Consider the following 67,246-nt stretch of genomic DNA (forward strand, 5'->3'; position numbering starts at 1 on the left):
TGTTTGGGTCTGGGTTATGGTCCATGTTCGGGTCTGGTTTCTGGTCCATGTTTGGGTCTGGGTTCTGGTCCATGTTTGGGTCTGGGTTGTGGTCCATGTTTGGGTCTGGGTTCTGGTCCATGTTCAGGTCTGGGTTCTGGTCCATGTTTGGGTCTGGGTTCTGGTCCATGTTCAGGTGTGGGTTGTGGTTTAGGTTCGGGTTTGGGTTCTGGTCCATGTTCAGGTCTGGGTTCTGGTCCATGTTTGGGTCTGGGTTCTGGTCCATGTTCAGGTTTGTGTTCTGGTCCATGTTCAGGTCTGGGTTGTGGTTTAGGTTCTGGTCCATGTTCGGGTCTGGGTTCTGGTCCATGTTCAGGTCTGGGTTCTGGTCAATGTTCGGGTCTGGGTTCTGGTCCATGTTTGGGTCTGGGTTCTGGTCCATGTTTGGGTCTGGGTTCTGGTCCATGTTTGGGTCTGGGTTCTGGTCCATGTTTGGGTCTGGGTTCAGGTCCATGTTCAGGTCTGGGTTGTTGTTTAGCTTCGGGTCCATGTTCAGGTCTGGGTTCTGGTCCATGTTCGGGTCTAGGTTCTGGTCCATGTTCAGGTCTGGGTTCTGGTCCATGTTCAGGTCTGGGTTCTGGTCCATGTTCGGGTTTGGGTTCTGGTCCATGTTCAGGTCTGGGTTCTGGTCCATGTTCGGGTTTGGGTTCTGGTCCATGTTCAGGTCTGGGTTCTGGTCCATGTTCAGGTCTGGGTTCTGGTCCATGTTTGGGTCTGGGTTATGGTCCATGTTCGGGTCTGGGTTCTGGTCCATGTTTGGGTCTGGGTTCTGGTCCATGTTTGGGTCTGGGTTCTGGTCCATGTTCAGGTCTGGGTTCTGGTCCATGTTTGGGTCTGGGTTCTGGTCCATGGTCAGGTGTGGGTTGTGGTTTAGGTTCGGGTTTGGGTTCTGGTCCATGTTCAGGTCTGGGTTCTGGTCCATGCTTGGGTCTGGGTTCTGGTCCATGTTCAGGTTTGTGTTCTGGTCCATGTTCAGGTCTGGGTTGTGGTTTAGGTTCTGGTCCATGTTCGGGTCTGGGTTCTGGTCCATGTTCAGGTCTAGGTTCTGGTCAATGTTCGGGTCTGGGTTCTGGTCCATGTTTGGGTCTGGGTTCTGGTCCATGTTTGGGTCTGGGTTCTGGTCCATGTTTGGGTCTGGGTTCAGGTCCATGTTCAGGTCTGGGTTGTTGTTTAGCTTCGGGTCCATGTTCAGGTCTGGGTTCTGGTCCACGTTCGGGTCTGGGTTCTGGTCCATATTCAGGTCTGGGTTCTGGTCCATGTTCAGGTCTGGGTTTTGGTTTAGGTTCGGGTCTGGGTTCTGGTCCATGTTCAGGTCTAGGTTCTGGTCAATGTTCGGGTCTGGGTTCTGGTCCATGTTTGGGTCTGGGTTCTGGTCCATGTTTGGGTCTGGGTTCTGGTCCATGTTTGGGTCTGGGTTCAGGTCCATGTTCAGGTCTGGGTTGTTGTTTAGCTTCGGGTCCATGTTCAGGTCTGGGTTCTGGTCCACGTTCGGGTCTGGGTTCTGGTCCATATTCAGGTCTGGGTTCTGGTCCATGTTCAGGTCTGGGTTTTGGTTTAGGTTCGGGTCTGGGTTCTGGTCCATGTTCGGGTCTGGGTTCTGGTCCATGTTCAGGTCTGGGTTCTGGTCCATGTTCAGGTCTGGGTTCTGGTCCATGTTCAGGTCTGGGTTCTGGTCCATGTTCGGGTCTGGGTTCTGGTCCATGTTCGGGTCTGGGTTCTGGTCCATGTTTAGGTCTGGGTTCTGGTCCATGTTTAGGTCTGGTTTCTGGTCCATGTTTGGGTCTGGGTTTTGGTCCATGTTCAGGTCTGGGATCTGGTCCAGGTTCAGGTCTGGGTTCTGGTCCATGTTCAGGTCTAGGTTCTGGTCCATGTTCAGGTCTGGGTTCTGGTCCATGTTCAGGTCTGGGTTGTGGTTTGGGTTCTGGTCCATGTTCGGGTTTGGGTTCTGGTCCATGTTCAGGTCTGGGTTCTGGTCCATGTTCAGTTCTGGGTTCTGGTCCATATTCAGGTCTAGGTTCTGGTCCATGTTGAGGTCTGGGTTCTGGTGCATGTTCAAGTCTGGGTTGTTGTTTAGCTTCGGGTCCATGTTCAGGTCTGGGTTCTGGTCCACGTTCGGGTCTGGGTTCTGGTCCACGTTCAGGTCTGGGTTCTGGTCCATGTTCAGGTCTGGGTTCAGGTCCATGATCGGGTCTGGCTTCTGGTCCAAGTTCAGGTCTAGGTTCTGGTCCATGTTGAGGTCTGGGTTCTGGTCCATGTTCAGGTCTGGGTTGTGGTTTAGCTTCGGGTCCATGTTCAGGTCTGGGTTCTGGTCCATGTTCAGGTCTGGGTTCTGGTCCATGTTCAGGTCTGGGTTCTGGTCCATGTTCGGGTCTGGGTTCTGGTCCATGTTTGGGTCTGGGTTCTGGTCCATATTCGTGTCTGAGTTCTGGTCCATGTTATGGTCTGGGTTCTGGTCCATGTTCAGGTCTGGGTTCTGGTCCATGTTCAGGTCTGGGTTCTGGTCCATGTTCGGGTCTGGGTTCTGGTCCATGTTCAGGTCTGGGTTGTGTTTTAGGTTCGGGTCCATGTTCAGGTTTGGGTTCTGGTCCATGTTTGGGTCTGGGTTATGGTCCATGTTCGGGTCTGGGTTCTGGTCCATGTTTGGGTCTGGGTTCTGGTCCATGTTTGGGTCTGGGTTGTGGTCCATGTTTGGGTCTGGGTTATGGTCCATGTTCAGGTCTGGGTTCTGGTCCATGTTTGGGTCTGGGTTCTGGTCCATGTTCAGGTGTGGGTTGTGGTTAAGTTCGGGTTTGGGTTCTGGTCCATGTTCAGGTCTGGGTTCTGGTCCATGTTTGGGTCTGGGTTCTGGTCCATGTTCAGGTTTGTGTTCTGGTCCATGTTCAGGTCTGGGTTGTGGTTTAGGTTCGGGTCTGGGTTCTGGTCCATGTTCGGGTCTGGGTTCTGGTCCATGTTTGGGTCTGGGTTCTGGTCCATGTTCAGGTCTGGGTTCTGTTCCATGTTCAGGTGTAGGTTCTGGTCCATGTTCGGGTCTGGGTTCTGGTCCATGTTCAGGTTTGTGTTCTGGTCCATGTTCAGGTCTGGGTTGTGGTTTAGGTTCTGGTCCATGTTCGGGTCTGGGTTCTGGTCCATGTTCAGGTCTAGGTTCTGGTCAATGTTCGGGTCTGGGTTCTGGTCCATGTTTGGGTCTGGGTTCTGGTCCATGTTTGGGTCTGGGTTCTGGTCCACGTTCGGGTCTGGGTTCTGGTCCACGTTCAGGTCTGGGTTCTGGTCCATGTTCAGGTCTGGGTTCAGGTCCATGATCGGGTCTGGCTTCTGGTCCAAGTTCAGGTCTAGGTTCTGGTCCATGTTGAGGTCTGGGTTCTGGTCCATGTTCAGGTCTGGGTTGTGGTTTAGCTTCGGGTCCATGTTCAGGTCTGGGTTCTGGTCCATGTTCAGGTCTGGGTTCTGGTCCATGTTCAGGTCTGGGTTCTGGTCCATGTTCGGGTCTGGGTTCTGGTCCATGTTTGGGTCTGGGTTCTGGTCCATATTCGTGTCTGAGTTCTGGTCCATGTTATGGTCTGGGTTCTGGTCCATGTTCAGGTCTGGGTTCTGGTCCATGTTCAGGTCTGGGTTCTGGTCCATGTTCGGGTCTGGGTTCTGGTCCATGTTCAGGTCTGGGTTGTGTTTTAGGTTCGGGTCCATGTTCAGGTTTGGGTTCTGGTCCATGTTTGGGTCTGGGTTATGGTCCATGTTCGGGTCTGGGTTCTGGTCCATGTTTGGGTCTGGGTTCTGGTCCATGTTTGGGTCTGGGTTGTGGTCCATGTTTGGGTCTGGGTTATGGTCCATGTTCAGGTCTGGGTTCTGGTCCATGTTTGGGTCTGGGTTCTGGTCCATGTTCAGGTGTGGGTTGTGGTTAAGTTCGGGTTTGGGTTCTGGTCCATGTTCAGGTCTGGGTTCTGGTCCATGTTTGGGTCTGGGTTCTGGTCCATGTTCAGGTTTGTGTTCTGGTCCATGTTCAGGTCTGGGTTGTGGTTTAGGTTCGGGTCTGGGTTCTGGTCCATGTTCGGGTCTGGGTTCTGGTCCATGTTTGGGTCTGGGTTCTGGTCCATGTTCAGGTCTGGGTTCTGGTCCATGTTCGGGTCTGGGTTCTGGTCCATGTTCGGGTCTGGGTTCTGGTCCATGTTTAGGTCTGGGTTCTGGTCCATGTTTAGGTCTGGTTTCTGGTCCAAGTTTGGGTCTGGGTTTTGGTCCATGTTCAGGTCTGGGATCTGGTCCAGGTTCAGGTCTGGGTTCTGGTCCATGTTCAGGTCTGGGTTCTGGTCCATGTTCAGGTCTGGGTTCTGGTCCATGTTCAGGTCTGGGTTGTGGTTTGGGTTCTGGTCCATGTTTGGGTTTGGGTTCTGGTCCATGTTCAGGTCTGGGTTCTGGTCCATGTTCAGTTCTGGGTTCTGGTCCATGTTCAGGTCTAGGTTCTGGTCCATGTTGAGGTCTGGGTTCTGGTGCATGTTCAAGTCTGGGTTGTTGTTTAGCTTCGGGTCCATGTTCAGGTCTGGGTTCTGGTCCACGTTCGGGTCTGGGTTCTGGTCCACGTTCAGGTCTGGGTTCTGGTCCATGTTCAGGTCTGGGTTCTGGTCCATGATCGGGTCTGGCTTCTGGTCCAAGTTCAGGTCTAGGTTCTGGTCCATGTTGAGGTCTGGGTTCTGGTCCATGTTCAGGTCTGGGTTGTGGTTTAGCTTCGGGTCCATGTTGAGGTCTGGGTTCTGGTCCATGTTCAGGTCTGGGTTCTGGTCCATGTTCGGGTCTGGGTTCTGGTCCATGTTTGGGTCTGGGTTCTGGTCCATATTCGTGTCTGAGTTCTGGTCCATGTTATGGTCTGGGTTCTGGTCCATGTTCAGGTCTGGGTTCTGGTCCATGTTCAGGTCTGGGTTCTGGTCCATGTTCGGGTCTGGGTTCTGGTCCATGTTCAGGTCTGGGTTGTGTTTTAGGTTCGGGTCCATGTTCAGGTTTGGGTTCTGGTCCATGTTTGGGTCTGGGTTATGGTCCATGTTCGGGTCTGGGTTCTGGTCCATGTTTGGGTCTGGGTTCTGGTCCATGTTTGGGTCTGGGTTGTGGTCCATGTTTGGGTCTGGGTTATGGTCCATGTTCAGGTCTGGGTTCTGGTCCATGTTTGGGTCTGGGTTCTGGTCTGGGTTCAGGTGTGGGTTGTGGTTTAGGTTCGGGTTTGGGTTCTGGTCCATGTTCAGGTCTGGGTTCTGGTCCATGTTTGGGTCTGGGTTCTGGTCCATGTTCGGGTTTGTGTTCTGGTCCATGTTCAGGTCTGGGTTGTGGTTTAGGTTCGGGTCTGGGTTCTGGTCCATGTTCGGGTCTGGGTTCTGGTCCATGTTTGGGTCTGGGTTCTGGTCCATGTTCAGGTCTGGGTTCTGTTCGATGTTCAGGTGTAGGTTCTGGTCCACGTTCGGGTCTGGGTTCTGGTCCATGTTCGGGTCTGGGTTCTGGTCCATGTTCGGGTCTGGGTTCTGGTCCATGTTCGGGTCTGGGTTCTGGTCCATGTTCGGGTCTGGTTTCTGGTCCATGTTCAGGTCTGGGTTCTGGTCCATGTTCGGGTCTGGGTTCTGGTCCCTTTTTGGGTCTGGGTTCTGGTCCATGTTTGGGTCTGGGTTGTGGTCTAGGTTCTGGTCCATGTTCAGGTCTGGGTTCTGGTCCATGCTTGGGTCTGGGTTCTGGTCCATGTTCGGGTCTGGTTTCTGGTCCATGTTCGGGTCTGCGTTCTGGTCCATGTTCAGGTCTGGGTTCTAGTCCATGTTTAGGTCTGGGTTCTGGTCCATGTTCAGGTCTAGGTTCTGGTCCATGTTGAGGTCTGGGTTCTGGTCCATGTTCAGGTCTGGGTTGTTGTTTAGCTTCGGGTCCATGTTCAGGTCTGGGTTCTGGTCCACGTTCTGGTCCATATTCAGGTCTGGGTTCTGGTCCATGTTCAGGTCTGGGTTCTGGTCCATGTTCAGGTCTGGGTTCTGGTCCATGTTCGGGTCTGGCTTCTGGTCCAAGTTCAGGTCTGGGTTCTGGTCCATGTTGAGGTCTGGGTTCTGGTCCATGTTCAGGTCTGGGTTGTGGTTTAGCTTCGGGTCCATGTTCAGGTCTGGGTTCTGGTCCACGTTCGGGTCTGGGTTCTGGTCCATGTTCGGGTCTGGGTTCTGGTCCATGTTCAGGTCTGGGTTCTGGTCCATGTTCAGGTCTGGGTTCTGGTCCATGTTTGTGTCTGGGTTCTGGTCCATGTTCAGATCTGGGTTCTGGTCCATGTTCAGGTCTGGGTTCTGGTCCATGTTCAGGTCTGGGTTGTGGTTTAGCTTCGGGTCCATGTTCAGGTCTGGGTTCTGGTCCACGTTCGGGTCTGGGTTCTGGTCCATGTTCGGGTCTGGGTTCTGGTCCATGTTCAGGTCTGGGTTCTGGTCCATGTTCGGGTCTGGGTTCTGGTCCATGTTTGGGTCTGGGTTCTGGTCCATATTCGTGTCTGGGTTCTGGTCCATGTTATGGTCTGGGTTCTTTTCCATGTTCAGGTCTGGGTTCTGGTCCATGTTCGGGTCTGCGTTCTGGTCCATGTTCGGGTCTGCGTTCTGGTCCATGTTCGGGTCTGCGTTCTGGTCCATGTTCAGGTCTGGGTTCTGGTCCATGTTATGGTCTGGGTTCTTGTCCATGTTCAGGTCTGGGTTCTGGTCCATGTTCAGGTCTAGTTTCTGGTCCATGTTTGTGTCTGGGTTCTGGTCCATGTTCAGATCTGGGTTCTGGTACATGTTCAGGTCTGGGTTCTGGTCCATGTTCAGGTCTGGGTTCTGGTCCATGTTCAGGTCTGGGTTCTGGTCCATGTTCAGGTCTAGGTTCTGGTCCATATTCGGGTCTGGGTTCTGGTCCATATTCGGGTCTGGGTTCTGGTCCATGTTCAGATCTGGGTTGTGGTTTAGGTTCGGGTCCATGTTCAGGTCTGGGTTCTGGTCCATGTTCAGGTCTGGGTTCTGGTCCATGTTCAGGTCTGGGTTGTGGTTTAGCTTCGGGTACATGTTCGGGTCTGGGTTCTGGTCCATGTTCAGGTCTGGGTTCTGGTCCATGTTCGGGTCTGGGTTCTGGTCCATGTTTGGGTCTGGGTTCTGGTCCATGTTTGGGTCTGGGTTCTGGTCCATGTTTGGGTCTGGGTTCAGGTCCATGTTCAGGTCTGGGTTGTTGTTTAGCTTCGGGTCCATGTTCAGGTCTGGGTTCTGGTCCACGTTCGGGTCTGGGTTCTGGTCCATATTCAGGTCTGGGTTCTGGTCCATGTTCAGGTCTGGGTTCTGGTCCATGTTCGGGTCTGGGTTCTGGTCCATGTTCAGGTCTGGGTTCTGGTCCATGTTCAGGTCTGGGTTCTGGTCCATGTTCAGGTCTGGGTTCTGGTCCATGTTCGGGTTTGGGTTCTGGTCCATGTTCAGGTCTGGGTTCTGGTCCATGTTCGGGTTTAGGTTCTGGTCCATGTTCAGGTCTGGGTTCTGGTCCATGTTTGGGTCTGGGTTATGGTCCATGTTCGGGTCTGGTTTCTGGTCCATGTTTGGGTCTGGGTTCTGGTCCATGTTTGGGTCTGGGTTGTGGTCCATGTTTGGGTCTGGGTTCTGGTCCATGTTCAGGTCTGGGTTCTGGTCCATGTTTGGGTCTGGGTTCTGGTCCATGTTCAGGTGTGGGTTGTGGTTTAGGTTCGGGTTTGGGTTCTGGTCCATGTTCAGGTCTGGGTTCTGGTCCATGTTTGGGTCTGGGTTCTGGTCCATGTTCAGGTTTGTGTTCTGGTCCATGTTCAGGTCTGGGTTGTGGTTTAGGTTCGGGTCTGGGTTCTGGTCCATGTTTGGGTCTGGGTTCTGGTCCATGTTCAGGTCTGGGTTCTGTTCCATGTTCAGGTGTAGGTTCTGGTCCATGTTCGGGTCTGGGTTCTGGTCCATGTTCAGGTTTGTGTTCTGGTCCATGTTCAGGTCTGGGTTGTGGTTTAGGTTCTGTTCCATGTTCGGGTCTGGGTTCTGGTCCATGTTCAGGTCTAGGTTCTGGTCAATGTTCGGGTCTGGGTTCTGGTCCATGTTTGGGTCTGGGTTCTGGTCCATGTTTGGGTCTGGGTTCTGGTCCATGTTTGGGTCTGGGTTCAGGTCCATGTTCAGGTCTGGGTTGTTGTTTAGCTTCGGGTCCATGTTCAGGTCTGGGTTCTGGTCCACGTTCGGGTCTGGGTTCTGGTCCATATTCAGGTCTGGGTTCTGGTCCATGTTCAGGTCTGGGTTTTGGTTTAGGTTCGGGTCTGGGTTCTGGTCCATGTTCAGGTCTGGGTTCTGGTCCATGTTCAGGTCTGGGTTCTGGTCCATGTTCGGGTCTGGGTTCTGGTCCATGTTCGGGTCTGGGTTCTGGTCCATGTTTAGGTCTGGGTTCTGGTCCATGTTCGGGTCTGGGTTCTGGTCCATGTTCGGGTCTGGGTTCTGGTCCATGTTCGGGTCTGGGTTCTGGTCCATGTTCAGGTCTGGGTTCTGGTCCATGTTCAGGTCTGGGTTCTGGTCCATGTTCGGGTCTGGGTTCTGGTCCATGTTCGGGTCTGGGTTCTGGTCCATGTTTAGGTCTGGGTTCTGGTCCATGTTTAGGTCTGGGTTCTGGTCCATGTTCGGGTCTGGGTTCTGGTCCATGTTCAGGTCTGGGTTCTGGTCCATGTTCAGGTCTGGGTTGTGGTTTGGGTTCTGGTCCATGTTCGGGTCTGGGTTCTGGTCCATGTTCAGGTCTGGGTTCTGGTCCATGTTCAGGTCTGGGTTCTGGTCCATGTTCGGGTCTGGGTTCTGGTCCATGTTCGGGTCTGGGTTCTGGTCCATGTTCAGGTCTGGGTTCTGGTCCATGTTCGGGTTTGGGTTATGGTCCATGTTCAGGTCTGGGTTCTGGTCCATGTTCGGGTTTGGGTTCTGGTCCATGTTCAGGTCTGGGTTCTGGTCCATGTTCGGGTCTGGGTTCTGGTCCATGTTCGGGTTTGGGTTCTGGTCCATGTTCAGGTCTGGGTTCTGGTCCATGTTCGGGTTTGGGTTCTGGTCCATGTTCAGGTCTGGGTTCTGGTCCATGTTCAGGTCTGGGTTCTGGTCCATGTTCGGGTTTGGGTTCTGGTCCATGTTCAGGTCTGGGTTCTGGTCCATGTTCAGGTCTGGGTTCTGGTCCATGTTTGGGTCTGGGTTCTGGTCCATGTTCAGGTCTGGGTTCTGGTCCATGTTCAGGTCTGGGTTCTGGTCCACGTTCGGGTCTGGGTTCTGGTCCACGTTCAGGTCTGGGTTCTGGTCCATGTTCTGGTCTGGGTTCTGGTCCATGATCGGGTCTGGCTTCTGGTCCAAGTTCAGGTCTAGGTTCTGGTCCATGTTGAGGTCTGGGTTCTGGTCCATGTTCAGGTCTGGGTTGTGGTTTAGCTTCGGGTCCATGTTGAGGTCTGGGTTCTGGTCCATGTTCAGGTCTGGGTTCTGGTCCATGTTCGGGTCTGGGTTCTGGTCCATGTTTGGGTCTGGGTTCTGGTCCATATTCGTGTCTGAGTTCTGGTCCATGTTATGGTCTGGGTTCTGGTCCATGTTCAGGTCTGGGTTCTGGTCCATGTTCAGGTCTGGGTTCTGGTCCATGTTCGGGTCTGGGTTCTGGTCCATGTTCAGATCTGGGTTGTGTTTTAGGTTCGGGTCCATGTTCAGGTTTGGGTTCTGGTCCATGTTTGGGTCTGGGTTATGGTCCATGTTCGGGTCTGGGTTCTGGTCCATGTTTGGGTCTGGGTTCTGGTCCATGTTCGGGTCTGGGTTCTGGTCCATGTTCGGGTCTGGGTTCTGGTCCATGTTCGGGTCTGGGTTCTGGTCCATGTTTAGGTCTGGGTTCTGGTCCATGTTTAGGTCTGGTTTCTGGTCCATGTTTGGGTCTGGGTTTTGGTCCATGTTCAGGTCTGGGATCTGGTCCAGGTTCAGGTCTGGGTTCTGGTCCATGTTCAGGTCTGGGTTCTGGTCCATGTTCAGGTCTGGGTTCTGGTCCATGTTCAGGTCTGGGTTGTGGTTTGGGTTCTGGTCCATGTTCGGGTTTGGGTTCTGGTCCATGTTCAGGTCTGGGTTCTGGTCCATGTTGAGGTCTGGGTTCTGGTGCATGTTCAAGTCTGGGTTGTTGTTTAGCTTCGGGTCCATGTTCAGGTCTGGGTTCTGGTCCACGTTCGGGTCTGGGTTCTGGTCCACGTTCAGGTCTGGGTTCTGGTCCATGTTCAGGTCTGGGTTCTGGTCCATGATCGGGTCTGGCTTCTGGTCCAAGTTCAGGTCTAGGTTCTGGTCCATGTTGAGGTCTGGGTTCTGGTCCATGTTCAGGTCTGGGTTGTGGTTTAGCTTCGGGTCCATGTTGAGGTCTGGCTTCTGGTCCAAGTTCAGGTCTAGGTTCTGGTCCATGTTGAGGTCTGGGTTCTGGTCCATGTTCAGGTCTGGGTTGTGGTTTAGCTTCGGGTCCATGTTGAGGTCTGGGTTCTGGTCCATGTTCAGGTCTGGGTTCTGGTCCATGTTCGGGTCTGGGTTCTGGTCCATGTTTGGGTCTGGGTTCTGGTCCATATTCGTGTCTGAGTTCTGGTCCATGTTATGGTCTGGGTTCTGGTCCATGTTCAGGTCTGGGTTCTGGTCCATGTTCAGGTCTGGGTTCTGGTCCATGTTCGGGTCTGGGTTCTGGTCCATGTTCAGATCTGGGTTGCGTTTTAGGTTCGGGTCCATGTTCAGGTTTGGGTTCTGGTCCATGTTTGGGTCTGGGTTATGGTCCATGTTCGGGTCTGGGTTCTGGTCCATGTTTGGGTCTGGGTTCTGGTCCATGTTCGGGTCTGGGTTCTGGTCCATGTTTAGGTCTGGGTTCTGGTCCATGTTTAGGTCTGGTTTCTGGTCCATGTTTGGGTCTGGGTTTTGGTCCATGTTCAGGTCTGGGATCTGGTCCAGGTTCAGGTCTGGGTTCTGGTCCATGTTCAGGTCTGGGTTCTGGTCCATGTTCAGTTCTGGGTTGTGGTTTGGGTTCTGGTCCATGTTCGGGTTTGGGTTCTGGTCCATGTTCGGGTCTGGGTTCTGGTCCATGTTCGGGTCTGGGTTCTGGTCCATGTTCGGGTCTGGTTTCTGGTCCATGTTCAGGTCTGGGTTCTGGTCCATGTTCAGGTCTGGGTTCTGGTCCCTTTTTGGGTCTGGGTTCTGGTCCATGTTTGGGTCTGGGTTGTGGTCTAGGTTCTGGTCCATGTTCAGGTCTGGGTTCTGGTCCATGCTTGGGTCTGGGTTCTGGACCATGTTCGGGTCTCTTTTCTGGTCCATGTTCGGGTCTGCGTTCTGGTCCATGTTCAGGTCTGGGTTCTAGTCCATGTTCAGGTCTGGGTTCTGGTCCATGTTCAGGTCTAGGTTCTGGTCCATGTTGAGGTCTGGGTTCTGGTCCATGTTCAGGTCTGGGTTGTTGTTTAGCTTCGGGTCCATGTTCAGGTCTGGGTTCTGGTCCACGTTCTGGTCCATATTCAGGTCTGGGTTCTGGTCCATGTTCAGGTCTGGGTTCTGGTCCATGTTCAGGTCTGGGTTCTGGACCATGTTCGGGTCTGGCTTCTGGTCCAAGTTCAGGTCTGGGTTCTGGTCCATGTTGAGGTCTGGGTTCTGGTCCATGTTCAGGTCTGGGTTGTGGTTTAGCTTCGGGTCCATGTTCAGGTCTGGGTTCTGGTCCACGTTCGGGTCTGGGTTCTGGTCCATGTTCGGGTCTGGGTTCTGGTCCATGTTCAGGTCTGGGTTCTGGTCCATGTTCAGGTCTGGGTTCTGGTCCATGTTTGTGTCTGGGTTCTGGTCCATGTTCAGATCTGGGTTCTGGTCCATGTTCAGGTCTGGGTTGTGGTTTAGCTTCGGGTCCATGTTCAGGTCTGGGTTCTGGTCCACGTTCGGGTCTGGGTTCTGGTCCATGTTCGGGTCTGGGTTCTGGTCCATGTTCAGGTCTGGGTTCTGGTCCATGTTCGGGTCTGGGTTCTGGTCCATGTTTGGGTCTTGGTTCTGGTCCATATTCGTGTCTGGGTTCTGGTCCATGTTATGGTCTGGGTTCTTTTCCATGTTCAGGTCTGGGTTCTGGTCCATGTTCGGGTCTGCGTTCTGGTCCATGTTCGGGTCTGCGTTCTGGTCCATGTTCGGGTCTGCGTTCTGGTCCATGTTCAGGTCTGGGTTCTGGTCCATGTTATGGTCTGGGTTCTTGTCCATGTTCAGGTCTGGGTTCTGGTCCATGTTCAGGTCTAGTTTCTGGTCCATGTTTGTGTCTGGGTTCTGGTCCATGTTCAGATCTGGGTTCTGGTCCATGTTCAGGTCTGGGTTCTGGTCCATGTTCAGGTCTGGGTTCTGATCCATGTTCAGGTCTGGGTTCTGGTCCATGTTCAGGTCTAGGTTCTGGTCCATATTCGGGTCTGGGTTCTGGTCCATGTTCAGGTCTGGGTTGTGGTTTAGCTTCGGGTACATGTTCGGGTCTGGGTTCTGGTCCATGTTCGGGTCTGGGTTCTGGTCCATGTTTGGGTCTGGGTTCTGGTCCATGTTTGGGTCTGGGTTCTGGTCCATGTTTGGGTCTGGGTTCAGGTCCATGTTCAGGTCTGGGTTGTTGTTTAGCTTCGGGTCCATGTTCAGGTCTGGGTTCTGGTCCACGTTCGGGTCTGGGTTCTGGTCCATGTTCAGGTCTGGGTTCTGGTCCATGTTCGGGTCTGGCTTCTGGTCCAAGTTCAGGTCTGGGTTCTGGTCCATGTTGAGGTCTGGGTTCTGGTCCATGTTCAGGTCTGGGTTGTGGTTTAGCTTCGGGTCCATGTTCAGGTCTGGGTTCTGGTCCACGTTCGGGTCTGGGTTCTGGTCCATGTTCGGGTCTGGGTTCTGGTCCATGTTCAGGTCTGGGTTCTGGTCCATGTTCAGGTCTGGGTTCTGGTCCATGTTTGTGTCTGGGTTCTGGTCCATGTTCAGATCTGGGTTCTGGTCCATGTTCAGGTCTGGGTTGTGGTTTAGCTTCGGGTCCATGTTCAGGTCTGGGTTCTGGTCCACGTTCGGGTCTGGGTTCTGGTCCATGTTCGGGTCTGGGTTCTGGTCCATGTTCAGGTCTGGGTTCTGGTCCATGTTCGGGTCTGGGTTCTGGTCCATGTTTGGGTCTTGGTTCTGGTCCATATTCGTGTCTGGGTTCTGGTCCATGTTATGGTCTGGGTTCTTTTCCATGTTCAGGTCTGGGTTCTGGTCCATGTTCGGGTCTGCGTTCTGGTCCATGTTCGGGTCTGCGTTCTGGTCCATGTTCGGGTCTGCGTTCTGGTCCATGTTCAGGTCTGGGTTCTGGTCCATGTTATGGTCTGGGTTCTTGTCCATGTTCAGGTCTGGGTTCTGGTCCATGTTCAGGTCTAGTTTCTGGTCCATGTTTGTGTCTGGGTTCTGGTCCATGTTCAGGTCTGGGTTCTGGTCCATGTTCAGGTCTAGTTTCTGGTCCATGTTTGTGTCTGGGTTCTGGTCCATGTTCAGATCTGGGTTCTGGTACATGTTCAGGTCTGGGTTCTGGTCCATGTTCAGGTCTGGGTTCTGGTCCATGTTCAGGTCTGGGTTCTGGTCCATGTTCAGGTCTAGGTTCTGGTCCATATTCGGGTCTGGGTTCTGGTCCATGTTCAGGTCTGGGTTGTGGTTTAGCTTCGGGTACATGTTCGGGTCTGGGTTCTGGTCCATGTTCGGGTCTGGGTTCTGGTCCATGTTTGGGTCTGGGTTCTGGTCCATGTTTGGGTCTGGGTTCTGGTCCATGTTTGGGTCTGGGTTCAGGTCCATGTTCAGGTCTGGGTTGTTGTTTAGCTTCGGGTCCATGTTCAGGTCTGGGTTCTGGTCCATGTTCAGGTCTGGGTTCTGGTCCATGTTCAGGTCTGGGTTCTGGTCCATGTTCAGGTCTAGGTTCTGGTCCATATTCGGGTCTGGGTTCTGGTCCATATTCGGGTCTGGGTTCTGGTCCATGTTCAGATCTGGGTTGTGGTTTAGGTTCGGGTCCATGTTCAGGTCTGGGTTCTGGTCCATGTTCAGGTCTGGGTTCTGGTCCATGTTCAGGTCTAGTTTCTGGTCCATGTTTGTGTCTGGGTTCTGGTCCATGTTCAGGTCTGGGTTCTGGTCCATGTTCAGGTCTAGTTTCTGGTCCATGTTTGTGTCTGGGTTCTGGTCCATGTTCAGATCTGGGTTCTGGTACATGTTCAGGTCTGGGTTCTGGTCCATGTTCAGGTCTGGGTTCTGGTCCATGTTCAGGTCTGGGTTGTGGTTTAGCTTCGGGTACATGTTCGGGTCTGGGTTCTGGTCCATGTTCGGGTCTGGGTTCTGGTCCATGTTTGGGTCTGGGTTCTGGTCCATGTTTGGGTCTGGGTTCTGGTCCATGTTTGGGTCTGGGTTCAGGTCCATGTTCAGGTCTGGGTTGTTAATTAGCTTCGGGTCCATGTTCAGGTCTGGGTTCTGGTCCACGTTCGGGTCTGGGTTCTGGTCCATATTCAGGTCTGGGTTCTGGTCCATGTTCAGGTCTGGGTTCTGGTCCATGTTCGGGTCTGGGTTCTGGTCCATGTTCAGGTCTGGGTTCTGGTCCATGTTCAGGTCTGGGTTCTGGTCCATGTTCAGGTCTGGGTTCTGGTCCATGTTCGGGTTTGGGTTCTGGTCCATGTTCAGGTCTGGGTTCTGGTCCATGTTCGGGTTTGGGTTCTGGTCCATGTTCAGGTCTGGGTTCTGGTCCATGTTTGGGTCTGGGTTATGGTCCTTGTTTGGGTCTGGTTTCTGGTCCATGTTTGGGTCTGGGTTCTGGTCCATGTTTGGGTCTGGGTTGTGGTCCATGTTTGGGTCTGGGTTCTGGTCCATGTTCAGGTCTGGGTTCTGGTCCATGTTTGGGTCTGGGTTCTGGTCCATGTTCAGGTGTGGTTTGTGGTTTAGGTTCGGGTTTGGGTTCTGGTCCATGTTCAGGTCTGGGTTCTGGTCCATGTTTGGGTCTGGGTTCTGGTCCATGTTCAGGTTTGTGTTCTGGTCCATGTTCAGGTCTGGGTTGTGGTTTAGGTTCTGGTCCATGTTCGGGTCTGGGTTCTGGTCCATCTATAGGTCTAGGTTCTGGTCAATGTTCGGGTCTGGGTTCTGGTCCATGTTTGGGTCTGGGTTCTGGTCCATGTTTGGGTCTGGGTTCTGGTCCATGTTTGGGTCTGGGTTCAGGTCCATGTTCAGGTCTGGGTTGTTGTTTAGCTTCGGGTCCATGTTCAGGTCTGGGTTCTGGTCCACGTTCGGGTCTGGGTTCTGGTCCATATTCAGGTCTGGGTTCTGGTCCATGTTCGGGTCTGGGTTCTGGTCCATGTTCGGGTCTGGGTTCTGGTCCATGTTCAGGTCTGGGTTCTGGTCCATGTTCGGGTCTGGGTTCTGGTCCATGTTCGGGTTTGGGTTCTGGTCCATGTTCAGGTCTGGGTTCTGGTCCATGTTCGGGTTTAGGTTCTGGTCCATGTTCAGGTCTGGGTTCTGGTCCATGTTCAGGTCTGGGTTCTGGTCCATGTTCAGGTCTGGGTTGTGGTTTGGGTTCTGGTCCATGTTCGGGTCTGGGTTCTGGTCCATGTTCAGGTCTGGGTTCTGGTCCATGTTCAGGTCTGGGTTGTGGTTTAGCTTCGGGTACATGTTCGGGTCTGGGTTCTGGTCCATGTTCAGGTCTGGGTTCTGGTCCATGTTCGGGTCTGGGTTCTGGTCCATGTTTGGGTCTGGGTTCTGGTCCATGTTTGGGTCTGGGTTCTGGTCCATGTTTGGGTCTGGGTTCAGGTCCATGTTCAGGTCTGGGTTGTTGTTTAGCTTCGGGTCCATGTTCAGGTCTGGGTTCTGGTCCACGTTCGGGTCTGGGTTCTGGTCCATATTCAGGTCTGGGTTCTGGTCCATGTTCAGGTCTGGGTTCTGGTCCATGTTCGGGTCTGGGTTCTGGTCCATGTTCAGGTCTGGGTTCTGGTCCATGTTCAGGTCTGGGTTCTGGTCCATGTTCTGGTTTGGGTTCTGGTCCATGTTCAGGTCTGGGTTCTGGTCCATGTTCGGGTTTGGGTTCTGGTCCATGTTCAGGTCTGGGTTCTGGTCCATGTTTGGGTCTGGGTTATGGTCCATGTTCGGGTCTGGTTTCTGGTCCATGTTTGGGTCTGGGTTCTGGTCCATGTTTGGGTCTGGGTTGTGGTCCATGTTCAGGTCTGGGTTCTGGTCCATGTTCAGGTCTGGGTTCTGGTCCATGTTTGGGTCTGGGTTCTGGTCCATGTTCAGGTGTGGGTTGTGGTTTAGGTTCGGGTTTGGGTTCTGGTCCATGTTCAGGTCTGGGTTCTGGTCCATGTTTGGGTCTGGGTTCTGGTCCATGTTCAGGTTTGTGTTCTGGTCCATGTTCAGGTCTGGGTTGTGGTTTAGGTTCTGGTCCATGTTCGGGTCTGGGTTCTGGTCCATGTTCAGGTCTAGGTTCTGGTCAATGTTCGGGTCTGGGTTCTGGTCCATGTTTGGGTCTGGGTTCTGGTCCATGTTTGGGTCTGGGTTCTGGTCCATGTTTGGGTCTGGGTTCAGGTCCATGTTCAGGTCTGGGTTGTTGTTTAGCTTCGGGTCCATGTTCAGGTCTGGGTTCTGGTCCACGTTCGGGTCTGGGTTCTGGTCCATATTCAGGTCTGGGTTCTGGTCCATGTTCGGGTCTGGGTTCTGGTCCATGTTCGGGTCTGGGTTCTGGTCCATGTTCAGTTCTGGGTTCTGGTCCATGTTCGGGTCTGGGTTCTGGTCCATGTTCGGGTTTGGGTTCTGGTCCATGTTCAGGTCTGGGTTATGGTCCATGTTCGGGTTTAGGTTCTGGTCCATGTTCAGGTCTGGGTTCTGGTCCATGTTCAGGTCTGGGTTCTGGTCCATGTTCAGGTCTGGGTTGTGGTTTGGGTTCTGGTCCATGTTCGGGTCTGGGTTCTGGTCCATGTTCAGGTCTGGGTTCTGGTCCATGTTCGGGTCTGGGTTCTGGTCCATGTTCAGGTCTGGGTTCTGGTCCATGTTCAGGTCTGGGTTCTGGTCCATGTTCGGGTTTGGGTTCTGGTCCATGTTCAGGTCTGGGTTCTGGTCCATGTTCGGGTTTGGGTTCTGGTCCATGTTCAGGTCTGGGTTCTGGTCCATGTTCAGGTCTGGGTTCTGGTCCATGTTCGGGTCTAGGTTCTGGTCCATGTTCGGGTTTGGGTTCTGGTCCATGTTCAGGTCTGGGTTCTGGTCCATGTTCGGGTTTGGGTTCTGGTCCATGTTCAGGTCTGGGTTCTGGTCCATGTTCAGGTCTGGGTTCATGTCCATGTTCGGGTTTGGGTTCTGGTCCATGTTCAGGTCTGGGTTCTGGTCCATGTTCAGGTCTGGGTTCTGGTCCATGTTCGGGTCTGGGTTCTGGTCCATGTTTGGGTCTGGGTTCTGGTCCATGTTCGGGTCTGGGTTCTGGTCCATGTTCAGGTCTGGGTTCTGGTCCATGTTCAGGTCTGGGTTCTGGTCCATGTTCAGGTCTGGGTTCTGGTCCATGTTCGGGTCTGGGTTCTGGTCCATGTTCGGGTCTGGGTTCTGGTCCATGTTTAGGTCTGGGTTCTGGTCCATGTTTAGGTCTGGTTTCTGGTCCATGTTTGGGTCTGGGTTTTGGTCCATGTTCAGGTCTGGGATCTGGTCCAGGTTCAGGTCTGGGTTCTGGTCCATATTCAGGTCTGGGTTCTGGTCCATGTTCAGGTCTGGGTTCTGGTCCATGTTCAGGTCTGGGTTGTGGTTTGGGTTCTGGTCCATGTTCGGGTTTGGGTTCTGGTCCATGTTCAGGTCTGGGTTCTGGTCCATGTTCAGTTCTGGGTTCTGGTCCATGTTCAGGTCTAGGTTCTGGTCCATGTTGAGGTCTGGGTTCTGGTGCATGTTCAAGTCTGGGTTGTTGTTTAGCTTCGGGTCCATGTTCAGGTCTGGGTTCTGGTCCACGTTCGGGTCTGGGTTCTGGTCCACGTTCAGGTCTGGGTTCTGGTCCATGTTCAGGTCTGGGTTCTGGTCCATGATCGGGTCTGGCTTCTGGTCCAAGTTCAGGTCTAGGTTCTGGTCCATGTTGAGGTCTGGGTTCTGGTCCATGTTCAGGTCTGGGTTGTGGTTTAGCTTCGGGTCCATGTTCAGGTCTGGGTTCTGGTCCATGTTCAGGTCTGGGTTCTGGTCCATGTTCGGGTCTGGGTTCTGGTCCATGTTTGGGTCTGGGTTCTGGTCCATATTCGTGTCTGAGTTCTGGTCCATGTTATGGTCTGGGTTCTGGTCCATGTTCAGGTCTGGGTTCTGGTCCATGTTCAGGTCTGGGTTCTGGTCCATGTTCGGGTCTGGGTTCTGGTCCATGTTCAGGTCTGGGTTGTGTTTTAGGTTCGGGTCCATGTTCAGGTTTGGGTTCTGGTCCATGTTTGGGTCTGGGTTATGGTCCATGTTCGGGTCTGGGTTCTGGTCCATGTTTGGGTCTGGGTTCTGGTCCATGTTTGGGTCTGGGTTGTGGTCCATGTTTGGGTCTGGGTTATGGTCCATGTTCAGGTCTGGGTTCTGGTCCATGTTTGGGTCTGGGTTCTGGTCCATGTTCAGGTGTGGGTTGTGGTTTAGGTTCGGGTTTGGGTTCTGGTCCATGTTCAGGTCTGGGTTCTGGTCCATGTTCAGGTCTGGGTTCTGGTCCATGTTTGGGTCTGGGTTCTGGTCCATGTTCAGGTTTGTGTTCTGGTCCATGTTCAGGTCTGGGTTGTGGTTTAGGTTCGGGTCTGGGTTCTGGTCCATGTTCGGGTCTGGGTTCTGGTCCATGTTTGGGTCTGGGTTCTGGTCCATGTTCAGGTCTGGGTTCTGTTCGATGTTCAGGTGTAGGTTCTGGTCCATGTTCGGGTCTGGGTTCTGGTCCATGTTCGGGTCTGGGTTCTGGTCCATGTTCGGGTCTGGGTTCTGGTCCATGTTCGGGTCTGGTTTCTGGTCCATGTTCAGGTCTGGGTTCTGGTCCATGTTCGGGTCTGGGTTCTGGTCCCTTTTTGGGTCTGGGTTCTGGTCCATGTTTGGGTCTGGGTTGTGGTCAGGGTTCTGGTCCATGTTCAGGTCTGGGTTCTGGTCCATGCTTGGGTCTGGGTTCTGGTCCATGTTCGGGTCTGGTTTCTGGTCCATGTTCGGGTCTGCGTTCTGGTCCATGTTCAGGTCTGGGTTCTAGTCCATGTTCAGGTCTGGGTTCTGGTCCATGTTCAGGTCTAGGTTCTGGTCCATGTTGAGGTCTGGGTTCTGGTCCATGTTCAGGTCTGGGTTGTTGTTTAGCTTCGGGTCCATGTTCAGGTCTGGGTTCTGGTCCACCTTCTGGTCCATATTCAGGTCTGGGTTCTGGTCCATGTTCAGGTCTGGGTTCTGGTCCATGTTCAGGTCTGGGTTCTGGTCCATGTTCGGGTCTGGGTTCTGGTCCAAGTTCAGGTCTGGGTTCTGGTCCATGTTGAGGTCTGGGTTCTGGTCCATGTTCAGGTCTGGGTTGTGGTTTAGCTTCGGGTCCATGTTCAGGTCTGGGTTCTGGTCCACGTTCGGGTCTGGGTTCTGGTCCATGTTCGGGTCTGGGTTCTGGTCCATGTTCAGGTCTGGGTTCTGGTCCATGTTCGGGTCTGGGTTCTGGTCCATGTTTGTGTCTGGGTTCTGGTCCATGTTCAGATCTGGGTTCTGGTCCATGTTCAGGTCTGGGTTGTGGTTTAGCTTCGGGTCCATGTTCAGGTCTGGGTTCTGGTCCACGTTCGGGTCTGGGTTCTGGTCCATGTTCGGGTCTGGGTTCTGGTCCATGTTCAGGTCTGGGTTCTGGTCCATGTTCGGGTCTGGGTTCTGGTCCATGTTTGGGTCTGGGTTCTGGTCCATATTCGTGTCTGGGTTCTGGTCCATGTTCAGGTCTGGGTTCTGGTCCATGTTCAGGTCTGGGTTCTGGTCCATGTTCAGGTCTGGGTTGTGGTTTGGGTTCTGGTCCATGTTCAGGTCTGGGTTCTGGTCCATGATCGGGTCTGGCTTCTGGTCCAAGTTCAGGTCTAGGTTCTGGTCCATGTTGAGGTCTGGGTTCTGGTCCATGTTCAGATCTGGGTTGTGGTTTAGCTTCGGGTCCATGTTCAGGTCTGGGTTCTGGTCCATGTTCAGGTCTGGGTTCTGGTCCATGTTCGGGTCTGGGTTCTGGTCCATGTTTGGGTCTGGGTTCTGGTCCATATTCGTGTCTGAGTTCTGGTCCATGTTATGGTCTGGGTTCTGGTCCATGTTCAGGTCTGGGTTCTGGTCCATGTTCAGGTCTGGGTTCATGTCCATGTTCGGGTTTGGGTTCTGGTCCATGTTCAGGTCTGGGTTCTGGTCCATGTTCAGGTCTGGGTTCTGGTCCATGTTCGGGTCTGGGTTCTGGTCCATGTTTGGGTCTGGGTTCTGGTCCATGTTCGGGTCTGGGTTCTGGTCCATGTTCAGGTCTGGGTTCTGGTCCATGTTCAGGTCTGGGTTCTGGTCCATGTTCAGGTCTGGGTTCTGGTCCATGTTCGGGTCTGGGTTCTGGTCCATGTTCGGGTCTGGGTTCTGGTCCATGTTTAGGTCTGGGTTCTGGTCCATGTTTAGGTCTGGTTTCTGGTCCATGTTTGGGTCTGGGTTTTGGTCCATGTTCAGGTCTGGGATCTGGTCCAGGTTCAGGTCTGGGTTCTGGTCCATATTCAGGTCTGGGTTCTGGTCCATGTTCAGGTCTGGGTTCTGGTCCATGTTCAGGTCTGGGTTGTGGTTTGGGTTCTGGTCCATGTTCGGGTTTGGGTTCTGGTCCATGTTGAGGTCTGGGTTCTGGTCCATGTTCAGATCTGGGTTGTGGTTTAGCTTCGGGTCCATGTTCAGGTCTGGGTTCTGGTCCATGTTCAGGTCTGGGTTCTGGTCCATGTTCGGGTCTGGGTTCTGGTCCATGTTTGGGTCTGGGTTCTGGTCCATATTCGTGTCTGAGTTCTGGTCCATGTTATGGTCTGGGTTCTGGTCCATGTTCAGGTCTGGGTTCTGGTCCATGTTCAGGTCTGGGTTCATGTCCATGTTCGGGTTTGGGTTCTGGTCCATGTTCAGGTCTGGGTTCTGGTCCATGTTCAGGTCTGGGTTCTGGTCCATGTTCGGGTCTGGGTTCTGGTCCATGTTTGGGTCTGGGTTCTGGTCCATGTTCGGGTCTGGGTTCTGGTCCATGTTCAGGTCTGGGTTCTGGTCCATGTTCAGGTCTGGGTTCTGGTCCATGTTCAGGTCTGGGTTCTGGTCCATGTTCGGGTCTGGGTTCTGGTCCATGTTCGGGTCTGGGTTCTGGTCCATGTTTAGGTCTGGGTTCTGGTCCATGTTTAGGTCTGGTTTCTGGTCCATGTTTGGGTCTGGGTTTTGGTCCATGTTCAGGTCTGGGATCTGGTCCAGGTTCAGGTCTGGGTTCTGGTCCATATTCAGGTCTGGGTTCTGGTCCATGTTCAGGTCTGGGTTCTGGTCCATGTTCAGGTCTGGGTTGTGGTTTGGGTTCTGGTCCATGTTCGGGTTTGGGTTCTGGTCCATGTTCAGGTCTGGGTTCTGGTCCATGTTCAGTTCTGGGTTCTGGTCCATGTTCAGGTCTAGGTTCTGGTCCATGTTGAGGTCTGGGTTCTGGTGCATGTTCAAGTCTGGGTTGTTGTTTAGCTTCGGGTCCATGTTCAGGTCTGGGTTCTGGTCCACGTTCGGGTCTGGGTTCTGGTCCACGTTCAGGTCTGGGTTCTGGTCCATGTTCAGGTCTGGGTTCTGGTCCATGATCGGGTCTGGCTTCTGGTCCAAGTTCAGGTCTAGGTTCTGGTCCATGTTGAGGTCTGGGTTCTGGTCCATGTTCAGGTCTGGGTTGTGGTTTAGCTTCGGGTCCATGTTCAGGTCTGGGTTCTGGTCCATGTTCAGGTCTGGGTTCTGGTCCATGTTCGGGTCTGGGTTCTGGTCCATGTTTGGGTCTGGGTTCTGGTCCATATTCGTGTCTGAGTTCTGGTCCATGTTATGGTCTGGGTTCTGGTCCATGTTCAGGTCTGGGTTCTGGTCCATGTTCAGGTCTGGGTTCTGGTCCATGTTCGGGTCTGGGTTCTGGTCCATGTTCAGGTCTGGGTTGTGTTTTAGGTTCGGGTCCATGTTCAGGTTTGGGTTCTGGTCCATGTTTGGGTCTGGGTTATGGTCCATGTTCGGGTCTGGGTTCTGGTCCATGTTTGGGTCTGGGTTCTGGTCCATGTTTGGGTCTGGGTTGTGGTCCATGTTTGGGTCTGGGTTATGGTCCATGTTCAGGTCTGGGTTCTGGTCCATGTTTGGGTCTGGGTTCTGGTCCATGTTCAGGTGTGGGTTGTGGTTTAGGTTCGGGTTTGGGTTCTGGTCCATGTTCAGGTCTGGGTTCTGGTCCATGTTCAGGTCTGGGTTCTGGTCCATGTTTGGGTCTGGGTTCTGGTCCATGTTCAGGTTTGTGTTCTGGTCCATGTTCAGGTCTGGGTTGTGGTTTAGGTTCGGGTCTGGGTTCTGGTCCATGTTCGGGTCTGGGTTCTGGTCCATGTTTGGGTCTGGGTTCTGGTCCATGTTCAGGTCTGGGTTCTGTTCGATGTTCAGGTGTAGGTTCTGGTCCATGTTCGGGTCTGGGTTCTGGTCCATGTTCGGGTCTGGGTTCTGGTCCATGTTCGGGTCTGGGTTCTGGTCCATGTTCGGGTCTGGTTTCTGGTCCATGTTCAGGTCTGGGTTCTGGTCCATGTTCGGGTCTGGGTTCTGGTCCCTTTTTGGGTCTGGGTTCTGGTCCATGTTTGGGTCTGGGTTGTGGTCAGGGTTCTGGTCCATGTTCAGGTCTGGGTTCTGGTCCATGCTTGGGTCTGGGTTCTGGTCCATGTTCGGGTCTGGTTTCTGGTCCATGTTCGGGTCTGCGTTCTGGTCCATGTTCAGGTCTGGGTTCTAGTCCATGTTCAGGTCTGGGTTCTGGTCCATGTTCAGGTCTAGGTTCTGGTCCATGTTGAGGTCTGGGTTCTGGTCCATGTTCAGGTCTGGGTTGTTGTTTAGCTTCGGGTCCATGTTCAGGTCTGGGTTCTGGTCCACCTTCTGGTCCATATTCAGGTCTGGGTTCTGGTCCATGTTCAGGTCTGGGTTCTGGTCCATGTTCAGGTCTGGGTTCTGGTCCATGTTCGGGTCTGGGTTCTGGTCCAAGTTCAGGTCTGGGTTCTGGTCCATGTTGAGGTCTGGGTTCTGGTCCATGTTCAGGTCTGGGTTGTGGTTTAGCTTCGGGTCCATGTTCAGGTCTGGGTTCTGGTCCACGTTCGGGTCTGGGTTCTGGTCCATGTTCGGGTCTGGGTTCTGGTCCATGTTCAGGTCTGGGTTCTGGTCCATGTTCGGGTCTGGGTTCTGGTCCATGTTTGTGTCTGGGTTCTGGTCCATGTTCAGATCTGGGTTCTGGTCCATGTTCAGGTCTGGGTTGTGGTTTAGCTTCGGGTCCATGTTCAGGTCTGGGTTCTGGTCCACGTTCGGGTCTGGGTTCTGGTCCATGTTCGGGTCTGGGTTCTGGTCCATGTTCAGGTCTGGGTTCTGGTCCATGTTCGGGTCTGGGTTCTGGTCCATATTCGTGTCTGGGTTCTGGTCCATGTTCAGGTCTGGGTTCTGGTCCATGTTCAGGTCTGGGTTCTGGTCCATGTTCAGGTCTGGGTTGTGGTTTGGGTTCTGGTCCATGTTCAGGTCTGGGTTCTGGTCCATGATCGGGTCTGGCTTCTGGTCCAAGTTCAGGTCTAGGTTCTGGTCCATGTTGAGGTCTGGGTTCTGGTCCATGTTCAGATCTGGGTTGTGGTTTAGCTTCGGGTCCATGTTCAGGTCTGGGTTCTGGTCCATGTTCAGGTCTGGGTTCTGGTCCATGTTCAGGTCTGGGTTCTGGTCCATGTTCAGGTCTGGGTTCTGGTCCATGTTTAGGTCTGGGTTCTGGTCCATGTTTAGGTCTGGTTTCTGGTCCATGTTTGGGTCTGGGTTTTGGTCCATGTTCAGGTCTGGGATCTGGTCCAGGTTCAGGTCTGGGTTCTGGTCCATGTTCAGGTCTGGGTTCTGGTCCATGTTCAGGTCTGGGTTCTGGTCCATGTTCAGGTCTGGGTTGTGGTTTGGGTTCTGGTCCATGTTCGGGTTTGGGTTCTGGTCCATGTTCAGGTCTGGGTTCTGGTCCATGTTCAGTTCTGGGTTCTGGTCCATGTTCAGGTCTAGGTTCTGGTCCATGTTGAGGTCTGGGTTCTGGTGCATGTTCAAGTCTGGGTTGTTGTTTAGCTTCGGGTCCATGTTCAGGTCTGGGTTCTGGTCCACGTTCGGGTCTGGGTTCTGGTCCACGTTCAGGTCTGGGTTCTGGTCCATGTTCAGGTCTGGGTTCTGGTCCATGATCGGGTCTGGCTTCTGGTCCAAGTTCAGGTCTAGGTTCTGGTCCATGTTGAGGTCTGGGTTCTGGTCCATGTTCAGGTCTGGGTTGTGGTTTAGCTTTGGGTCCATGTTCAGGTCTGGGTTCTGGTCCATGTTCAGGTCTGGGTTCTGGTCCATGTTCGGGTCTGGGTTCTGGTCCATGTTTGGGTCTGGGTTCTGGTCCATATTCGTGTCTGAGTTCTGGTCCATGTTATGGTCTGGGTTCTGGTCCATGTTCAGGTCTGGGTTCTGGTCCATGTTCAGGTCTGGGTTCTGGTCCATGTTCGGGTCTGGGTTCTGGTCCATGTTCAGGTCTGGGTTGTGTTTTAGGTTCGGGTCCATGTTCAGGTTTGGGTTCTGGTCCATGTTTGGGTCTGGGTTATGGTCCATGTTCGGGACTGGGTTCTGGTCCATGTTTGGGTCTGGGTTCTGGTCCATGTTTGGGTCTGGGTTGTGGTCCATGTTTGGGTCTGGGTTATGGTCCATGTTCAGGTCTGGGTTCTGGTCCATGTTTGGGTCTGGGTTCTGGTCCATGTTCAGGTGTTTGTTGTGGTTTAGGTTCGGGTTTGGGTTCTGGTCCATGTTCAGGTCTGGGTTCTGGTCCATGTTCAGGTCTGGGTTCTGGTCCATGTTTGGGTCTGGGTTCTGGTCCATGTTCAGGTTTGTGTTCTGGTCCATGTTCAGGTCTGGGTTGTGGTTTAGGTTCGGGTCTGGGTTCTGGTCCATGTTCGGGTCTGGGTTCTGGTCCATGTTTGGGTCTGGGTTCTGGTCCATGTTCAGGTCTAGGTTCTGTTCGATGTTCAGGTGTAGGTTCTGGTCCATGTTCGGGTCTGGGTTCTGGTCCATGTTCGGGTCTGGGTTCTGGTCCATGTTCGGGTCTGGTTTCTGGTCCATGTTCAGGTCTGGGTTCTGGTCCATGTTCGGGTCTGGGTTCTGGTCCCTTTTTGGGTCTGGGTTCTGGTCCATGTTTGGGTCTGGGTTGTGGTCTAGGTTCTGGTCCATGTTCAGGTCTGGGTTCTGGTCCATGCTTGGGTCTGGGTTCTGGTCCATGTTCGGGTCTGGTTTCTGGTCCATGTTCGGGTCTGCGTTCTGGTCCATGTTCAGGTCTGGGTTCTAGTCCATGTTCAGGTCTGGGTTCTGGTCCATGTTCAGGTCTAGGTTCTGGTCCATGTTGAGGTCTGGGTTCTGGTCCATGTTCAGGTCTGGGTTGTTGTTTAGCTTCGGGTCCATGTTCAGGTCTGGGTTCTGGTCCACCTTCTGGTCCATATTCAGGTCTGGGTTCTGGTCCATGTTCAGGTCTGGGTTCTGGTCCATGTTCAGGTCTGGGTTCTGGTCCATGTTCGGGTCTGGGTTCTGGTCCAAGTTCAGGTCTGGGTTCTGGTCCATGTTGAGGTCTGGGTTCTGGTCCATGTTCAGGTCTGGGTTGTGGTTTAGCTTCGGGTCCATGTTCAGGTCTGGGTTCTGGTCCACGTTCGGGTCTGGGTTCTGGTCCATGTTCGGGTCTGGGTTCTGGTCCATGTTCAGGTCTGGGTTCTGGTCCATGTTCGGGTCTGGGTTCTGGTCCATGTTTGTGTCTGGGTTCTGGTCCATGTTCAGATCTGGGTTCTGGTCCATGTTCAGGTCTGGGTTGTGGTTTAGCTTCGGGTCCATGTTCAGGTCTGGGTTCTGGTCCACGTTCGGGTCTGGGTTCTGGTCCATGTTCGGGTCTGGGTTCTGGTCCATGTTCAGGTCTGGGTTCTGGTCCATGTTCGGGTCTGGGTTCTGGTCCATGTTTGGGTCTGGGTTCTGGTCCATATTCGTGTCTGGGTTCTGGTCCATGTTATGGTCTGGGTTCTTTTCCATGTTCAGGTCTGGGTTCTGGTCCATGTTCAGGTCTGGGTTCTGGTCCATGTTCGGGTCTGGGTTCTGGTCCATGTTCAGGTGTGGGTTGTGGTTTGGGTTCTGGTCCATGTTCAGGTCTGGGTTCTGGTCCATGTTCAGGTCTGGGTTCTGGTCCATGTTCAGGTCTGGGTTCTGGTCCATGTTTGGGTCTGGGTTCTGGTCCATGTTCAGGTTTGTGTTCTGGTCCATGTTCAGGTCTGGGTTGTGGTTTAGGTTCTGGTCCATGTTCGGGTCTGGGTTCTGGTCCATGTTTGGGTCTGGGTTCTGGTCCATGTTCAGGTCTGGGTTCTGGTCCATGTTCAGGTGTAGGTTCTGGTACATGTTCGGGTCTGGGTTCTGGTCCATGTTCGGGTCTGTGTTCTGGTCCATGTTCAGGTCTGGTTTCTGGTCCATGTTCAGGTCTGGGTTCTGGTCCATGGTCGGGTCTGGGTTCTGGTCCCTTTTTGGGTCTGGGTTCTGGTCCATGTTTGGGTCTGGGTTGTGGTCTAGGTTCTGGTCCATGTTGAGGTCTGGGTTGTGGTCCATGCTTGGGTCTGGGTTCTTGTCCATATTCGTGTCTGGGTTCTGGTCCATGTTATGGTCTGGGTTCTGGTCCATGTTCAGGTCTGGGTTCTGGTCCATGTTCGGGTCTGGGTTCTGGTCCATGTTTGGGTCTGGGTTCTGGTCCATATTCGTGTCTGGGTTCTGGTCCATGTTATGGTCTGGGTTCTGGTCCATGTTCAGGTCTGGGTTCTGGTCCATGTTCAGGTCTGGGTTCTGGTCCATGTTCGGGTCTGCGTTCTGGTCCATGTTCAGGTCTAGTTTCTGGTCCATGTATGTGTCTGGGTTCTGGTCCATGTTCAGATCTGGGTTCTGGTCCATGTTCAGGTCTGGGTTCTGGTCCATGTTCAGGTCTGGGTTGTGGTTTAGCTTCGGGTACATGTTCGGGTCTGGGTTCTGGTCCATGTTCGGGTCTGGGTTCTGGTCCGTGTTCGGGTCTGGGTTCTGGTCCGTGTTCGGGTCTGGGTTCTGGTCCATATTTGGGTCTGGGTTCTGGTCCATGTTCAGGTCTGGGTTCTGGTCCATGTTCAGGTCTGGGTTCTGGTCCATGTTCGGGTCTGGGTTCTGGTCCATGTTCAGGTCTGGGTTCTGGTCCATGTTTAGGTCTGGGTTCTGGTCCATGTTTGGGTCTGGGTTCTGGTCCATGTTCAGGTCTGGGTTCTGGTCCATGTTCAGGTCTGGGTTCTGGTCCATGTTCAGGTCTGGGTTGTGGTTTAGGTTCAGGTCTGGGTTCTGGTCCATGTTCAGGTCTGGGTTCTGGTCCATGTTCAGGTCTGGGTTCTGGTCCATGTTCAGGTCTGGGTTCTGGTCCATGTTCGGGTCTGGGTTCTGGTCCATGTTTGGGTCTGGGTTCTGGTCCATGTTCAGGTCTGGGTTCTGGTCCATGTTCAGGTCTGGGTTCTGGTCCATGTTCAGGTCTGGGTTCTGGTCCATGTTCGGGTCTGGGTTCTGGTCCATGTTATGGTCTGGGTTCTGGTCCATGTTCGGGTCTAGGTTCTGGTCCATGTTGAGTTCTGGGTTCTGGTCCATGTTCAGGTCTGGGTTGTGGTTTAGCTTCGGGTCCATGTTCAGGTCTGGGTTCTGGTCCACGTTCGGGTCTGGGTTCCAGTCCATGTTCGGGTCTGGGTTCTGGTCCATGTTCAGGTCTGGGTTCTGGTCCATGTTCGGGTCTGGGTTCTGGTCCATGTTTGGGTCTGGGTTCTGGTCCATATTCGTGTCTGGGTTCTGGTCCATGTTATGGTCTGGGTTCTGGTCCATGTTCAGGTCTGGGTTCTGGTCCATGTTCAGGTCTGGGTTCTGGTCCATGTTCGGGTCTGCGTTCTGGTCCATGTTCAGGTCTAGTTTCTGGTCCATGTTTGTGTCTGGGTTCTGGTCCATGTTCAGATCTGGGTTCTGGTCCATGTTCAGGTCTGGGTTCTGGTCCATGTTCAGGTCTGGGTTCTGGTCCATGTTCAGGTCTAGGTTCTGGTCCATATTCGGGTCTGGGTTCTGGTCCATATTCGGGTCTGGGTTGTGGTTTAGCTTCGGGTCCATGTTCAGGTCTGGGTTCTGGTCCACGTTCGGGTCTGGGTTCTGGTCCATGTTCGGGTCTGGGTTCTGGTCCATGTTCAGGTCTGGGTTCTGGTCCATGTTCGGGTCTGGGTTCTGGTCCATGTTTGGGTCTGGGTTCTGGTCCATATTCGTGTCTGGGTTCTGGTCCATGTTATGGTCTGGGTTCTTTTCCATGTTCAGGTCTGGGTTCTGGTCCATGTTCAGGTCTGGGTTCTGGTCCATGTTCGGGTCTGGGTTCTGGTCCATGTTCAGGTGTGGGTTGTGGTTTGGGTTCTGGTCCATGTTCAGGTCTGGGTTCTGGTCCATGTTCAGGTCTGGGTTCTGGTCCATGTTCAGGTCTGGGTTCTGGTCCATGTTTGGGTCTGGGTTCTGGTCCATGTTCAGGTTTGTGTTCTGGTCCATGTTCAGGTCTGGGTTGTGGTTTAGGTTCTGGTCCATGTTCGGGTCTGGGTTCTGGTCCATGTTTGGGTCTGGGTTCTGGTCCATGTTCAGGTCTGGGTTCTGGTCCATGTTCAGGTGTAGGTTCTGGTACATGTTCGGGTCTGGGTTCTGGTCCATGTTCGGGTCTGTGTTCTGGTCCATGTTCAGGTCTGGTTTCTGGTCCATGTTCAGGTCTGGGTTCTGGTCCATGGTCGGGTCTGGGTTCTGGTCCCTTTTTGGGTCTGGGTTCTGGTCCATGTTTGGGTCTGGGTTGTGGTCTAGGTTCTGGTCCATGTTGAGGTCTGGGTTGTGGTCCATGCTTGGGTCTGGGTTCTTGTCCATATTCGTGTCTGGGTTCTGGTCCATGTTATGGTCTGGGTTCTGGTCCATGTTCAGGTCTGGGTTCTGGTCCATGTTCGGGTCTGGGTTCTGGTCCATGTTTGGGTCTGGGTTCTGGTCCATATTCGTGTCTGGGTTCTGGTCCATGTTATGGTCTGGGTTCTGGTCCATGTTCAGGTCTGGGTTCTGGTCCATGTTCAGGTCTGGGTTCTGGTCCATGTTCGGGTCTGCGTTCTGGTCCATGTTCAGGTCTAGTTTCTGGTCCATGTATGTGTCTGGGTTCTGGTCCATGTTCAGATCTGGGTTCTGGTCCATGTTCAGGTCTGGGTTCTGGTCCATGTTCAGGTCTGGGTTCTGGTCCATGTTCAGGTCTAGGTTCTGGTCCATATTCGGGTCTGGGTTCTGGTCCATATTCGGGTCTGGGTTCTGGTCCATGTTCAGATCTGGGTTGTGGTTTAGGTTCGGGTCCATGTTCAGGTCTGGGTTCTGGTCCATGTTCAGGTCTGGGTTCTGGTCCATGTTCAGGTCTGGGTTGTGGTTTAGCTTCGGGTACATGTTCGGGTCTGGGTTCTGGTCCATGTTCGGGTCTGGGTTCTGGTCCGTGTTCGGGTCTGGGTTCTGGTCCGTGTTCGGGTCTGGGTTCTGGTCCATATTTGGGTCTGGGTTCTGGTCCATGTTCAGGTCTGGGTTCTGGTCCATGTTCAGGTCTGGGTTCTGGTCCATGTTCGGGTCTGGGTTCTGGTCCATGTTCAGGTCTGGGTTCTGGTCCATGTTTAGGTCTGGGTTCTGGTCCATGTTTGGGTCTGGGTTCTGGTCCATGTTCAGGTCTGGGTTCTGGTCCATGTTCAGGTCTGGGTTCTGGTCCATGTTCAGGTCTGGGTTGTGGTTTAGGTTCAGGTCTGGGTTCTGGTCCATGTTCAGGTCTGGGTTCTGGTCCATGTTCAGGTCTGGGTTCTGGTCCATGTTCAGGTCTGGGTTCTGGTCCATGTTCGGGTCTGGGTTCTGGTCCATGTTTGGGTCTGGGTTCTGGTCCATGTTCAGGTCTGGGTTCTGGTCCATGTTCAGGTCTGGGTTCTGGTCCATGTTCAGGTCTGGGTTCTGGTCCATGTTCGGGTCTGGGTTCTGGTCCATGTTATGGTCTGGGTTCTGGTCCATGTTCGGGTCTAGGTTCTGGTCCATGTTGAGTTCTGGGTTCTGGTCCATGTTCAGGTCTGGGTTGTGGTTTAGCTTCGGGTCCATGTTCAGGTCTGGGTTCTGGTCCACGTTCGGGTCTGGGTTCCAGTCCATGTTCGGGTCTGGGTTCTGGTCCATGTTCAGGTCTGGGTTCTGGTCCATGTTCGGGTCTGGGTTCTGGTCCATGTTTGGGTCTGGGTTCTGGTCCATATTCGTGTCTGGGTTCTGGTCCATGTTATGGTCTGGGTTCTGGTCCATGTTCAGGTCTGGGTTCTGGTCCATGTTCAGGTCTGGGTTCTGGTCCATGTTCGGGTCTGCGTTCTGGTCCATGTTCAGGTCTAGTTTCTGGTCCATGTTTGTGTCTGGGTTCTGGTCCATGTTCAGATCTGGGTTCTGGTCCATGTTCAGGTCTGGGTTCTGGTCCATGTTCAGGTCTGGGTTCTGGTCCATGTTCAGGTCTAGGTTCTGGTCCATATTCGGGTCTGGGTTCTGGTCCATATTCGGGTCTGGGTTCTGGTCCATGTTCAGATCTGGGTTGTGGTTTAGGTTCGGGTCCATGTTCAGGTCTGGGTTCTGGTCCATGTTCAGGTCTGGGTTCTGGTCCATGTTCAGGTCTGGGTTGTGGTTTAGCTTCGGCTACATGTTCGGGTCTGGGTTCTGGTCCATGTTCAGGTCTGGGTTCTGGTCCATGTTCGGGTCTGGGTTGTGGTCCGTGTTCGGGTCTGGGTTCTGGTCCGTGTTCGGGTCTGGGTTCTGGTCCATATTTGGGTCTGGGTTCGGGTCCATGTTCAGGTCTGGGTTCTGGTCCATGTTCAGGTCTGGGTTCTGGTCCATGTTCGGGTCTGGGTTCTGGTCCATGTTCAGGTCTGGGTTCTGGTCCATGTTTAGGTCTGGGTTCTGGTCCATGTTTGGGTCTGGGTTCTGGTCCATGTTCAGGTCTGGGTTCTGGTCCATGTTCAGGTCTGGGTTATGGTCCATGTTCAGGTCTGGGTTGTGGTTTAGGTTCAGGTCTGGGTTCTGGTCCATGTTCAGGTCTGGGTTCTGGTCCATGTTCGGGTCTGGGTTCTGGTCCATGTTTGGGTCTGGGTTCTAGTCCATGTTCAGGTCTGGGTTCTGGTCCATGTTCAGGTATGGGTTCTGGTCCATGTTATGGTCTGGGTTCTGGTCCATGTTTGGGTCTAGGTTCTGGTCCATGTTCAGGTCTGGGTTCTGGTCCATGTTCGGGTCTGGGTTCTGGTCCATGTTCACGTCTGGGTTCTGGTCCGTGTTCGGGTCTGGGTTCTGGTCAGTGTTCGGGTCTGGTTTCTGGTCCATGTTTGGGTCTGGGTTCTGGTCCATGTTTGGGTCTGGGTTGTGGTCCATGTTTGGGTCTGGGTTCTGGTCCATGTTCAGGTCTGGGTTCTGGTCCATGTTTGGGTCTGGGTTCTGGTCCATGTTCAGGTGTGGGTTGTGGTTTGGGTTCTGGTCCATGTTCAGGTCTGGGTTCTGGTCCATGTTTGGGTCTGGGTTCTGGTCCATGTTCAGGTTTGTGTTCTGGTCCATGTTCAGGTCTGGGTTGTGGTTTAGGTTCTGGTCCATGTTCGGGTCTGGGTTCTGGTCCATGTTTGGGTCTGGGTTCTGGTCCATGTTCAGGTCTGGGTTCTGGTCCATGTTCAGGTGTAGGTTCTGGTACATGTTCGGGTCTGGGTTCTGGTCCATGTTCGGGTCTGGGTTCTGGTCCATGTTCAGGTCTGGTTTCTGGTCCATGTTCAGGTCTGGGTTCTGGTCCATGGTCGGGTCTGGGTTCTGGTCCCTTTTTGGGTCTGGGTTCTGGTCCATGTTTGGGTCTGGGTTGTGGTCCATGCTTGGGTCTGGGTTCTGGTCCATATTCGGGTCTGGGTTCTGGTCCATGTTATGGTCTGGGTTCTGGTCCATGTTCAGGTCTGGGTTCTGGTCCATGTTCGGGTCTGGGTTCTGGTCCATGTTTGGGTCTGGGTTCTGGTCCATATTCGTGTCTGGGTTCTGGTCCATGTTATGGTCTGGGTTCTGGTCCATGTTCAGGTCTGGGTTCTGGTCCATGTTCAGGTCTGGGTTCTGGTCCATGTTCGGGTCTGCGTTCTGGTCCATGTTCAGGTCTAGTTTCTGGTCCATGTTTGTGTCTGGGTTCTGGTCCATGTTCAGATCTGGGTTCTGGTCCATGTTCAGGTCTGGGTTCTGGTCCATGTTCAGGTCTGGGTTCTGGTCCATGTTCAGGTCTAGGTTCTGGTCCATATTCGGGTCTGGGTTCTGGTCCATATTCGGGTCTGGGTTCTGGTCCATGTTCAGATCTGGGTTGTGGTTTAGGTTCGGGTCCATGTTCAGGTCTGGGTTCTGGTCCATGTTCAGGTCTGGGTTCTGGTCCATGTTCTGGTCTGGGTTCTGGTCCGTGTTCGGGTCTGGGTTCTGGTCCGTGTTCGGGTCTGGGTTCTGGTCCATATTTGGGTCTGGGTTCTGGTCCATGTTCAGGTCTGGGTTCTGGTCCATGTTCAGGTCTGGGTTCTGGTCCATGTTCAGGTCTGGGTTCTGGTCCATGTTCGGGTCTGGGTTCTGGTCCATGTTTAGGTCTGGGTTCTGGTCCATGTTTAGGTCTGGGTTCTGGTCCATGTTTGGGTCTGGGTTCTGGTCCATGTTCAGGTCTGGGTTCTGGTCCATGTTCAGGTCTGGGTTCTGGTCCATGTTCAGGTCTGGGTTGTGGTTTAGGTTCAGGTCTGGGTTCTGGTCCATGTTCAGGTCTGGGTTCTGGTCCATGTTCAGGTCTGGGTTCTGGTCCATGTTCGGGTCTGGGTTCTGGTCCATGTTCAGGTCTGGGTTCTGGTCCATGTTCAGGTCTGGGTTCTGGTCCATGTTCAGGTCTGGGTTCTGGTCCATGTTCGGGTCTGGGTTCTGGTCCATGTTATGGTCTGGGTTCTGGTCCATGTTCGGGTCTAGGTTCTGGTCCATGTTGAGGTCTGGGTTCTGGTCCATGTTCAGGTCTGGGTTGTGGTTTAGCTTCGGGTCCATGTTCAGGTCTGGGTTCTGGTCCACGTTCGGGTCTGGGTTCTGGTCCATGTTCGGGTCTGGGTTCTGGTCCATGTTCAGGTCTGGGTTCTGGTCCATGTTCGGGTCTGGGTTCTGGTCCATGTTTGGGTCTGGGTTCTGGTCCATATTCGTGTCTGGGTTCTGGTCCATGTTATGGTCTGGGTTCTGGTCCATGTTCAGGTCTGGGTTCTGGTCCATGTTCAGGTCTGGGTTCTGGTCCATGTTCGGGTCTGCGTTCTGGTCCATGTTCAGGTCTAGTTTCTGGTCCATGTTTGTGTCTGGGTTCTGGTCCATGTTCAGATCTGGGTTCTGGTCCATGTTCAGGTCTGGGTTCTGGTCCATGTTCAGGTCTGGGTTCTGGTCCATGTTCAGGTCTAGGTTCTGGTGCATATTCGGGTCTGGGTTCTGGTCCATATTCGGGTCTGGGTTCTGGTCCATGTTCAGATCTGGGTTGTGGTTTAGGTTCGGGTCCATGTTCAGGTCTGGGTTCTGGTCCATGTTCAGGTCTGGGTTCTGGTCCATGTTCAGGTCTGGGTTGTGGTTTAGCTTCGGGTACATGTTCGGGTCTGGGTTGTGGTCCATGTTCAGGTCTGGGTTCTGGTCCATGTTCGGGTCTGGGTTCTGGTCCGTGTTCGGGTCTGGGTTCTGGTCCGTGTTCGGGTCTGGGTTCTGGTCCATATTTGGGTCTGGGTTCGGGTCCATGTTCAGGTCTGGGTTCTGGTCCATGTTCAGGTCTGGGTTCTGGTCCATGTTCAGGTCTGGGTTCTGGTCCATGTTCGGGTCTGGGTTCTGGTCCATGTTCAGGTCTGGGTTCTGGTCCATGTTTAGGTCTGGGTTCTGGTCCATGTTTAGGTCTGGGTTCTGGTCCATGTTTGGGTCTGGGTTCTGGTCCATGTTTGGGTCTGGGTTCTGGTCCATGTTCAGGTCTGGGTTCTGGTCCATGTTCAGATCTGGGTTGTGGTTTAGGTTCAGGTCTGGGTTCTGGTCCATGTTCAGGTCTGTGTTCTGGTCCATGTTCAGGTCTTGGTTCTGGTCCATGTTCGGGTCTGGGTTCTGGTCCATGTTTGGGTCTGGGTTCTAGTCCATGTTCAGGTCTGGGTTCTGGTCCATGTTCAGGTCTGGGTTCTGGTCCATGTTATGGTCTGGGTTCTGGTCCATGTTTGGGTCTAGGTTCTGGTCCATGTTCAGGTCTGGGTTCTGGTCCATGTTCGGGTCTGGGTTCTGGTCCATGTTCACGTCTGGGTTCTGGTCCGTGTTCGGGTCTGGGTTCTGGTCCGTGTTCGGGTCTGGTTTCTGGTCCATGTTTGGGTCTGGGTTCTGGTCCATGTTTGGGTCTGGGTTGTGGTCCACGTTTGGGTCTGGGTACTGGTCCATGTTCAGGTCTGGGTTCTGGTCCATGTTTGGGTCTGGGTTCTGGTCCATGTTCAGGTGTGGGTTGTGGTTTGGGTTCTGGTCCATGTTCAGGTCTGGGTTCTGGTCCATGTTCAGGTCTGGGTTCTGGTCCATGTTTGGGTCTGGGTTCTGGTCCATGTTCAGGTTTGTGTTCTGGTCCATGTTCAGGTCTGGGTTGTGGTTTAGGTTCTGGTCCATGTTCGGGTCTGGGTTCTGGTCCATGTTTGGGTCTGGGTTCTGGTCCATGTTCAGGTCTGGGTTCTGGTCCATGTTCGGGTCTGGGTTCTGGTCCATGTTCAGGTCTGGGTTGTGTTTTAGGTTCGGGTCCATGTTCAGGTTTGGGTTCTGGTCCATGTTTGGGTCTGGGTTATGGTCCATGTTCGGGACTGGGTTCTGGTCCATGTTTGGGTCTGGGTTCTGGTCCATGTTTGGGTCTGGGTTGTGGTCCATGTTTGGGTCTGGGTTATGGTCCATGTTCAGGTCTGGGTTCTGGTCCATGTTTTGGTCTGGGTTCTGGTCCATGTTCAGGTGTGGGTTGTGGTTTAGGTTCGGGTTTGGGTTCTGGTCCATGTTCAGGTCTGGGTTCTGGTCCATGTTCAGGTCTGGGTTCTGGTCCATGTTTGGGTCTGGGTTCTGGTCCATGTTCAGGTTTGTGTTCTGGTCCATGTTCAGGTCTGGGTTGTGGTTTAGGTTCGGGTCTGGGTTCTGGTCCATGTTCGGGTCTGGGTTCTGGTCCATGTTTGGGTCTGGGTTCTGGTCCATGTTCAGGTCTGGGTTCTGTTCGATGTTCAGGTGTAGGTTCTGGTCCATGTTCGGGTCTGGGTTCTGGTCCATGTTCGGGTCTGGGTTCTGGTCCATGTTCGGGTCTGGGTTCTGGTCCATGTTCGGGTCTGGTTTCTGGTCCATGTTCAGGTCTGGGTTCTGGTCCATGTTCGGGTCTGGGTTCTGGTCCCTTTTTGGGTCTGGGTTCTGGTCCATGTTTGGGTCTGGGTTGTGGTCTAGGTTCTGGTCCATGTTCAGGTCTGGGTTCTGGTCCATGCTTGGGTCTGGGTTCTGGTCCATGTTCGGGTCTGGTTTCTGGTCCATGTTCGGGTCTGCGTTCTGGTCCATGTTCAGGTCTGGGTTCTAGTCCATGTTCAGGTCTGGGTTCTGGTCCATGTTCAGGTCTAGGTTCTGGTCCATGTTGAGGTCTGGGTTCTGGTCCATGTTCAGGTCTGGGTTGTTGTTTAGCTTCGGGTCCATGTTCAGGTCTGGGTTCTGGTCCACCTTCTGGTCCATATTCAGGTCTGGGTTCTGGTCCATGTTCAGGTCTGGGTTCTGGTCCATGTTCAGGTCTGGGTTCTGGTCCATGTTCAGGTCTGGGTTCTGGTCCATGTTCGGGTCTGCGTTCTGGTCCATGTTCAGGTCTAGTTTCTGGTCCATGTTTGTGTCTGGGTTCTGGTCCATGTTCAGATCTGGGTTCTGGTCCATGTTCAGGTCTGGGTTCTGGTCCATGTTCAGGTCTGGGTTCTGGTCCATGTTCAGGTCTAGGTTCTGGTGCATATTCGGGTCTGGGTTCTGGTCCATATTCGGGTCTGGGTTCTGGTCCATGTTCAGATCTGGGTTGTGGTTTAGGTTCGGGTCCATGTTCAGGTCTGGGTTCTGGTCCATGTTCAGGTCTGGGTTCTGGTCCATGTTCAGGTCTGGGTTGTGGTTTAGCTTCGGGTACATGTTCGGGTCTGGGTTGTGGTCCATGTTCAGGTCTGGGTTCTGGTCCATGTTCGGGTCTGGGTTCTGGTCCGTGTTCGGGTCTGGGTTCTGGTCCGTGTTCGGGTCTGGGTTCTGGTCCATATTTGGGTCTGGGTTCGGGTCCATGTTCAGGTCTGGGTTCTGGTCCATGTTCAGGTCTGGGTTCTGGTCCATGTTCAGGTCTGGGTTCTGGTCCATGTTCGGGTCTGGGTTCTGGTCCATGTTCAGGTCTGGGTTCTGGTCCATGTTTAGGTCTGGGTTCTGGTCCATGTTTAGGTCTGGGTTCTGGTCCATGTTTGGGTCTGGGTTCTGGTCCATGTTTGGGTCTGGGTTCTGGTCCATGTTCAGGTCTGGGTTCTGGTCCATGTTCAGATCTGGGTTGTGGTTTAGGTTCAGGTCTGGGTTCTGGTCCATGTTCAGGTCTGTGTTCTGGTCCATGTTCAGGTCTTGGTTCTGGTCCATGTTCGGGTCTGGGTTCTGGTCCATGTTTGGGTCTGGGTTCTAGTCCATGTTCAGGTCTGGGTTCTGGTCCATGTTCAGGTCTGGGTTCTGGTCCATGTTATGGTCTGGGTTCTGGTCCATGTTTGGGTCTAGGTTCTGGTCCATGTTCAGGTCTGGGTTCTGGTCCATGTTCGGGTCTGGGTTCTGGTCCATGTTCACGTCTGGGTTCTGGTCCGTGTTCGGGTCTGGGTTCTGGTCCGTGTTCGGGTCTGGTTTCTGGTCCATGTTTGGGTCTGGGTTCTGGTCCATGTTTGGGTCTGGGTTGTGGTCCACGTTTGGGTCTGGGTACTGGTCCATGTTCAGGTCTGGGTTCTGGTCCATGTTTGGGTCTGGGTTCTGGTCCATGTTCAGGTGTGGGTTGTGGTTTGGGTTCTGGTCCATGTTCAGGTCTGGGTTCTGGTCCATGTTCAGGTCTGGGTTCTGGTCCATGTTTGGTTCTGGGTTCTGGTCCATGTTCAGGTTTGTGTTCTGGTCCATGTTCAGGTCTGGGTTGTGGTTTAGGTTCTGGTCCATGTTCGGGTCTGGGTTCTGGTCCATGTTTGGGTCTGGGTTCTGGTCCATGTTCAGGTCTGGGTTCTGGTCCATGTTCGGGTCTGGGTTCTGGTCCATGTTCAGGTCTGGGTTGTGTTTTAGGTTCGGGTCCATGTTCAGGTTTGGGTTCTGGTCCATGTTTGGGTCTGGGTTATGGTCCATGTTCGGGACTGGGTTCTGGTCCATGTTTGGGTCTGGGTTCTGGTCCATGTTTGGGTCTGGGTTGTGGTCCATGTTTGGGTCTGGGTTATGGTCCATGTTCAGGTCTGGGTTCTGGTCCATGTTTGGGTCTGGGTTCTGGTCCATGTTCAGGTGTGGGTTGTGGTTTAGGTTCGGGTTTGGGTTCTGGTCCATGTTCAGGTCTGGGTTCTGGTCCATGTTCAGGTCTGGGTTCTGGTCCATGTTTGGGTCTGGGTTCTGGTCCATGTTCAGGTTTGTGTTCTGGTCCATGTTCAGGTCTGGGTTGTGGTTTAGGTTCGGGTCTGGGTTCTGGTCCATGTTCGGGTCTGGGTTCTGGTCCATGTTTGGGTCTGGGTTCTGGTCCATGTTCAGGTCTGGGTTCTGTTCGATGTTCAGGTGTAGGTTCTGGTCCATGTTCGGGTCTGGGTTCTGGTCCATGTTCGGGTCTGGGTTCTGGTCCATGTTCGGGTCTGGGTTCTGGTCCATGTTCGGGTCTGGTTTCTGGTCCATGTTCAGGTCTGGGTTCTGGTCCATGTTCGGGTCTGGGTTCTGGTCCCTTTTTGGGTCTGGGTTCTGGTCCATGTTTGGGTCTGGGTTGTGGTCTAGGTTCTGGTCCATGTTCAGGTCTGGGTTCTGGTCCATGCTTGGGTCTGGGTTCTGGTCCATGTTCGGGTCTGGTTTCTGGTCCATGTTCGGGTCTGCGTTCTGGTCCATGTTCAGGTCTGGGTTCTAGTCCATGTTCAGGTCTGGGTTCTGGTCCATGTTCAGGTCTAGGTTCTGGTCCATGTTGAGGTCTGGGTTCTGGTCCATGTTCAGGTCTGGGTTGTTGTTTAGCTTCGGGTCCATGTTCAGGTCTGGGTTCTGGTCCACCTTCTGGTCCATATTCAGGTCTGGGTTCTGGTCCATGTTCAGGTCTGGGTTCTGGTCCATGTTCAGGTCTGGGTTCTGGTCCATGTTCGGGTCTGGGTTCTGGTCCAAGTTCAGGTCTGGGTTCTGGTCCATGTTGAGGTCTGGGTTCTGGTCCATGTTCAGGTCTGGGTTGTGGTTTAGCTTCGGGTCCATGTTCAGGTCTGGGTTCTGGTCCACGTTCGGGTCTGGGTTCTGGTCCATGTTCGGGTCTGGGTTCTGGTCCATGTTCAGGTCTGGGTTCTGGTCCATGTTCGGGTCTGGGTTCTGGTCCATGTTTGTGTCTGGGTTCTGGTCCATGTTCAGATCTGGGTTCTGGTCCATGTTCAGGTCTGGGTTGTGGTTTAGCTTCGGGTCCATGTTCAGGTCTGGGTTCTGGTCCACGTTCGGGTCTGGGTTCTGGTCCATGTTCGGGTCTGGGTTCTGGTCCATGTTCAGGTCTGGGTTCTGGTCCATGTTCGGGTCTGGGTTCTGGTCCATGTTTGGGTCTGGGTTCTGGTCCATATTCGTGTCAGGGTTCTGGTCCATGTTATGGTCTGGGTTCTTTTCCATGTTCAGGTCTGGGTTCTGGTCCATGTTCAGGTCTGGGTTCTGGTCCATGTTCGGGTCTGGGTTCTGGTCCATGTTCAGGTGTGGGTTGTGGTTTGGGTTCTGGTCCATGTTAAGGTCTGGGTTCTGGTCCATGTTCAGGTCTGGGTTCTGGTCCATGTTCAGGTCTGGGTTCTGGTCCATGTTTGGGTCTGGGTTCTGGTCCATGTTCAGGTTTGTGTTCTGGTCCATGTTCAGGTCTGGGTTGTGGTTTAGGTTCTGGTCCATGTTCGGGTCTGGGTTCTGGTCCATGTTTGGGTCTGGGTTCTGGTCCATGTTCAGGTCTGGGTTCTGGTCCATGTTCAGGTGTAGGTTCTGGTACATGTTCGGGTCTGGGTTCTGGTCCATGTTCGGGTCTGTGTTCTGGTCCATGTTCAGGTCTGGTTTCTGGTCCATGTTCAGGTCTGGGTTCTGGTCCATGGTCGGGTCTGGGTTCTGGTCCCTTTTTGGGTCTGGGTTCTGGTCCATGTTTGGGTCTGGGTTGTGGTCTAGGTTCTGGTCCATGTTGAGGTCTGGGTTGTGGTCCATGCTTGGGTCTGGGTTCTGGTCCATATTCGTGTCTGGGTTCTGGTCCATGTTATGGTCTGGGTTCTGGTCCATGTTCAGGTCTGGGTTCTGGTCCATGTTCGGGTCTGGGTTCTGGTCCATGTTTGGGTCTGGGTTCTGGTCCATATTCGTGTCTGGGTTCTGGTCCATGTTATGGTCTGGGTTCTGGTCCATGTTCAGGTCTGGGTTCTGGTCCATGTTCAGGTCTGGGTTCTGGTCCATGTTCGGGTCTGCGTTCTGGTCCATGTTCAGGTCTAGTTTCTGGTCCATGTATGTGTCTGGGTTCTGGTCCATGTTCAGATCTGGGTTCTGGTCCATGTTCAGGTCTGGGTTCTGGTCCATGTTCAGGTCTGGGTTCTGGTCCATGTTCAGGTCTAGGTTCTGGTCCATATTCGGGTCTGGGTTCTGGTCCATATTCGGGTCTGGGTTCTGGTCCATGTTCAGATCTGGGTTGTGGTTTAGGTTCGGGTCCATGTTCAGGTCTGGGTTCTGGTCCATGTTCAGGTCTGGGTTCTGGTCCATGTTCAGGTCTGGGTTGTGGTTTAGCTTCGGGTACATGTTCGGGTCTGGGTTCTGGTCCATGTTCGGGTCTGGGTTCTGGTCCGTGTTCGGGTCTGGGTTCTGGTCCGTGTTCGGGTCTGGGTTCTGGTCCATATTTGGGTCTGGGTTCTGGTCCATGTTCAGGTCTGGGTTCTGGTCCATGTTCAGGTCTGGGTTCTGGTCCATGTTCAGGTCTGGGTTCTGGTCCATGTTTAGGTCTGGGTTCTGGTCCATGTTTGGGTCTGGGTTCTGGTCCATGTTCAGGTCTGGGTTCTGGTCCATGTTCAGGTCTGGGTTCTGGTCCATGTTCAGGTCTGGGTTGTGGTTTAGGTTCAGGTCTGGGTTCTGGTCCATGTTCAGGTCTGGGTTCTGGTCCATGTTCAGGTCTGGGTTCTGGTCCATGTTCAGGTCTGGGTTCTGGTCCATGTTCGGGTCTGGGTTCTGGTCCATGTTTGGGTCTGGGTTCTGGTCCATGTTCAGGTCTGGGTTCTGGTCCATGTTGAGGTCTGGGTTCTGGTCCATGTTCAGGTCTGGGTTCTGGTCCATGTTCGGGTCTGGGTTCTGGTCCATGTTATGGTCTGGGTTCTGGTCCATGTTCGGGTCTAGGTTCTGGTCCATGTTGAGTTCTGGGTTCTGGTCCATGTTCAGGTCTGGGTTGTGGTTTAGCTTCGGGTCCATGTTCAGGTCTGGGTTCTGGTCCACGTTCGGGTCTGGGTTCTGGTCCATGTTCGGGTCTGGGTTCTGGTCCATGTTCAGGTCTGGGTTCTGGTCCATGTTCGGGTCTGGGTTCTGGTCCATGTTTGGGTCTGGGTTCTGGTCCATATTCGTGTCTGGGTTCTGGTCCATGTTATGGTCTGGGTTCTGGTCCATGTTCAGGTCTGGGTTCTGGTCCATGTTCAGGTCTGGGTTCTGGTCCATGTTCGGGTCTGCGTTCTGGTCCATGTTCAGGTCTAGTTTCTGGTCCATGTTTGTGTCTGGGTTCTGGTCCATGTTCAGATCTGGGTTCTGGTCCATGTTCAGGTCTGGGTTCTGGTCCATGTTCAGGTCTGGGTTCTGGTCCATGTTCAGGTCTAGGTTCTGGTCCATATTCGGGTCTGGGTTCTGGTCCATATTCGGGTCTGGGTTCTGGTCCATGTTCAGATCTGGGTTGTGGTTTAGGTTCGGGTCCATGTTCAGGTCTGGGTTCTGGTCCATGTTCAGGTCTGGGTTCTGGTCCATGTTCAGGTCTGGGTTGTGGTTTAGCTTCGGCTACATGTTCGGGTCTGGGTTCTGGTCCATGTTCAGGTCTGGGTTCTGGTCCATGTTCGGGTCTGGGTTGTGGTCCGTGTTCGGGTCTGGGTTCTGGTCCGTGTTCGGGTCTGGGTTCTGGTCCATATTTGGGTCTGGGTTCGGGTCCATGTTCAGGTCTGGGTTCTGGTCCATGTTCAGGTCTGGGTTCTGGTCCATGTTCGGGTCTGGGTTCTGGTCCATGTTCAGGTCTGGGTTCTGGTCCATGTTTAGGTCTGGGTTCTGGTCCATGTTTGGGTCTGGGTTCTGGTCCATGTTCAGGTCTGGGTTCTGGTCCATGTTCAGGTCTGGGTTATGGTCCATGTTCAGGTCTGGGTTGTGGTTTAGGTTCAGGTCTGGGTTCTGGTCCATGTTCAGGTCTGGGTTCTGGTCCATGTTCGGGTCTGGGTTCTGGTCCATGTTTGGGTCTGGGTTCTAGTCCATGTTCAGGTCTGGGTTCTGGTCCATGTTCAGGTCTGGGTTCTGGTCCATGTTATGGTCTGGGTTCTGGTCCATGTTTGGGTCTAGGTTCTGGTCCATGTTCAGGTCTGGGTTCTGGTCCATGTTCGGGTCTGGGTTCTGGTCCATGTTCACGTCTGGGTTCTGGTCCGTGTTCGGGTCTGGGTTCTGGTCAGTGTTCGGGTCTGGTTTCTGGTCCATGTTTGGGTCTGGGTTCTGGTCCATGTTTGGGTCTGGGTTGTGGTCCATGTTTGGGTCTGGGTTCTGGTCCATGTTCAGGTCTGGGTTCTGGTCCATGTTTGGGTCTGGGTTCTGGTCCATGTTCAGGTGTGGGTTGTGGTTTGGGTTCTGGTCCATGTTCAGGTCTGGGTTCTGGTCCATGTTTGGGTCTGGGTTCTGGTCCATGTTCAGGTTTGTGTTCTGGTCCATGTTCAGGTCTGGGTTGTGGTTTAGGTTCTGGTCCATGTTCGGGTCTGGGTTCTGGTCCATGTTTGGGTCTGGGTTCTGGTCCATGTTCAGGTCTGGGTTCTGGTCCATGTTCAGGTGTAGGTTCTGGTACATGTTCGGGTCTGGGTTCTGGTCCATGTTCGGGTCTGGGTTCTGGTCCATGTTCAGGTCTGGTTTCTGGTCCATGTTCAGGTCTGGGTTCTGGTCCATGGTCGGGTCTGGGTTCTGGTCCCTTTTTGGGTCTGGGTTCTGGTCCATGTTTGGGTCTGGGTTGTGGTCCATGCTTGGGTCTGGGTTCTGGTCCATATTCGGGTCTGGGTTCTGGTCCATGTTATGGTCTGGGTTCTGGTCCATGTTCAGGTCTGGGTTCTGGTCCATGTTCGGGTCTGGGTTCTGGTCCATGTTTGGGTCTGGGTTCTGGTCCATATTCGTGTCTGGGTTCTGGTCCATGTTATGGTCTGGGTTCTGGTCCATGTTCAGGTCTGGGTTCTGGTCCATGTTCAGGTCTGGGTTCTGGTCCATGTTCGGGTCTGCGTTCTGGTCCATGTTCAGGTCTGGTTTCTGGTCCATGTTTGTGTCTGGGTTCTGGTCCATGTTCAGATCTGGGTTCTGGTCCATGTTCAGGTCTGGGTTCTGGTCCATGTTCAGGTCTAGGTTCTGGTCCATATTCGGGTCTGGGTTCTGGTCCATATTCGGGTCTGGGTTCTGGTCCATGTTCAGATCTGGGTTGTGGTTTAGGTTCGGGTCCATGTTCAGGTCTGGGTTCTGGTCCATGTTCAGGTCTGGGTTCTGGTCCATGTTCGGGTCTGGGTTCTGGTCCGTGTTCGGGTCTGGGTTCTGGTCCGTGTTCGGGTCTGGGTTCTGGTCCATATTTGGGTCTGGGTTCTTGTCCATGTTCAGGTCTGGGTTCTGGTCCATGTTCAGGTCTGGGTTCTGGTCCATGTTCAGGTCTGGGTTCTGGTCCATGTTCGGGTCTGGGTTCTGGTCCATGTTCAGGTCTGGGTTCTGGTCCATGTTTAGGTCTGGGTTCTGGTCCATGTTTGGGTCTGGGTTCTGGTCCATGTTCAGGTCTGGGTTCTGGTCCATGTTCAGGTCTGGGTTCTGGTCCATGTTCAGGTCTGGGTTGTGGTTTAGGTTCAGGTCTGGGTTCTGGTCCATGTTCAGGTCTGGGTTCTGGTCCATGTTCAGGTCTGGGTTCTTGTCCATGTTCAGGTCTGGGTTCTGGTCCATGTTCGGGTCTGGGTTCTGGTCCATGTTTGGGTCTGGGTTCTGGTCCATGTTCAGGTCTGGGTTCTGGTCCATGTTCGGGTCTGGGTTCTGGTCCATGTTATGGTCTGGGTTCTGGTCCATGTTCGGGTCTAGGGTCTGGTCCATGTTGAGGTCTGGGTTCTGGTCCATGTTCAGGTCTGGGTTGTGGTTTAGCTTCGGGTCCATGTTCAGGTCTGGGTTCTGGTCCACGTTCGGGTCTGGGTTCTGGTCCATGTTCGGGTCTGGGTTCTGGTCCATGTTCAGGTCTGGGTTCTGGTCCATGTTCGGGTCTGGGTTCTGGTCCATGTTTGGGTCTGGGTTCTGGTCCATATTCGTGTCTGGGTTCTGGTCCATGTTATGGTCTGGGTTCTGGTCCATGTTCAGGTCTGGGTTCTGGTCCATGTTCAGGTCTGGGTTCTGGTCCATGTTCGGGTCTGCGTTCTGGTCCATGTTCAGGTCTAGTTTCTGGTCCATGTTTGTGTCTGGGTTCTGGTCCATGTTCAGATCTGGGTTCTGGTCCATGTTCAGGTGTGGGTTCTGGTCCATGTTCAGGTCTGGGTTCTGGTCCATGTTCAGGTCTAGGTTCTGGTCCATATTCGGGTCTGGGTTCTGGTCCATATTCGGGTCTGGGTTCTGGTCCATGTTCAGATCTGGGTTGTGGTTTAGGTTCGGGTCCATGTTCAGGTCTGGGTTCTGGTCCATGTTCAGGTCTGGGTTCTGGTCCATGTTCAGGTCTGGGTTGTGGTTTAGCTTCGGGTACATGTTCGGGTCTGGGTTCTGGTCCATGTTCAGGTCTGGGTTCTGGTCCATGTTCGGGTCTGGGTTCTGGTCCGTGTTCGGGTCTGGGTTCTGGTCCGTGTTCGGGTCTGGGTTCTGGTCCATATTTGGGTCTGGGTTCGGGTCCATGTTCAGGTCTGGGTTATGGTCCATGTTCAGGTCTGGGTTCTGGTCCATGTTCAGGTCTGGGTTCTGGTCCATGTTCGGGTCTGGGTTCTGGTCCATGTTCAGGTCTGGGTTCTGGTCCATGTTTAGGTCTGGGTTCTGGTCCATGTTTGGGTCTGGGTTCTGGTCCATGTTCAGGTCTGGGTTCTGGTCCATGTTCAGGTCTGGGTTCTGGTCCATGTTCAGGTCTGGGTTGTGGTTTAGGTTCAGGTCTGGGTTCTGGTCCATGTTCAGGTCTGGGTTCTGGTCCATGTTCAGGTCTGGGTTCTGGTCCATGTTTGGGTCTGGGTTCTAGTCCATGTTCAGGTCTGGGTTCTGGTCCATGTTCAGGTCTGGGTTCTGGTCCATGTTATGGTCTGGGTTCTGGTCCATGTTTGGGTCTAGGTTCTGGTCCTTGTTCAGGTCTGGGTTCTGGTCCATGTTCGGGTCTGGGTTCTGGTCCATGTTCACGTCTGGGTTCTGGTCCGTGTTCGGGTCTGGGTTCTGGTCCGTGTTCGGGTCTGGTTTCTGGTCCATGTTTGGGTCTGGGTTCTGGTCCATGTTTGGGTCTGGGTTGTGGTCCATGTTTGGGTCTGGGTTCTGGTCCATGTTCAGGTCTGGGTTCTGGTCCATGTTTGGGTCTGGGTTCTGGTCCATGTTCAGGTGTGGGTTGTGGTTTGGGTTCTGGTCCATGTTCAGGTCTGGGTTCTGGTCCATGTTCAGGTCTGGGTTCTGGTCCATGTTTGGGTCTGGGTTCTGGTCCATGTTCAGGTTTGTGTTCTGGTCCATGTTCAGGTCTGGGTTGTGGTTTAGGTTCTGGTCCATGTTCGGGTCTGGGTTCTGGTCCATGTTTGGGTCTGGGTTCTGGTCCATGTTCAGGTCTGGGTTCTGGTCCTTGTTCAGGTGTAGGTTCTGGTACATGTTCGGGTCTGGGTTCTGGTCCATGTTCGGGTCTGGGTTCTGGTCCATGTTCAGGTCTGGTTTCTGGTCCATGTTCAGGTCTGGGTTCTGGTCCATGGTCGGGTCTGGGTTCTGGTCCCTTTTTGGGTCTGGGTTCTGGTCCATGTTTGGGTCTGGGTTGTGGTCTAGGTTCTGGTCCATGTTCAGGTCTGGGTTGTGGTCCATGCTTGGGTCTGGGTTCTGGTCCATGTTCGGGTCTGGGTTCTGGTCCATGTTCAGGTCTGGGTTCTGGTCCATGTTCGGGGCTGGGTTCTGGTCCGTGTTCGGGTCTGGGTTCTGGTCCGTGTTCGGGTCTGGGTTCTGGTCCATATTTGCATCTGGGTTCTGGTCCATGTTCGGGTCTGGCTTCTGGTCCAAGTTCAGGTCTAGCTTCTGGTCCATGTTGAGGTGTGGGTTCTGGTCCATGTTCAGGTCTGGGTTGTGGTTTAGCTTCGGGTCCATGTTCAGGTCTGGGTTCTGGTCCACGTTCGGGTCTGGGTTCTGGTCCATGTTCAGGTCTGGATTCTGGTCCATGTTCGGGTCTGGGTTCTGGTCCATGTTCAGGTCTGGGTTCTGGTCCATGTTCGGGTCTGGGTTCTGGTCCATGTTCGGGTCTGGGTTCTGGTCCGTGTTCGGGTCTGGGTTCTGGTCCATATTTGGATCTGGGTTCTGGTCCATGTTCAGGTCTGGGTTCTGGTCCATGTTCAGGTCAGGGTTCTGGTCCATGTTCAGGTCTGGGTTCTGGTCCATGTTCATGTCTGGGTTCTGGTCCATGTTATGGTCTGGGTTCTGGTCCATGTTCGGGTCTAGGTTCTAGTCCATGTTCAGGTGTGGGTTGTGGTTTAGGTTCGGGTTTGGGTTCTGGTCCATGTTCAGGTCTGGGTTCTGGTCCATGTTTGGGTCTGGGTTCTGGTCCATGTTCAGGTCTGGGTTGTGTTTTAGGTTCGGCTCCATGTTCAGGTTTGGGTTCTGGTCCATGTTTGGGTCTGGGTTGTGGTCCATGTTTGGGTCTGGGTTCTGGTCCATGTTCAGGTCTGGGTTCTGGTCCATGTTTGGGTCTGGGTTCTGGTCCATGTTCAGGTGTGGGTTGTGGTTTAGGTTCGGGTTTGGGTTCTGGTCCAAGTTCAGGTCTGGGTTCTGGTCCATGTTTGGGTCTGGGTTCTGGTCCATGTTCAGGTTTGTGTTCTGGTCCATGTTCAGGTCTGGGTTGTGGTTTAGGTTCTGGTCCATGTTCGGGTCTGGGTTCTTGTCCATGTTCAGGTCTAGGTTCTGGTCAATGTTCGGGTCTGGGATCTGGTCCATGTTTGGGTCTGGGTTCTGGTCCATGTTTGGGTCTGGGTTCTGGTCCATGTTTGGGTCTGGGTTCAGGTCCATGTTCAGGTCTGGGTTGTTGTTTAGCTTCGGGTCCATGTTCAGGTCTGGGTTCTGGTCCACGTTCGGGTCTGGGTTCTGGTCCATGTTCAGGTGTAGGTTCTGGTCCATGTTCAGGTCTGGGTTTTGGTTTAGGTACGGGTCTGGGTTCTGGTCCATGTTCAGGTCTGGGTTCTGGTCCATGTTCAGGTGTAGGTTCTGGTACATGTTCGGGTCTGGGTTCTGGTCCATGTTCGGGTCTGGGTTCTGGTCCATGTTCAGGTCTGGTTTCTGGTCCATGTTCAGGTCTGGGTTCTGGTCCATGGTCGGGTCTGGGTTCTGGTCCCTTTTTGGGTCTGGGTTCTGGTCCATGTTTGGGTCTGGGTTGTGGTCTAGGTTCTGGTCCATGTTCAGGTCTGGGTTGTGGTCCATGCTTGGGTCTGGGTTCTGGTCCATGTTATGGTCTGGGTTCTGGTCCATGTTCGGGTCTAGGTTCTGGTCCATGTTCAGGTGTGGGTTGTGGTTTAGGTTCGGGTTTGGGTTCTGGTCCATGTTCAGGTCTGGGTTCTGGTCCATGTTTGGGTCTGGGTTCTGGTCCATGTTCAGGTCTGGGTTGTGTTTTACGTTCGGCTCCATGTTCAGGTTTGGGTTCTGGTCCATGTTTGGGTCTGGGTTATGGTCCATGTTCGGGTCTGGTTTCTGGTCCATGTTTGGGTCTGGGTTCTGGTCCATGTTTGGGTCTGGGTTGTGGTCCATGTTTGGGTCTGGGTTCTGGTCCATGTTCAGGTCTGGGTTCTGGTCCATGTTTGGGTCTGGGTTCTGGTCCATGTTCAGGTGTGGGTTGTGGTTTAGGTTCGGGTTTGGGTTCTGGTCCATGTTCAGGTCTGGGTTCTGGTCCATGTTTGGGTCTGGGTTCTGGTCCATGTTCAGGTTTGTGTTCTGGTCCATGTTCAGGTCTGGGTTGTGGTTTAGGTTCTGGTCCATGTTCGGGTCTGGGTTCTTGTCCATGTTCAGGTCTAGGTTCTGGTCAATGTTCGGGTCTGGGTTCTGGTCCATGTTTGGGTCTGGGTTCTGGTCCATGTTTGGGTCTGGGTTCTGGTCCATGTTTGGGTCTGGGTTCAGGTCCATGTTCAGGTCTGGGTTGTTGTTTAGCTTCGGGTCCATGTTCAGGTCTGGGTTCTGGTCCACGTTCGGGTCTGGGTTCTGGTCCATATTCAGGTCTGGGTTCTGGTCCATGTTCAGGTCTGGGTTCTGGTCCATGTTCGGGTCTGGGTTCTGGTCCATGTTTAGGTCTGGGTTCTGGTCCATGTTTAGGTCTGGGTTCTGGTCCATGTTCGGGTCTGGGTTCTGGTCCATGTTCAGGTCTGGGTTCTGGTCCATGTTCAGGTCTGGGTTCTGGTCCATGTTCAGGTCTGGGTTGTGGTTTGGGTTCTGGTCCATGTTCGGGTTTGGGTTCTGGTCCATGTTCAGGTCTGGGTTCTGGTCCATGTTCGGGTCTGGGTTCTGGTCCATGTTCAGGTCTGGGTTCTGGTCCATGTTCAGGTCTGGGTTCTGGTCCATGTTCGGGTCTGGGTTCTGGTCCATGTTCGGGTCTGGGTTCTGGTCCATGTTCGGGTCTGGGTTCTGGTCCATGTTCGGGTCTGGGTTCTGGTCCATGTTCAGGTCTGGGTTCTGGTCCATGTTCAGGTCTCGGTTCTGGTCCATGTTCGGGTCTGGGTTCTGGTCCATGTTCGGGTCTGGGTTCTGGTCCATGTTCAGGTCTGGGTTCTGGTCCATGTTTAGGTCTGGGTTCTGGTCCATGTTTAGGTCTGGGTTCTGGTCCATGTTCGGGTCTGGGTTCTGGTCCATGTTCAGGTCTGGGTTCTGGTCCATGTTCAGGTGTGGGTTGTGGTTTGGGTTCTGGTCCATGTTCGGGTCTGGGTTCTGGTCCATGTTCAGGTCTGGGTTCTGGTCCATGTTCAGGTCTGGGTTCTGGTCCATGTTCGGGTCTGGGTTCTGGTCCATGTTCAGGTCTGGGTTCTGGTCCATGTTCAGGTCTGGGTTCTGGTCCATGTTCAGGTCTGGGTTCTGGTCCATGTTTGGGTTTGGGTTCTGGTCCATGTTCAGGTCTGGGTTCTGGTCCATGTTCGGGTTTGGGTTCTGGTCCATGTTCAGGTCTGGGTTCTGGTCCATGTTTGGGTCTGGGTTATGGTCCATGTTCGGGTCTGGTTTCTGGTCCATGTTTGGGTCTGGGTTCTGGTCCATGTTTGGGTCTGGGTTCTGGTCCATGTTCAGGTCTGGGTTCTGGTCCATGTTTGGGTCTGGGTTCTGGTCCATGTTCAGGTCTGGGTTATGGTCCATGCTTGGGTCTGGGTTCTGGTCCATGTTATGGTCTGGGTTCTGGTCCATGTTCGGGTCTAGGTTCTGGTCCATGTTCAGGTGTGGGTTGTGGTTTAGGTTCGGGTTTGGGTTCTGGTCCATGTTCAGGTCTGGGTTCTGGTCCATGTTTGGGTCTGGGTTCTGGTCCATGTTCAGGTCTGGGTTGTGTTTTACGTTCGGCTCCATGTTCAGGTTTGGGTTCTGGTCCATGTTTGGGTCTGGGTTATGGTCCATGTTCGGGTCTGGTTTCTGGTCCATGTTTGGGTCTGGGTTCTGGTCCATGTTTGGGTCTGGGTTGTGGTCCATGTTTGGGTCTGGGTTCTGGTCCATGTTCAGGTCTGGGTTCTGGTCCATGTTTGGGTCTGGGTTCTGGTCCATGTTCAGGTGTGGGTTGTGGTTTAGGTTCGGGTTTGGGTTCTGGTCCATGTTCAGGTCTGGGTTCTGGTCCATGTTTGGGTCTGGGTTCTGGTCCATGTTCAGGTTTGTGTTCTGGTCCATGTTCAGGTCTGGGTTGTGGTTTAGGTTCTGGTCCATGTTCGGGTCTGGGTTCTTGTCCATGTTCAGGTCTGGGTTCTGGTCAATGTTCGGGTCTGGGTTATGGTCCATGTTTGGGTCTGGGTTCTGGTCCATGTTTGGGTCTGGGTTCTGGTCCATGTTTGGGTCTGGGTTCAGGTCCATGTTCAGGTCTGGGTTGTTGTTTAGCTTCGGGTCCATGTTCAGGTCTGGGTTCTGGTCCACGTTCGGGTCTGGGTTCTGGTCCATATTCAGGTCTGGGTTCTGGTCCATGTTCAGGTCTGGGTTTTGGTTTAGGTACGGGTCTGGGTTCTGGTCCATGTTCAGGTCTGGGTTCTGGTCCATGTTCAGGTCTGGGTTCTGGTCCATGTTCGGGTCTGGGTTCTGGTCCATGTTTAGGTCTGGGTTGTGGTCCATGTTTAGGTCTGGGTTCTGGTCCATGTTCGGGTCTGGGTTCTGGTCCATGTTCAGGTCTGGGTTCTGGTCCATGTTCGGGTCTGGGTTCTGGTCCATGTTCAGGTCTGGGTTGTGGTTTGGGTTCTGGTCCATGTTCGGGTTTGGGTTCTGGTCCATGTTCAGGTCTGGGTTCTGGTCTATGTTCAGGTCTGGGTTCTGGTCCATGTTCGGGTCTGGGTTCTGGTCCATGTTCAGGTCTGGGTTCTAGTCCATGTTCAGGTCTGGGTTCTGGTCCATGTTCGGGTCTGGGTTCTGGTCCATGTTCGGGTCTGGGTTCTGGTCCATGTTTAGGTCTGGGTTCTGGTCCATGTTCGGGTCTGGGTTCTGGTCCATGTTCGGGTCTGGGTTCTGGTCCATGTTCAGGTCTGGGTTCTGGTCCATGTTCAGGTCTCGGTTCTGGTCCATGTTCGGGTCTGGGTTCTGGTCCATGTTCGGGTCTGGGTTCTGGTCCATGTTTAGGTCTGGGTTCTGGTCCATGTTTAGGTCTGGGTTCTGGTCCATGTTCGGGTCTGGGTTCTGGTCCATGTTCAGGTCTGGGGTCTGGTCCATGTTCAGGTCTGGGTTCTGGTCCATGTTCAGGTGTGGGTTGTGGTTTGGGTTCTGGTCCATGTTCGGGTCTGGGTTCTGGTCCATGTTCAGGTCTGGGTTCTGGTCCATGTTCAGGTCTGGGTTCTGGTCCATGTTCGGGTCTGGGTTCTGGTCCATGTTCAGGTCTGGGTTCTGGTCCATGTTCAGGTCTGGGTTCTGGTCCATGTTCGGGTTTGGGTTCTGGTCCATGTTCAGGTCTGGGTTCTGGTCCATGTTCGGGTTTGGGTTCTGGTCCATGTTCAGGTCTGGGTTCTGGTCCATGTTTGGGTCTGGGTTATGGTCCATGTTCGGGTCTGGTTTCTGGTCCATGTTTGGGTCTGGGTTCTGGTCCATGTTTGGGTCTGGGTTCTGGTCCATGTTCAGGTCTGGGTTCTGGTCCATGTTTGGGTCTGGGTTCTGGTCCATGTTCAGGTCTGGGTTCTGGTCCATGTTTGGGTCTGGGTTCTGGTCCATGTTCAGGTGTGGGTTGTGGTTTAGGTTCGGGTTTGGGTTCTGGTCCATGTTCAGGTCTGGGTTCTGGTCCATGTTTGGGTCTGGGTTCTGGTCCATGTTCAGGTTTGTGTTCTGGTCCATGTTCAGGTCTGGGTTGTGGTTTATGTTCTGGTCCATGTTTGGGTCTGGGTTCTGGTCCATGTTCAGGTCTAGGTTCTGGTAAATGTTCGGGTCTGGGTTCTGGTCCATGTTTGGGTCTGGGTTCTGGTCCATGTTTGGGTCTGGGTTCTGGTCCATGTTTGGGTCTGGGTTCAGGTCCATGTTCAGGTCTGGGTTGTTGTTTAGCTTCGGGTCCATGTTCAGGTCTGGGTTCTGGTCCACGTTCGGGTCTGAGTTCTGGTCCATATTCAGGTCTGGGTTCTGGTCCATGTTCGGGTCTGGGTTCTGGTCCATGTTCAGGTCTGGGTTCTGGTCCATGTTCAGGTCTGGGTTCTGGTCCATGTTCAGGTCTGGGTTCTGGTCCATGTTCGGGTTTGGGTTCTGGTCCATGTTCAGGTCTAGGTTCTGGTCAATGTTCGGGTCTGGGTTATGGTCCATGTTTGGGTCTGGGTTCTGGTCCATGTTTGGGTCTGGGTTATGGTCCATGTTTGGGTCTGGGTTCAGGTCCATGTTCAGGTCTGGGTTGTTGTTTAGCTTCGGGTCCATGTTAAGGTCTGGGTTCTGGTCCACGTTCGGGTCTGGGTTCTGGTCCAAATTCAGGTCTGGGTTCTGGTCCATGTTCAGGTCTGGGTTTTGGTTTAGGTACGGGTCTGGGTTCTGGTCCATGTTCGGGTCTGGGTTCTGGTCCATGTTCGGGTCTGGGTTCTGGTCCATGTTTAGGTCTGGGTTCTGGTCCATGTTTAGGTCTGGGTTCTGGTCCATGTTCAGGTCTGGGTTCTGGTCCATGTTCAGGTCTGGGTTGTTGTTTGGGTTCTGGTCCATGTTCGGGTTTGGGTTCTGGTCCATGTTCAGGTCTGGGTTCTGGTCCATGTTCAGGTCTGGTTTCTGGTCCATGTTCGGGTCTGGGTTCTGGTCCATGTTCAGGTCTGGGTTCTGGTCCATGTTCAGGTCTGGGTTCTGGTCCATGTTCGGGTCTGGGTTCTGGTCCATGTTCAGGTCTGGGTTCTGGTCCATGTTCAGGTTTGTGTTCTGGTCCATGTTCAGGTCTGGGTTGTGGTTTATGTTCTGGTCCATGTTTGGGTCTGGGTTCTGGTCCATGTTCAGGTCTAGGTTCTGGTAAATGTTCGGGTCTGGGTTCTGGTCCATGTTTGGGTCTGGGTTCTGGTCCATGTTTGGGTCTGGGTTCTGGTCCATGTTTGGGTCTGGGTTCAGGTCCATGTTCAGGTCTGGGTTGTTGTTTAACTTCGGGTCCATGTTCAGGTCTGGGTTCTGGTCCACGTTCGGGTCTGGGTTCTGGTCCATATTCAGGTCTGGGTTCTGGTCCATGTTCGGGTCTGGGTTCTGGTCCATGTTCGGGTCTGGGTTCTGGTCCATGTTCAGGTCTGGGTTCTGGTCCATGTTCAGGTCTGGGTTCTGGTCCATGTTCAGGTCTGGGTTCTGGTCCATGTTCGGGTTTGGGTTCTGGTCCATGTTCAGGTCTAGGTTCTGGTCAATGTTCGGGTCTGGGTTATGGTCCATGTTTGGGTCTGGGTTCTGGTCCATGTTTGGGTCTGGGTTCAGGTCCATGTTCAGGTCTGGGTTGTTGTTTAGCTTCTTGTCCATGTTAAGGTCTGGGTTCTGGTCCACGTTCGGGTCTGGGTTCTGGTCCATGTTTGGGTCTGGGTTCTGGTCCATGTTCAGGTCTGGGTTTTGGTTTAGGTACGGGTCTGGGTTCTGGTCCATGTTCGGGTCTGGGTTCTGGTCCATGTTCGGGTCTGGGTTCTGGTCCATGTTCGGGTCTGGGTTCTGGTCCATGTTTAGGTCTGGGTTCTGGTCCATGTTTAGGTCTGGGTTCTGGTCCATGTTCAGGTCTGGGTTCTGGTCCATGTTCAGGTCTGGGTTGTGGTTTGGGTTCTGGTCCATGTTCGGGTTTGGGTTCTGGTCCATGTTCAGGTCTGGGTTCTGGTCCATGTTCAGGTCTGGTTTCTGGTCCATGTTCGGGTCTGGGTTCTGGTCCATGTTCAGGTCTGGGTTCTGGTCCATGTTCAGGTCTGGGTTCTGGTCCATGTTCGGGTCTGGGTTCTGGTCCATGTTCGGGTCTGGGTTCTGGTCCATGTTCAGGTCTGGGTTCTGGTCCATGTTCAGGTCTGGGTTCTGGTCCATGTTCAGGTGTGGGTTGTGGTTTGGGTTCTGGTCCATGTTCGGGTCTGGGTTCTGGTCCATGTTCAGGTCTGGGTTCTGGTCCATGTTCAGGTCTGGGTTCTGTTCCATGTTCGGGTCTGGGTTCTGGTCCATGTTCAGGTCTGGGTTCTGGTCCATGTTCAGGTCTGGGTTCTGGTCCATGTTCAGGTCTGGGTTCTGGTCCATGTTCGGGTTTGGGTTCTGGTCCATGTTCAGGTCTGGGTTCTGGTCCATGTTCGGGTTTGGGCTCTGGTCCATGTTCAGGTCTGGGTTCTGGTCCATGTTTGGGTCTGGGTTATGGTCCATGTTCGGGTCTGGTTTCTGGTCCATGTTTGGGTCTGGGTTCTGGTCCATGTTTGGGTCTGGGTTCTGGTCCATGTTTGGGTCTGGGTTCTGGTCCATGTTCAGGTCTGGGTTCTGGTCCATGTTTGGGTCTGGGTTCTGGTCCATGTTCAGGTCTGGGTTCTGGTCCATGTTTGGGTCTGGGTTCTGGTCCATGTTCAGGTGTGGGTTGTGGTTTAGGTTCGGGTTTGGGTTCTGGTCCATGTTCAGGTCTGGGTTCTGGTCCATGTTTGGGTCTGGGTTCTGGTCCATGTTCAGGTTTGTGTTCTGGTCCATGTTCAGTTCTGGGTTGTGGTTTATGTTCTGGTCCATGTTTGGGTCTGGGTTCTGGTCCATGTTCAGGTCTAGGTTCTGGTAAATGTTCGGGTCTGGGTTCTGGTCCATGTTTGGGTCTGGGTTCTGGTCCATGTTTGGGTCTGGGTTCTGGTCCATGTTTGGGTCTGGGTTCAGGTCCATGTTCAGGTCTGGGTTGTTGTTTAGCTTCGGGTCCATGTTCAGGTCTGGGTTCTGGTCCACGTTCGGGTCTGGGTTCTGGTCCACATTCAGGTCTGGGTTCTGGTCCATGTTCGGGTCTGGGTTCTGGTCCATGTTCGGGTCTGGGTTCTGGTCCATGTTCAGGTCTGGGTTCTGGTCCATGTTCAGGTCTGGGTTCTGGTCCATGTTCAGGTCTGGGTTCTGGTCCATGTTCAGGTCTGGGTTCTGGTCCATGTTCAGGTCTGGGTTCTGGTCCATGTTCGGGTTTGGGTTCTGGTCCATGTTCAGGTCTAGGTTCTGGTCAATGTTCGGGTCTGGGTTATGGTCCATGTTTGGGTCTGGGTTCTGGTCCATGTTTGGGTCTGGGTTATGGTCCATGTTTGGGTCTGGGTTCAGGTCCATGTTCAGGTCTGGGTTGTTGTTTAGCTTCGGGTCCATGTTAAGGTCTGGGTTCTGGTCCACGTTCGGGTCTGGGTTCTGGTCCAAATTCAGGTCTGGGTTCTGGTCCATGTTCAGGTCTGGGTTTTGGTTTAGGTACGGGTCTGGGTTCTGGTCCATGTTCGGGTCTGGGTTCTGGTCCATGTTCGGGTCTGGGTTCTGGTCCATGTTTAGGTCTGGGTTCTGGTCCATGTTTAGGTCTGGGTTCTGGTCCATGTTCAGGTCTGGGTTCTGGTCCATGTTTGGGTCTGGGTTATGGTCCATGTTCGGGTCTGGTTTCTGGTCCATGTTTGGGTCTGGGTTCTGGTCCATGTTTGGGTCTGGGTTGTGGTCCATGTTTGGGTCTGGGTTCTGGTCCATGTTCAGGTCTGGGTTCTGGTCCATGTTTGGGTCTGGGTTCTGGTCCATGTTCAGGTGTGGGTTGTGGTTTAGGTTCGGGTTTGGGTTCTGGTCCATGTTCAGGTCTGGGTTCTGGTCCATGTTTGGGTCTGGGTTCTGGTCCATGTTCAGGTTTGTTTTCTGGTCCATGTTCAGGTCTGGGTTGTGGTTTAGGTTCTGGTCCATGTTCGGGTCTGGGTTCTGGTCCATGTTCAGGTCTAGGTTCTGGTCAATGTTCGGGTCTGGGTTCTGGTCCATGTTTGGGTCTGGGTTCTGGTCCATGTTTGGGTCTGGGTTCTGGTCCATGTTCAGGTGTGGGTTGTGGTTTAGGTTCGGGTTTGGGTTCTGGTCCATGTTCAGGTCTGGGTTCTGGTCCATGTTCAGGTCTGGGTTCTGGTCCATGTTTGGGTCTGGGTTCTGGTCCATGTTCAGGTTTGTGTTCTGGTCCATGTTCAGGTCTGGGTTGATGTTTATGTTCTGGTCCATGTTCGGGTCTGGGTTCTGGTCCATGTTCAGGTCTAGGTTCTGGTAAATGTTCGGGTCTGGGTTCTGGTCCATGTTTGGGTCTGGGTTCTGGTCCATGTTTGGGTCTGGGTTCTGGTCCATGTTTGGGTCTGGGTTCAGGTCCATGTTCAGGTCTGGGTTGTTGTTTAGCTTCGGGACCATGTTCAGGTCTGGGTTCTGGTCCACGTTCGGGTCTGGGTTCTGGTCCATATTCAGGTCTGGGTTCTGGTCCATGTTCGGGTCTGGGTTCTGGTCCATGTTCGGGTCTGGGTTCTGGTCCATGTTCAGGTCTGGGTTCTGGTCCATGTTCAGGTCTGGGTTCTGGTCCATGTTCAGGTCTGGGTTCTGGTCCATGTTCGGGTTTGGGTTCTGGTCCATGTTCAGGTCTAGGTTCTGGTCAATGTTCGGGTCTGGGTTATGGTCCATGTTTGGGTCTGGGTTCTGGTCCATGTTTGGGTCTGGGTTATGGTCCATGTTTGGGTCTGGGTTCAGGTCCATGTTCAGGTCTGGGTTGTTGTTTAGCTTCGGGTCCATGTTAAGGTCTGGGTTCTGGTCCACGTTCGGGTCTGGGTTCTGGTCCAAATTCAGGTCTGGGTTCTGGTCCATGTTCAGGTCTGGGTTTTGGTTTAGGTACGGGTCTGGGTTCTGGTCCATGTTCGGGTCTGGGTTCTGGTCCATGTTCGGGTCTGGGTTCTGGTCCATGTTTAGGTCTGGGTTCTGGTCCATGTTTAGGTCTGGGTTCTGGTCCATGTTCAGGTCTGGGTTCTGGTCCATGTTCAGGTCTGGGTTCTGGTCCATGTTCAGGTCTGGGTTGTGGTTTGGGTTCTGGTCCATGTTCGGGTTTGGGTTCTGGTCCATGTTCAGGTCTGGGTTCTGGTCCATGTTCAGGTCTGGTTTCTGGTCCATATTCGGGTCTGGGTTCTGGTCCATGTTCAGGTCTGGGTTCTGGTCCATGTTCAGGTCTGGGTTCTGGTCCATGTTCGGGTCTGGGTTCTGGTCCATGTTCGGGTCTGGGTTCTGGTCCATGTTCGGGTCTGGGTTCTGGTCCATGTTCGGGTCTGGGTTCTGGTCCATGTTCAGGTCTGGGTTGTGGTTTAGGTTCTGGTCCATGTTCGGGTCTAGGTTCTGGTCCATGTTCAGGGCTAGGTTCTGGTCAATGTTCGGGTCTGGGTTCTGGTCCATGTTTGGGTCTGGGTTCTGGTCCATGTTTGGGTCTGGGTTCTGGTCCATGTTCAGGTGTGGGTTGTGGTTTAGGTTCGGGTTTGGGTTCTGGTCCATGTTCAGGTCTGGGTTCTGGTCCATGTTCAGGTCTGGGTTCTGGTCCATGTTTGGGTCTGGGTTCTGGTCCATGTTCAGGTTTGTGTTCTGGTCCATGTTCAGGTCTGGGTTGTGGTTTAGGTTCTGGTCCATGTTCGGGTCTGGGTTCTGGTCCATGTTCAGGTCTAGGTTCTGGTAAATGTTCGGGTCTGGGTTCTGGTCCATGTTTGGGTCTGGGTTCTGGTCCATGTTTGGGTCTGGGTTCTGGTCCATGTTTGGGTCTGGGTTCAGGTCCATGTTCAGGTCTGGGTTGTTGTTTAGCTTCGGGTCCATGTTCAGGTCTGGGTTCTTGTCCACGTTCGGGTCTGGGTTCTGGTCCATATTCAGGTCTGGGTTCTGGTCCATGTTCGGGTCTGGGTTCTGGTCCATGTTCAGGTCTGGGTTCTGGTCCATGTTCAGGTCTGGGTTCTGGTCCATGTTCAGGTCTAGGTTCTGGTCAATGTTCGGGTCTGGGTTGTGGTCCATGTTTGGGTCTGGGTTCTGGTCCATGTTTGGGTCTGGGTTATGGTCCATGTTTGGGTCTGGGTTCAGGTCCATGTTCAGGTCTGGGTTGTTGTTTAGCTTCGGGTCCATGTTAAGGTCTGGGTTCTGGTCCACGTTCGGGTCTGGGTTCTGGTCCAAATTCAGGTCTGGGTTCTGGTCCATGTTCAGGTCTGGGTTTTGGTTTAGGTACGGGTCTGGGTTCTGGTCCATGTTCGGGTCTGGGTTCTGGTCCATGTTCGGGTCTGGGTTCTGGTACATGTTCGGGTCTGGGTTCTGGTCCATGTTTAGGTCTGGGTTCTGGTCCATGTTTAGGTCTGGGTTCTGGTCCATGTTCAGGTCTGGGTTCTGGTCCATGTTCAGGTCTGGGTTCTGGTCCATGTTCAGGTCTGGGTTGTGGTTTGGGTTCTGGTCCATGTTCGGGTTTGGGTTCTGGTCCATGTTCAGGTCTGGGTTCTGGTCCATGTTCGGGTCTGGGTTCTGGTCCATGTTCAGGTCTGGGTTCTGGTCCATGTTCAGGTCTGGGTTCTGGTCCATGTTCGGGTCTGGGTTCTGGTCCATGTTCGGGTCTGGGTTCTGGTCCATGTTCGGGTCTGGGTTCTGGTCCATGTTCGGGTCTGGGTTCTGGTCCATGTTCAGGTCTGGGTTCTGGTCCATGTTCAGGTCTGGGTTTTGGTCCATGTTCGGGTCTGTGTTCTGGTCCATGTTCGGGTCTGGGTTCTGGTCCATGTTCAGGTCTGGGTTCTGGTCCATGTTCAGGTCTGGGTTCTGGTCCATGTTCAGGTCTGGGTTGTGGTCTGGGTTCTGGTCCATGTTCGGGTTTGGGTTCTGGTCCATGTTCAGGTCTGGGTTCTGGTCCATGTTCAGGTCTGGGTTCTGGTCCATGTTCGGGTCTGGGTTCTGGTCCATGTTCAGGTCTGGGTTCTGGTCCATGTTCAGGTCTGGGTTCTGGTCCATGTTCGGGTTTGGGTTCTGGTCCATGTTCAGGTCTGGGTTCTGGTCCATGTTCGGGTTTGGGTTCTGGTCCATGTTCAGGTCTGGGTTCTGGTCCATGTTTGGGTCTGGGTTATGGTCCATGTTCGGGTCTGGTTTCTGGTCCATGTTTGGGTCTGGGTTCTGGTCCATGTTTGGGTCTGGGTTCTGGTCCATGTTTGGGTCTGGGTTCTGGTCCATGTTCAGGTCTGGGTTCTGGTCCATGTTTGGGTCTGGGTTCTGGTCCATGTTCAGGTGTGGGTTGTGGTTTAGGTTCGGGTTTGGGTTCTGGTCCATGTTCAGGTCTGGGTTCTGGTCCATGTTTGGGTCTGGGTTCTGGTCCATGTTCAGGTTTGTGTTCTGGTCCATGTTCAGGTCTGGGTTGTGGTTTAGGTTCTGGTCCATGTTCGGGTCTGGGTTCTGGTCCATGTTCAGGTCTAGGTTCTGGTCAATGTTCGGGTCTGGGTTCTGGTCCATGTTTGGGTCTGGGTTCTGGTCCATGTTTGGGTCTGGGTTCTGGTCCATGTTTGGGTCTGGGTTCAGGTCCATGTTCAGGTCTGGGTTGTTGTTTAGCTTCAGGTCCATGTTCCGGTCTGGGTTCTGGTCCATGTTCGGGTCTGGGTTCTGGTCCATATTCAGGTCTGGGTTCTGGTCCATGTTCGGGTCTGGGTTCTGGTCCATGTTCGGGTCTGGGTTCTGGTCCATGTTCAGGTCTGGGTTCTGGTCCATGTTCGGGTTTGGGTTCTGGTCCATGTTCAGGTCTGGGTTCTGGTCCATGTTTGGGTCTGGGTTATGGTCCATGTTCGGGTCTGGTTTCTGGTCCATGTTTGGGTCTGGGTTCTGGTCCATGTTTGGGTCTGGGTTGTGGTCCATGTTCGGGTCTGGGTTCTGGTCCATGTTCAGGTCTGGGTTCTGGTCCATGTTCAGGTGTGGGTTGTGGTTTAGGTTCGGGTTTGGGTTCAGGTCCATGTTCAGGTCTGGGTTCTGGTCCATGTTTGGGTCTGGGTTGTGGTTTAGGTTCTGGTCCATGTTCGGGTCTGGGTTCTGGTCCATGTTCAGGTCTAGGTTCTGGTCAATGTTCGGGTCTGGGTTCTGGTCCATGTTTGGGTCTGGGTTCTGGTCCATGTTTGGGTCTGGGTTCTGGTCCATGTTTGGGTCTGGGTTCAGGTCCATGTTCAGGTCTGGGTTGTTGTTTAGCTTCGGGTCCATGTTCAGGTCTGGGTTCTGGTCCACGTTCGGGTCTGGGTTCTGGTCCATATTCAGGTCTGGGTTCTGGTCCATGTTCAGGTCTGGGTTTTGGTTTAGGTTCGGGTCTGGGTTCTGGTCCATGTTCAAGTCTGGGTTCTGGTCCATGTTCAGGTCTGGGTTCTGGTCCATGTTCGGGTCTGGGTTCTGGTCCATGTTCGGGTCTGGGTTCTGGTCCATGTTTAGGTCTGGGTTCTGGTCCATGTTCGGGTCTGGGTTCTGGTCCATGTTCGGGTTTGGGTTCTGGTCCATGTTCGGGTCTGGGTTCTGGTCCATGTTCAGGTCTGGGTTCTGGTCCATGTTCGGGTCTGGGTTCTGGTCCATGTTCGGGTCTGGGTTCTGGTCCATGTTTAGGTCTGGGTTCTGGTCCATGTTTAGGTCTGGTTTCTGGTCCATGTTCGGGTCTGGGTTCTGGTCCATGTTCAGGTCTGGGTTCTGGTCCATGTTCAGGTCTGGGTTCTGGTCCATGTTCAGGTCTGGGTTGTGGTTTGGGTTCTGGTCCATGTTCGGGTTTGGGTTCTGGTCCATGTTCAGGTCTGGGTTCTGGTCCATGTTCAGGTCTGGGTTCTGGTCCATGTTCGGGTCTGGGTTCTGGTCCATGTTCAGGTCTGGGTTCTGGTCCATGTTCAGGTCTGGGTTCTGGTCCATGTTCAGGTCTGGGTTCTGGTCCATGTTCAGGTCTGGGTTCTGGTCCATGCTCGGGTCTAGGTTCTGGTCCATGTTCGGGTTTGGGTTCTGGTCCATGTTCAGGTCTGGGTTCTGGTCCATGTTCGGGTTTGGGTTCTGGTCCATGTTCGGGTCTGGGTTCTGGTCCATGTTCAGGTCTGGGTTCTGGTCCATGTTCAGGTCTGGGTTCTGGTCCATGTTTGGGTTTGGGTTCTGGTCCATGTTCAGGTCTGGGTTCTGGTCCATGTTCAGGCATGGGTTCTGGTCCATGTTCGGGTCTGGGTTCTGGTCCATGTTTGGGTCTGGGTTCTGGTCCATGTTCGGGTCTGGGTTCTGGTCCATGTTCAGGTCTGGGTTCTGGTCCATGTTCAGGTCTGGGTTCTGGTCCATGTTTGGGTCTGGGTTCTGGTCCATGTTCGGGTCTGGGTCCTGGTCCATGTTTAGGTCTGGGTTCTGGTCCATGTTTAGGTCTGGTTTCTGGTCCATGTTTGGGTCTGGGTTTTGGTCCATGTTCAGGTCTGGGATCTGGTCCAGGTTCAGGTCTGGGTTCTGGTCCATGTTCAGGTCTGGGTTCTGGTCCATGTTCAGGTCTGGGTTCTGGTCCATGTTCAGGTCTGGGTTGTGGTTTGGGTTCTGGTCCATGTTCGGGTTTGGGTTCTGGTCCATGTTCAGGTCTGGGTTCTGGTCCATGTTCAGTTCTGGGTTCTGGTCCATGTTCAGGTCTAGGTTCTGGTCCATGTTGAGGTCTGGGTTCTGGTGCATGTTCAAGTCTGGGTTGTTGTTTAGCTTCGGGTCCAGGTTCAGGTCTGGGTTCTGGTCCACGTTCGGGTCTGGGTTCTGGTCCACGTTCAGGTCTGGGTTCTGGTCCATGTTCAGGTCAGGGTTCTGGTCCATGATCGGGTCTGGCTTCTGGTCCAAGTTAAGGTCTAGGTTCTGGTCCATGTTGAGGTCTGGGTTCTGGTCCATGTTCAGGTCTGGGTTGTGGTTTAGCTTCGGGTCCATGTTCAGGTCTGGGTTCTGGTCCATGTTCAGGTCTGGGTTCTGGTCCATGTTCAGGTCTGGGTTCTGGTCCATGTTCGGGTCTGGGTTCTGGTCCATGTTTGGGTCTGGGTTCTGGTCCATATTCGTGTCTGAGTTCTGGTCCATGTTATGGTCTGGGTTCTGGTCCATGTTCAGGTCTGGGTTCTGGTCCATGTTCAGGTCTGGGTTCTGGTCCATGTTCGGGTCTGGGTTCTGGTCCATGTTCAGGTCTGGGTTGTGTTTTAGGTTCGGGTCCATGTTCAGGTTTGGGTTCTGGTCCATGTTTGGGTCTGGGTTATGGTCCATGTTCGGGTCTGGGTTCTGGTCCATGTTTGGGTCTGGGTTCTGGTCCATGTTTGGGTCTGGGTTGTGGTCCATGTTTGGGTCTGGGTTATGGTCCATGTTCAGGTCTGGGTTCTGGTCCATGTTTGGGTCTGGGTTCTGGTCCATGTTCAGGTGTGGGTTGTGGTTTAGGTTCGGGTTTGGGTTCTGGTCCATGTTCAGGTCTGGGTTCTGGTCCATGTTCAGGTCTGGGTTCTGGTCCATGTTTGGGTCTGGGTTCTGGTCCATGTTCAGGTTTGTGTTCTGGTCCATGTTCAGGTCTGGGTTGTGGTTTAGGTTCGGGTCTGGGTTCTGGTCCATGTTCGGGTCTGGGTTCTGGTCCATGTTTGGGTCTGGGTTCTGGTCCATGTTCAGGTCTGGGTTCTGTTCCATGTTCAGGTGTAGGTTCTGGTCCATGTTCGGGTCTGGGTTCTGGTCCATGTTCGGGTCTGGGTTCTGGTCCATGTTCGGGTCTGGTTTCTGGTCCATGTTCAGGTCTGGGTTCTGGTCCATGTTCGGGTCTGGGTTCTGGTCCCTTTTTGGGTCTGGGTTCTGGTCCATGTTTGGGTCTGGGTTGTGGTCTAGGTTCTGGTCCATGTTCAGGTCTGGGTTGTGGTCCATGCTTGGGTCTGGGTTCTGGTCCATGTTCGGGTGTGGTTTCTGGTCCATGTTCGGGTCTGCGTTCTGGTCCATGTTCAGGTCTGGGTTCTGGTCCATGTTCAGTTCTGGGTTCTGGTCCATGTTCAGGTCTGGGTTCTGGACCATGTTGAGGTCTGGGTTCTGGTCCACGTTCAGGTCTGGGTTGTTGTTTAGCTTCGGGTCCATGTTCAGGTCTGGGTTCTGGTCCACGTTCTGGTCCATATTCAGGTCTGGGTTCTGGTCCATGTTCAGGTCTGGGTTCTGGTCCATGTTCAGGTCTGGGTTCTGGTCCATGTTCGGGTCTGGCTTCTGGTCCAAGTTCAGGTCTGGGTTCTGGTCCATGTTGAGGTCTGGGTTCTGGTCCATGTTCAGGTCTGGGTTGTGGTTTAGCTTCGGGTCCATGTTCAGGTCTGGGTTCTGGTCCACGTTCGGGTCTGGGTTCTGGTCCATGTTATGGTCTGGGTTCTTGTCCATGTTATGGTCTGGGTTCTGGTCCATGTTCGGGTTTGGGTTCTGGTCCATGTTCGGGTCTGGGTTCTGGTCCATGTTCAGGTCTGGGTTCTGGTCCATGTTCGGGTCTGGGTTCTGGTCCATGTTCGGGTCTGGGTTCTGGTCCATGTTTAGGTCTGGGTTCTGGTCCATGTTTAGGTCTGGGTTCTGGTCCATGTTCGGGTCTGGGTTCTGGTCCATGTTCAGGTCTGGGTTCTGGTCCATGTTCAGGTCTGGGTTCTGGTCCATGTTCAGGTCTGGGTTGTGGTTTGGGTTCTGGTCCATGTTCGGGTTTGGGTTCTGGTCCATGTTCAGGTCTGGGTTCTGGTCCATGTTCAGGTCTGGGTTGTGGTCCATGTTCAGGTCTGGGTTGTGGTCCATGTTCGGGTCTGGGTTCTGGTCCATGTTCAGGTCTGGGTTCTGGTCCATGTTCAGGTCTGGGTTCTGGTCCATGTTCGGGTTTGGGTTCTGGTCCATGTTCGGGTTTGGGTTCTGGTCCATGTTCAGGTCTGGGTTCTGGTCCATGTTCAGGTCTGGGTTCTGGTCCATGCTCGGGTCTAGGTTCTGGTCCATGTTCGGGTTTGGGTTCTGGTCCATGTTCAGGTCTGGGTTCTGGTCCATGTTCGGGTTTGGGTTCTGGTCCATGTTCGGGTCTGGGTTCTGGTCCATGTTCAGGTCTGGGTTCTGGTCCATGTTCAGGTCTGGGTTCTGGTCCATGTTCGGGTTTGGGTTCTGGTCCATGTTCAGGTCTGGGTTCTGGTCCATGTTCAGGCATGGGTTCTGGTCCATGTTCGGGTCTGGGTTCTGGTCCATGTTTGGGTCTGGGTTCTGGTCCATGTTCGGGTCTGGGTTCTGGTCCATGTTCAGGTTTGGGTTCTGGTCCATGTTCAGGTCTGGGTTCTGGTCCATGTTCGGGTCTGGGTTCTGGTCCATGTTCGGGTCTGGGTCCTGGTCCATGTTTAGGTCTGGGTTCTGGTCCATGTTTAGGTCTGGTTTCTGGTCCATGTTGAGGTCTGGGTTCTGGTGCATGTTCAAGTCTGGGTTGTTGTTTAGCTTCGGGTCCAGGTTCAGGTCTGGGTTCTGGTCCACGTTCGGGTCTGGGTTCTGGTCCACGTTCAGGTCTGGGTTCTGGTCCATGTTCAGGTCTGGGTTCTGGTCCATGATCGGGTCTGGCTTCTGGTCCAAGTTAAGGTCTAGGTTCTGGTCCATGTTGAGGTCTGGGTTCTGGTCCATGTTCAGGTCTGGGTTGTGGTTTAGCTTCGGGTCCATGTTCAGGTCTGGGTTCTGGTCCATGTTCAGGTCTGGGTTCTGGTCCATGTTCAGGTCTGGGTTCTGGTCCATGTTCGGGTCTGGGTTCTGGTCCATGTTTGGGTCTGGGTTCTGGTCCATATTCGTGTCTGAGTTCTGGTCCATGTTATGGTCTGGGTTCTGGTCCATGTTCAGGTCTGGGTTCTGGTCCATGTTCAGGTCTGGGTTCTGGTCCATGTTCGGGTCTGGGTTCTGGTCCATGTTCAGGTCTGGGTTGTGTTTTAGGTTCGGGTCCATGTTCAGGTTTGGGTTCTGGTCCATGTTTGGGTCTGGGTTATGGTCCATGTTCGGGTCTGGGTTCTGGTCCATGTTTGGGTCTGGGTTCTGGTCCATGTTTGGGTCTGGGTTGTGGTCCATGTTTGGGTCTGGGTTATGGTCCATGTTCAGGTCTGGGTTCTGGTCCATGTTTGGGTCTGGGTTCTGGTCCATGTTCAGGTGTGGGTTGTGGTTTAGGTTCGGGTTTGGGTTCTGGTCCATGTTCAGGTCTGGGTTCTGGTCCATGTTCAGGTCTGGGTTCTGGTCCATGTTTGGGTCTGGGTTCTGGTCCATGTTCAGGTTTGTGTTCTGGTCCATGTTCAGGTCTGGGTTGTGGTTTAGGTTCGGGTCTGGGTTCTGGTCCATGTTCGGGTCTGGGTTCTGGTCCATGTTTGGGTCTGGGTTCTGGTCCATGTTCAGGTCTGGGTTCTGTTCCATGTTCAGGTGTAGGTTCTGGTCCATGTTCGGGTCTGGGTTCTGGTCCATGTTCGGGTCTGGGTTCTGGTCCATGTTCGGGTCTGGGTTCTGGTCCATGTTCGGGTCTGGTTTCTGGTCCATGTTCAGGTCTGGGTTCTGGTCCATGTTCGGGTCTGGGTTCTGGTCCCTTTTTGGGTCTGGGTTCTGGTCCATGTTTGGGTCTGGGTTGTGGTCTAGGTTCTGGTCCATGTTCAGGTCTGGGTTGTGGTCCATGCTTGGGTCTGGGTTCTGGTCCATGTTCGGGTGTGGTTTCTGGTCCATGTTCGGGTCTGCGTTCTGGTCCATGTTCAGGTCTGGGTTCTGGTCCATGTTCAGTTCTGGGTTCTGGTCCATGTTCAGGTCTGGGTTCTGGACCATGTTGAGGTCTGGGTTCTGGTCCATGTTCAGGTCTGGGTTGTTGTTTAGCTTCGGGTCCATGTTCAGGTCTGGGCTCTGGTCCACGTTCTGGTCCATATTCAGGTCTGGGTTCTGGTCCATGTTCAGGTCTGGGTTCTGGTCCATGTTCAGGTCTGGGTTCTGGTCCATGTTCGGGTCTGGCTTCTGGTCCAAGTTCAGGTCTGGGTTCTGGTCCATGTTGAGGTCTGGGTTCTGGTCCATGTTCAGGTCTGGGTTGTGGTTTAGCTTCGGGTCCATGTTCAGGTCTGGGTTCTGGTCCACGTTCGGGTCTGGGTTCTGGTCCATGTTATGGTCTGGGTTCTTGTCCATGTTATGGTCTGGGTTCTTGTCCATGTTCAGGTCTGGGTTCTGGTCCATGTTCAGGTCTGGGTTCTGGTCCATGTTCGGGTCTGCGTTCTGGTCCATGTTCAGGTCTAGTTTCTGGTCCATGTTTGTGTCTGGGTTCTGGTCCATGTTCAGATCTGGGTTCTGGTCCATGTTCAGGTCTGGGTTCTGGTCCATGTTCAGGTCTGGGTTCTGGTCCATGTTCAGGTCTGGGTTCTGGTCCATGTTCAGGTCTAGGTTCTGGTCCATCTTCGGGTCTGGGTTCTGGTCCATATTCGGGTCTGGGTTATGGTCCATGTTCAGATCTGGGTTGTGGTTTAGGTTCGGGTCCATGTTCAGGTCTGGGTTCTGGTCCATGTTCAGGTCTGGGTTCTGGTCCATGTTCAGGTCTTGGTTGTGGTGTAGCTTCGGGTACATGTTTGGGTCTGGGTTCTGGTCCATGTCCAGGTCTGGGTTCTGGTCCATGTTTGGGTCTGGGTTCTGGTCCATGTTCAGGTCTTGGTTGTGGTGTAGCTTCGGGTACATGTTTGGGTCTGGGTTGTGGTCCATGTTCAGGTCTGGGTTCTGGTCCATGTTTGGGTCTGGGTTCTGGTCCATGTTCAGGTTTGTGTTCTGGTCCATGTTCAGGTCTGGGTTGTGGTTTAGGTTCTGGTCCATGTTCGGGTCTGGGTTCTGGTCCATGTTTGGGTCTGGGTTCTGGTCCATGTTCAGGTCTGGGTTCTGGTCCATGTTCAGGTGTAGGTTCTGGTACATGTTCGGGTCTGGGTTCTGGTCCATGTTCGGGTCTGGGTTCTGGTCCATGTTCAGGTCTGGTTTCTGGTCCATGTTCAGGTCTGGGTTCTGGTCCATGTTCGGGTTTGGGTTCTGGTCCATGTTCAGGTCTGGGTTCTGGTCCATGTTCGGGTTTGGGTTCTGGTCCATGTTCAGGTCTGCGTTCTGGTCCATGTTTGGGTCTGGGTTATGGTCCATGTTCGGGTCTGGTTTCTGGTCCATGTTTGGGTCTGGGTTCTGGTCCATGTTTGGGTCTGGGTTGTGGTCCATGTTTGGGTCTGGGTTCTGGTCCATGTTCAGGTCTGGGTTCTGGTCCATGTTTGGGTCTGGGTTCTGGTCCATGTTCAGGTGTGGGTTGTGGTTTAGGTTCGGGTTTGGGTTCTGGTCCATGTTCAGGTCTGGGTTCTGGTCCATGTTTGGGTCTGGGTTCTGGTCCATGTTCAGGTCTGGGTTCTGGTCCATGTTCAGTTCTGGGTTCTGGTCCATGTTCAGGTCTGGGTTCTGGACCATGTTGAGGTCTGGGTTCTGGTCCATGTTCAGGTCTGGGTTGTTGTTTAGCTTCGGGTCCATGTTCAGGTCTGGGTTCTGGTCCACGTTCTGGTCCATATTCAGGTCTGGGTTCTGGTCCATGTTCAGGTCTGGGTTCTGGTCCATGTTCAGGTCTGGGTTCTGGTCCATGTTCGGGTCTGGCTTCTGGTCCAAGTTCAGGTCTGGGTTCTGGTCCATGTTGAGGTCTGGGTTCTGGTCCATGTTCAGGTCTGGGTTGTGGTTTAGCTTCGGGTCCATGTTCAGGTCTGGGTTCTGGTCCACGTTCGGGTCTGGGTTCTGGTCCATGTTATGGTCTGGGTTCTTGTCCATGTTATGGTCTGGGTTCTTGTCCATGTTCAGGTCTG

This window comes from Telmatherina bonti, assembly GCF_933228915.1.
Source record: "Telmatherina bonti genome assembly, chromosome: 2".
NCBI classification, from domain to species: Eukaryota; Metazoa; Chordata; class Actinopteri; order Atheriniformes; family Telmatherinidae; genus Telmatherina; species Telmatherina bonti.